A 58,718-nucleotide genomic window follows, 5' to 3' on the forward strand; every position below is an offset into this window, starting at 1 on the left:
TATGTCACAATTTTGCTGTAATGCAGTACAATGTAGGAGTTGCAGTTGAACTGGTTGAACTGCAAGATGCTGATCCACATATTGGCTCATAAAGGATGTTGAATAACAGTTTAGTTCAGAAGTCTTCATCTTTAGATTATCTTTAAATGTAACATTCATATTTTGATGTGGTAGTGCATTTATAAAAGGAAACTTGCTTAACAATACAAACTACAGCTTACGAAATTACCACCAAGTTGAATCACCACTGACTATTTCAACAATAAATTAAACAATAAAACCTTTGAGCTTCTCTAAAAAGCCTTCCAGATAGTGTTTTGTAAAATATACAATTTTCTCAATCTCTTATCGTTTAAGTCAAAGCTTGTAACAATATGGAATTTGAGAAATAAATTATATAGATTGAGCAGTTAAGCTTTGTTTTATAGCTCAGCTTATCTTTACCAACACAGAGTGCCAGCTTATCCCCCTTTCTGAGTTTACCATCACTCATACTACTAGAGATCATCATGTGATGGGATCATGGCCCCATGGGGCAATGGCCCCTTCCCTACCCCCCTAATACCGGCGCCATTGCTTGGACCACACCCATCTTTGAACTCAGCCTACATTTTGATCTCAACTACACACCTGTAATGTTTTGTGACTGCATCTTGCACGTTGGCGACGCTATTGCGGTGACAATATCTGGCTGCAGATAGACAGAACCATCTGGCAAAGTACTCATTCGCTTCTGTGGTCATTCCTGCTACAGTAGGTGTTCACAGGACGACATTTTGCCATGATGACACACACACACACACACACACACACACACACACACACACACACACACACACACACACACACACACACACAGTCTCACAAGTTGAGGAACCAACATTGCTGTCACAACCATCCCTTGGGATTTTAGAAGTGCTGATCCATATGCCAACCCCCTCACACTCTGCTGCAAACTGCATGAGGATATAGTCTGAAGGACATCATCTGCAAATAGTAGAGCACTGAAATTCTGAAAGTTTTCTGTGCAGCTTTGTAGCTGGTTTCCCTCCAAGGAATACTACCCCTCCTATTTATTTTAATTTATTTAAATAACCAAGTATTCCTGCTTGAATTTTTGTTGGCCCTCTACAGCTGTAACCCCTTGGATCTGTCACTACCTCTCCCCACACAAACAGTTCTAATGTCATGCTTATATTAACTGTATGCAGACATTTGAGCCTAATAAAAACAGAGATCTAAAATTGGTTCACTTATTTTTCTTTCTGTTACATCAGCCCTGTGCCATTTAAAAACCGCTGGATCTGCATTATTTTGTCAAACACTGACTGCGCTATGTGAGTCTTGCTTGCTTGATCTCTAATGCATGAATGCTCAAAAATTGAAGTCAGTCGTCTGATCCCCAACACTGCCCTTTCTGCACTTCTATTACATGCTGTATGGTAGGCGCACTTCCTGCCATAGAGCTGGGGCTGACCTCCTAACAAAGAACAGGTTCAATCTGCCTCCCCTCCCCCAACCCGGGAAGCTGATGAGGGTCACATGACCTTTCTAGACAGCACTGAGGAGCAATGGTAATATGTACGGGTGGGGGAAGGGTACTGCGAGTCACACGCATGGATGTATTAAGAGAACAGTTTGTTGTGTCATTATTAGGCTGGGGAAGCGTGTGGAAAGCTCAGTTTGTACCAGGGGAATATCCAGTTTGGTATCTATTCATCATTGTACTCTGGTATCCATTGACATATTGGATTTAGTTCCCTAAGCCCTGCTGCTTTATTTACACTGTACAGAGAATAGGACTGTCAGAGCCAGTCTGGAGTAAATGCTTCACTGTGTGTGTGTGTGTGTGTGTGTGTGTGTGTGTGTGTGTGTGTGTGTGTGTGTGTGTGTGTAAGCTTGTGGCATGAGAGAGAGAAAGCAAGCCTTTACTCACTGTAACCTCCCCCTCCTCCCACTGTCTTCCTACCCTCCCCCTCTGCAACCATCCACACAGGCCAGAGAGATGCAGGAGGCTTCTGTTATGTCATAGCCTACAGAAGTATTTTCCAGACAAAGCAAAGCAGAATGAAAGATTAAAAAAAATCTGTATATTCAGGTGCAAATGCTTTGGTTTAATAAGCAAAGCAAAGTACAGTAGATGTAGCAGTTGACAAAGTGGAGCTCCAATGAACCATACAGTATGCAAGCTGCTACAAAAATGCTGTTTATGTAGCCTATCACACTTGTAACTGAGTCAAGATCTCATCTGAGTGTTTAAAAAACGTGTCACTTGAGGACAACACGCAACACATTCTCACCCCCATTGCGTCAAAAGCGACGCCTGGGCAGGTGCCTTTGGCATTTGTTATTGTATTTAGACATATTTTATATTTAGACGCACTTGTTCGGGACTCTTGGCGTCGCTTTTTGACACCCTGGGTCGGGACGTACGTTTAACTGACATGCGGCACAAGAACGGGACAGTTCTCGAGCCCCGCCGAAAACGTGCGCAAGCTAGAAATAAGACAGACGCCTATTTTCCAACACGCGACACACAAGCGTGTTGGAAGCGTTTCCAGGCAAAATAGAATACGAAAAGATGTTTATATGTCATTTTGACACAAATACATTTAATAAATGACATTTTGATGTTTGAAAGTCTCTAGGTTTTGGCATAAATGCAGATATAAATGTAATTTAAAAAAAAAAAATAATTATCGATTTTCAAATATTGCACCTGTCAATACAGAACAGAATATTCTGTAACCTATTTTGCCGTCAATACTGCAGACGTTGTCTTTGCTGTAATCAAAACAAGGAAAGAAAGAGGGATGCTGGACTGCAGGATATTAACATTTTAACAATTAAGCAAAAATCTGTTGAACTCCTTTTTAAATTGTATTTCAATTGGCTTCTGATAAAACAATAACATGGACTTTATTATCTCAGGACAGGGAATTGAAATATAAAAATATATATATCGTGCAAACAAAAAATATTGACAAAATAAAGTTGAAGAACACGCTATTATTTCATTTTATCAATGAGAAACATACATGTGTACAGACAAGGATAGCAGAAGCAGTGCCGCGTCAGACACGTTTCTGGTATGCAAAGACATAGAAAACGCCACGCAGCCGCCACACAACAGAAACGCCAGGCCAAGGGTCAGTATTTTACAAGTTGGAAGTGAGAACGGGCTGTTTAGGAATCTGCATTGCTCCCCCCCCCCTTCGTAATCAAATTCCTTTAACAGAACAGGGGCAGGGAGAGAAGGCGGGAAAAGCAGACAGATGTCATAGATTCAAGGGTTGAGGAGAGAGGTCAAGGGTTGGTGACCTGGGCATCCAATAGACTCGCCTTCCCTTTCCTCCCCCTCCGGCACAATGGCAGTCATTGACTTTGCAATGCTTTTTTCCTACAGTGACATTTAAATCCTTTTATGATACAGTTTTAAAACTTCCCGCTCAAGCTGCAGATTGCTCAGAAGCTACATGTTCTTAAGTTTATCAGTATTTTGTCCTGTTTAATTTTTGATGACAAAATCCAACCAAAATGCTCGAAATGAATAGGCCATGGACAGACATTTTCAGACATATTCACATCAAAAGAATAGTGTGTCACACGCAGTTCAGATTCAGATGAGATCCCCTGTAAAATGGTGAATTGTTATTTACAATTTTTGTAAAGATCAACTAAACAAGATATTACATGTTAATTATATAATGTAATAAGTGCTGATTGGCTAATTGTGTATTTCCTTTACATTATGTAATTTGGACATATCCAGACAGTGTGTTAAAATGGTTAATGCTGATGTAGAAGATGAATGGAGGTCTACAGCATAACGTCACAGATGAGTTTCCATGGAGACCATTGTTTAAATCTTAAGATGGTCCTGCTACAGCAGGTATCACAATGTATTAATTTAGTAATTCAATTAGATAGCACGATGGTGGGGAGTTGTGCAACAAATCCTTTGTACCCAAATACCCCAATATTTACTTTATTTATTTATTAAATCCCACTGTTGTTGTGCTGATAATAACACCATTCACTTTAGTGATGTTTATAGTGGATCCTAATGGACTGTGGAAAGGTCAACTCAAATATTTCCATGCCTAAAACTAATTATTATTATATTTGTTTACCTGACATTCCAGCCCAATGTATTCCTTTGACTTATTTTTATAAGTTAATGTAAGTAATATTAGTAAATAATATGTTATGTGTTGAGCTACCTCAAAATAGATTTATAGAAACCAGGCTATTGAGCTTTGCTGAAAATATAGGGCAGGGTTAATTTTTTAGTTTACAATCCGAGGGCGTTATAAAACATTCCTGCTGTATGATTTCTAGCCAGGAGAATCTCACAGGAGCTGTGATGTCCCAGCGACACTGTATTGTTAGCTTAGAGGCTGGGGGATGGGCATGTCTGCTGTGCAGTGTGATCACTGATTTTAGCCTCCTGCTTTGTCATAGCAACATAATGCTGTGTAATGGGCCTCCACTCAGCTAGACACCCACTGCTGCATTGTGACATGTCGCTCTACATAAGCACTCTCCTGACCTCCAGGTTCAAGGGATGACATTTGAACAAGGCGGTTATGTTTCTGGTTGTTCCCTCTGGAAATAAGTAATGATGACAACAAGAAACATGTGGCTGAGAATGATGGGGTGGTTGTATAACAGACAGGAAAGAACAAACGGTGTTATCACACATTCTGATAAAAGTCATTCATATGGGAGATGTCAAGCACCTTGTGGTTGGATATGTAAAGTGATTCAGAGAGCATTACCACCTGTTAACATTTTCCTTTCAAATTAGGTCATAAAACATGAAAAATCCATGTGGAAAATCCAAAAGAGTTGTGTGCATGTGTCTGTATGCAAATTCATTTAAATGTGTCAGTGTATTTGAACGCATACGTGTGTGTGTGTGTGTGTGTGTGTGTGTGTGTGTGTGTGACAGACATAGAGAAAAAGAGATTTCATTGAGTTTCAAAATGTGTTCTATTTTCCATCATCTCTGATAATTGTTTGTCTCAGACGAGAGCACAAAATCCCCCTGATAAATTCCCCATTGTTGGGTATTAATGCTGGATCATCTCCTGGAAAATATTGTGAGAAAAGAGAAAGTGAAGGGAGGGAGGGAGGGAGGGAGGGAGAGGTGTTAAAGCGCTTGTCTGGACCTTAAAATTAGTCTGTGGACACATTGCCATCTAGTGGTGCAAAATGGTACAGTACCTATTGAAAATCATTGAGATTATCCTCATTTGGATAGTGTTTGTCTTTATACTGTATATAGAGTTGAAACCAGTGCTGTTTCATAACTCCCTCATCCTCGTCTCCTCTGCGTCTATTCATTATATTTAATCTGAAAATAAACACCAGCACACAGCACAAAAAAGCTGCAGTTATGATCATCCGGCCTGCTAACAACCACCAAGGGATACTCAGCTGTCAGTCAACCATCACTGTCTAAACTGAAGCCAAAATGTAACTTCAGCTCTGAGTGGGTGGTTTATATGTGAATAACAGCTTGTACTGGACTATCGTTTTCCACCATTTGCACAACGCTGCATTGTTTTGCGTTGTGGTGAAAGAAAGAACATATTTCATGCAGGCATCTATTTAGAAGTCCTCCAAGCCAAGTAGGTTTTTCCAACCTCATATACAAGATAAATATTTTCACAAGGAATGTTAGAAATTCTTGTGAACACACCATGAGTGAATAGACAAAAGAGTGACTGTAAAGCGGAAGGTTATTTTTTTTTTTTTTTTAAATCTATCAGTGAGACAGCCTATTTAAAGATATTTTCCACATACTATATTTTATTAGTTTCAAGACATAACCACCCACTCATGGTTCATCTAAAAGGATAGCAGTGTACAGCATCACAGGAATAAAGGCATAACTCAAGCTATAAAAGAGCAACGTCAAGTCATTGACCAAATCAGACACAATGTATAGAAGGCACATCTAAATCCAAATTATGAAGCATACAGTAATAATATCAATAATCATCTGCAAGAGATCCTGCAACACACAGCAATTTTTTTAATTTATATTCTCTTTGTGGCTTACATATCAATACTGAAGGAAAATAATCTGCTGACAAAAGAAGATTTCTAAACAAAATGCCTTTTTAAAATTGATTTGTCTGTGTGTGTGTGTGTGTGTGTGTGTGTGTGTGTGTGTGTGTGTGTGTGTGTGTCCCAAGGACAGGGATTTATTAACTTGGCATGTGCTGATTTCAGTGTTTTCTGCCTCTACTTTGTGGATGAAACTGTCTCTTAAAGATAAACCTTATGTTTTATTTAGCATTGGCTGCTGATTTGCTTGAAGCCATTTTCCTAGTATTACTATCACTTTGGAAATTAAATCATAGCATGTGCAGATTAAGCAATGATAATGTCAGGTGTGGTGGAATTATAGACTCACAGCTTTGGCTGTCATCGAATGGTAGATCTTTGAACTTTCTGCTTAATCTATGAACAGGTGTCAACCTGTTCTGAAGCAGGTGAAACATAAAAATACATTACAAATGCAACACTATTAGAAAGATCTATGTGCCTATTTATTGTGTGTGCCCTTTCTTAACACACTGCTTGTGTCCATGATTAGAACAAAGGAACAATGGCTCTAGATGTTTATATTCAAAAATACACAAAATGTATATAAAAACATCCACATTATAACTGCACTTCCAGTGCATAATACTTCAGTTATTCATGTTGAAATACTACCTTCATCGAAGCTAATATCCTACTCTTTTGTTTGCTAGTGTTCACAACAAAAGGTGGTCGTCTCCTGTGATCCGGGTGGCCTCTCATCAAAGGTGTGAACTATGAGTCCACCTGCACCTTTAAGGATCAAAGATACTCAAGTGTTTGATCACCGTACACCTTCTTTCTCAGGAGAATGCAGGCTGAAAACCGATACTGGTGTGTTGTCTTTTGAGATGCCTTTTGTCAGATCGTGTGATAGAAACCCACATTTTTGCAGCTCTAGGATTGCAGCCGGTCCATCGCCACACCAGCATATCCAGGCATCTCTCAGAATACCAACTAAAGAGGGAGTGAAGAGGCTGCAGTGTAACCAAGGGTGCTCTTGAACACAACTAAAAGGAATATATACTATCAGTTCCTGGTTAGCACTGAACATGGGGATATTAAATGGCTAGTCTATATCCATGACGTTCTACTCATTTAGGCTGGATATCTGTTGCCTTGGGCTTCCTTTGTGTTGGCATTTTAAACTCCGGTTGATTTATAAGGACTATGGTTAACCTTTTCTCAGATCTCTGCAGGGTAAATCCAGACAGCTAGCTAGACTATCTGTCCAATCTGAGTTTTCTGTTGCACGACGAAAACAAGCTTTGAATGTACACGTTCCACCAAAACAAGTTCCTTCCCGAGGCTATTTTGCAGAGGCACCATTGCTCCGTAGAGTGCTTAGCGCCGCCCAGGACGACTGTGATTGGTTTAAAGACATGCCAATAAACCAGAGCACGTTTTTCTCCCATCCCGGAATGCTGTGTGGACTCGGCAGACCCTCCTCCGCAGCGCTGTGGAGGAAGGTCTGACAATGCGAGACTATTGATTGGCTGATGTTTTTTGTGAAAAGGGGCAAATTGAGCCTGAAAATTGGGGTATGAAAATAAGAGAAAGGTTATAATAGAGATAGTGTGGAGTGTTTGACTGGAAATTAGAATTTAAAAAATCAGCCACTGGTTGAGCCACTGGTTTGTGTTCAAATATGTGTTAAATTTTAAGCAATATCTTCTAAACCAATCACATGAAGGCATAAAGACTGGGTGCACCATGCAGGAAAAGAACTGTATGCTTTGTTGTGTACATGTTTTATTAGCTCATGAGCCAGTTTATGTACATCCAGGTCTATTTACATAGGTAAATACATGTTGTTAATGGTGAATAATTGAAAAATATAGGTGTGAATTAATGCAGTGATGTGATTTACAGATTAAATCCAGTCAGACAAACATTCCCTCTCTAGATAGTTTTATAGTCTGAATTCACAACTGGCAGAGACCTTTCCCAGTCAATGAAAGCATGGCGTCGGAGGGGTACGTGTCCCACAGACTGCAGGAGACATCAGGACCGCACACAGACAGTGTGTTTCCTTCACTGCACACTATAAAAAAAACCACCACACATGGCTGTAATAAGCCAACAAATTAAGCCATTATACTGTTTTTAAGGTACACAGACATCCGTGTTTAAATATTTTAAGAGTGGCAAGGGATTGCTCTCACCCCAAGTTACATTGTGTGTCTGAGACCACCAGGGAAATGATCACACATCCATCTTATCATTAGCGAGCTGTGAGATGATTTGTATGATAAATAGCCATACTTTTGCAAAACTATGACAGGCCAGTGCTCTCATTACAGCCGTCTGCCTACTCTCACCGGGAGGATGTTGAGTATTCATGAATGACATGGGAATTTGTGTCTGATGGGAATTTTTTACTTGATTTCATAATCCCCATCATAGAGATGGCATCTGCTGTTCAGGATGTGCTAATATGGGCACATTACAGTTATGGTTGAGGCATGGGTCGAACTATTTTGGCACAATGCGTAATTGGCCCCCGGCAAGATGGTGACTTAAGCCAAATGTAATGATGGTGTGCAAATGTGTGTTCACTCCCACTCTGCACACAGTTTAAGAGCAACATCTATAAAACTTCATTATGCTGCTGCTGTAATGGGGTTGAGGGAAGTACTCCATGAGCTGACAAAAGCAGGAGTGTCTTGTAAACCCTCGAGGGAACTTTCTAATTAAATACTCACTTTTTAACTCCAATAAATAGCGAGGATTTCAAGCTTTTCCTACGTGTCATATTTTCTCCATACCTCAGGCCAGAAGTTGAGAGTCCAGCTTGAGGAATTTAGTCAGGATGGTTTTAATGGTTTTCCGAGTAGAGTTGTTTTTCCAAGCTACTGTTAAACTGGGAGGTGAGAGGTAAAGGGAAAGGGCTTCCCTGGGATGTTGGCAAGCTTCACGATGGCCATATGTGAGGGTTTGATACAGAAAATCTGGCTCCTCCACATTTCTGACGAGTTGTGTCATCAGTAGATGGCAGTAGGGCTAACCCTTATGCTTAGTAGACAGGTGTGTACCTGGCTTTCCATTGTACATGACGTGTGTATATATCGTTGGGGCATTCTTATGAAGTCATGAGCTGGTACTCTGCCAAAAACTGAATGAATGAATAAATGAAAGGAAAAACAGGAGCAAATAAAATAAATAAATAAGCACAATATTTTTAGCACACATATTTTTTTTTCCGTGTTCCTTGGCCCAAAAGTAAATTCATAGTAATCATTTGTTATTTACCTTTGACTAAGATTTCTGAAAGCAACGTTTGTATTAAAGGGCACTCCACCGATTAAACTCATGAAGTTCTGTTTTGTTCTGGAGCTTTCCAAAAAAGTAACCCTGATGATGTAATCGAGGTTATCGCTGATTGGACTTGACACTTGAATTAAATATCAGAAAGTCTGCATTACAAACTTGACATGTGGAGTGGGCAATAAGAAGGCAGGGGCCCAGCTAATGAAATATGTTATGGAGATGCATTATGAGAATTGTAAGATTTCCATACTAGGGAAGTAATAGTCAGAATGCCTCTGCCGCTTTGATGTTTACCATGCATTCTTTAATCTGTCTCTTGTGAGTCCCACAACTTTATGAATGTGAAATACTAAGTTGCTGTAGTACCTCTTTAATTAGAGTCAGACCTTCAACTCATTAGGTATATGTAAGGAGGATAGATAGATAGATAGATGGATAGATAGATAGATAGATAGATAGATAGATAGATTGATCGATCGATAGATAGGTAGGTAGGTAGGTAGGTAGGTAGGTAGATAGATAGAGAGAGAGGTAGGTAGATAGATAGATAGATAGATAGATAGATAGATAGATAGATAGATAGATAGATAGATAGATAGATCGATCGATCGATCGATCGGTAGGTAGGTAGATAGATAGATGATAGATAGATAGATAGATAGATAAATAAAAGGTAAAGGTAAAAAACAAATAAAAAAACATAACTAATTAATAAACTACAATAGAATAAGTCAGAGTAACACTGGACAATATGCCTAGTATTATACACTGCACATTAGTACTGCATGTAGTAATCACATTATAATCACTTATTTACTGCAGCTCATTCCATGACTGATTAAATATTGCAAGTTGATTATAGATCAGAATTTCCATTCATACATCCTTTTCTTCCTCCTTGTAGGCCTGCTCACTGACAACGTGCCCATGCTTTGAATAGTGTGTGCAGGTCTATGCAGCAGTCTACCTGCTTTAACGCTCCTCGTGTCTGTCAGTCACCACGCGATTCTCCAATCGCAGGGCACATGAGCCCGTGACTCCTCCCCAGTGTATAATTGAAGTTTCTTTAGTTTCTCCGGCGGAGCCTGCACGCAGTATTGTCCGATCCGTGGAGGGATTAAATACACAACCTCGGGACCATGTTTTCTAGGAGCCTGAATGTGTGTGTGACCCTGTGTTTGTGGATTACAGCGTTAATGAGCCCGGGAAGTGTGTCCGCGAGGAAGCAGGACGACTCTTTCTTCACTGCCAGTATTTACCGAGCAAGATGCGCTTCGAGATGCCTCAGCCTGCACATCACTCGCATCTCCGCTTTTTTTAAGCACTCTCAGGTATGCTACGAGCATGTGGTCACAGACAATCAAACTTCTGGCGTTGAAAATTAGGAATAAACGCCGTGTTGTATTATTTAATGAATATGTGCTAGTGGAATCCTTCCAACATAAGTCAAACCTGTTTCTCTTGAGCCCATCGTGAAGAGACAGGAGCAGGTCACTAATGGTGCTGCTGAGATAGGCTACTACTTTCTCACTTGTGTTTTCTGTCACTGACAAGGAAATAAGACCCTTTTAAACGGAAAGTGCCACCAAAATAAACATAGCAGTTGCTGAAGCATTTATATGATGGTTTGAGTGGCTTGTAAAGTTGCCACTTATGTCGTAGCCTATATTACTGGTCGTGTGGACGCTTGGAAATGTATCTACTTAACCAAATACAGTATTTTTGAGACTGATGGGTGATGGACGCCTTGTGGAGTCAGTTTCCATTAATCACTGGAAAATGAGACACCCGTTTCGGTCAGTGCAAATGTAATGGACTTAACTCCTGTTATGACTCTATAGAGTGTTACTTTTCTGTTGCCCACTTATTTATAAGGAATCTCATGCATATACAACAGCCTATATTCACAGTGAGAATTTTACACTAGTGTCCCCACAAATCATGTTGTGATGCAGACCTTGCTTGAAGCTACTATGCATTAGCTGTATTCTTTGTATGATTTGGTATGTGGTGTCAGAAGTTGCTTTTCACCCTCCACTGGACACACTGTTCTCTCCCAGGACTCCTAGAGAAAAGGACTGGTCACTGATCCTTCTACCCTCTTGTGCCTTTTCACCAGCTATCTATCTGGTGACTGCTTTTATACTGACTTAATTTGCATCTGCATGGCATGTCTTTCTCAAGGTGCGTTAATGAATCTGTAATTTTTAGAAAACATTGTGGAGTAAGGCAAATTTGTAATTAGGTCTAATGAATCAACAGTGCATTGCTTGTTTCTCTGTGACCAATTTACTTTACTTTGAAAGCACTTATTGATCTGGTAGTTCTTAATGCATGTCTGTGGGACACAGAGACCTACTGCCAGAATCCTGGCAATTTTATTAAGGGGGAATACACCTGGGGTGAGGGAAGAATGTGGTTAACTCCAAACAGAAAATAGCAGTGCTGTGCATCCAAAGACACAGATTGAAAACAGTGTTTCTTAATTCACAACTTGGCAAGCAGTGTTGGGTATTTGTTTTGAGAAGAATCCAAGGGTATATTGCCGCTCTGGGTTGCAAAGTTGGGGAATTATATTAGTCACCAGCTGACAGAGAAGTCAAATAACTGATGGAAGTCTCGCCTCTAATGAACAGCTAATAGTCTATATAATTGACTGCAGAGCCTCGAAGTCGGAGGCAGCCTCTTTCACTGAGGGGGAAATGAGAGGGAGGTGTTTGTCTAAAGAGAGGAGCATTTTTGTGGTCAGTGATAAGCAAGGTTGCTTGAGCAAGCTTGTTGGTCTAAGAATAGAAGGCAATTGTTGATAATCTGCGAGGACTGTCTTATGCACTGTGTTCTCAACAGTCCTTTCATGTGAAAATGGGGGGTCTGCTCAGCTGCAAAAACATATGGCTCTCCTCCCCCCTGCCCTCTACCCCCTGGCCCTGCCAATAAATGCCAGCATCACACCTCATAGGCATGTAGAGGATGCACCCACTGAGCTACTGATGCTGCTCCTCCGAGGTCACCTTCCTGCTAAATGCTGGCATCCAATTGTGCTAAATGTGATAAGCTTTAATGTACTGTTGCTACAACACTGGAGCATGCTCAGTCAGCACAACCTACAGGTGGATCTGCTTCCTCTGCCAGATCTTATTACAGCAACGTGCCGACAGGCAGCAGCTCGGAGCTCCACTCCAGTGATTGAGACGACAGACCTCTTAATTCAACTCGGACATCCTTCAGGGGTCATTTAATACACGATAGGAAAACCAAGACATACAACACTTTCCATTTTAATGGAAATTAAATGCCTGGGCTGTATGTCAAAGTGGTGACATTTGCCTACTGTTTCTTAATATTTTACTGTGTCTACTCAATATCTAGTAATCTATATGGACCACTGCTTATTTTGGTCATGGTACAATAGACAATTTGTCCTCTTAACACATTTTGCAGCTGGAATTTAAAACTTCTGTTTTTCATATCAATTTTAATATTATGATTCTGTGAATACTGGACAATACTTGGAGAATTTAGCACTTGCAGATGTTAAGAACACCCACGCGTCTTTCCTTTTTATGTGGCTGAAACAGAGGACAAATGAGAGACTTTGTTTTAATTGTAGCAATTGTGAATTAGTGTGAAATGGAAACAAGCATGGAGTTGCAGAGTTAGGAAACCCATGGGTCGTCCATTGGTTGGCAGATTTATAGCTACTGCAGATCTATTGATGTAATAGTGTTTCCAAATAGAGATTTATTGACATTTTACTCCACATTTGGGGAACTTGTCACCCCTGTACAATAGACAGACGGCAACACCCAACCATAAATATTAGCCTCGGACACTTTAAAATATTAAGAGCGAGCTGGGAACCCTGTGCAATATTGTATTCTGAAAACATCAGCCTTGTAGTGGATTATTTATGTGGAGACCTGTGAAGCCAAAAACAAGGCGTGTCCATGAGGTCTTGTTATTACATTCATGTCATTAATTTCTAATGTGCTGCACAGTCAATCCTAAGCATCAAGCTTGAGAGATTTGTGTTTTAAGCAAAGGGAAGAAAAAACATTGGAAAATAGTTTTTCCGTGTCCCCTTGTTTTCGCCTTTGATATTAAGTAACCTGCGGTGGAATCAAACCGCAGCCAGTGCTCATGTGTGGAGTTTTTCATTAGCAAAGACAGTGGATGAATAGAGGTCTATGTAGCTTGGCCTCACCTCTCTGTAAATGCTTTCAAACCATGATAGTCCTGTCTGTAAATCTCAGCCTGTTACACCCTGAGCTACTTCATTTGACAAATAGCCTTCATTCTTAAGTGGGGACAACTTTGCACCAGTGTTGTTTGAGATTTCTGAAACAACCTTTCATGTTAACATTGGATGTGCGCTGGACACATTAGTTCACTTTCAGAGCCCCTGTTAAATAATTCAGTTAAAGTGAATACTTGATGAGCATAATGACCACAACCCTCACACCCACTCAAGTCAAAGCCTAAATCTTGAGGCCTTTTATTTTAGTGCTGTATATGTGCCCTTAAGGATCAGTTATTTTGGTGTTGCCTGAGGACCCCTGGGCTGTCAAAGGACACACAAAGACACCAGGCTGTCCTTTGAAGTTCTGTCTCCTGTTAACTTAGCCAGAAATGAAGGTCTCATTGACCAGCAGTATTTTCCCAGTAGTGTAAAGCTGGAAAACATATTGGCAAGATAAGAAGGAATTGAAACACAATTCACCTGTGTAATCTGAGAGCCATTTAATCCAAATCAGAGGCTCATAGGATAGAAAAAGATTTCCATTTTCAAAAGGTGGAATGTTATCCTCAAAGATAAAAGGTTGTTTTGTCCATGTTCCCCTCAGTTGTCTAGACAATACAACACGCCCCTGGCCACCTGCTATGTCGTCTCAGCTGCCAAAATGTATCTCTGTGATAAATCCCCTGTTTACATGACTCCACCGGTGTCACTAACAAAGCAGAGAGTACACCTTAGCCACACATTCATATACCACTGTCTGGTATCCTCTCCTCGACCCCATCACACAGGAGGATATCTGGACAGCATTCATTCACTGGAGTCCTTGACAGTCCTCAGCACTGCATAATGTTCAGACTGCAGAGGAATGTCATGGTGAGTCAGAGGGATGAAGTTCTGACCTATAATTATTCCCCCGTTGGTCCCTGACATGGTGGGGTCAGGCCTGGACAGCTGGGGCAACGTCCTGCTGAGCTTCTCTTCTACAGTGATGCTGTCACACAGCAAAATTAGCTCCTCTGTGGATCTGGCCCTGTCGCCAATGATGGATGGGTGAAGAAAGGTGTCAAAAACAGGATTGATGATTTAGAACATGGTTTAGAGTTGTGACAATCTGTATAAATTATCCAGAGGCACTGGCTGCCAGTGTAAATGTCAAGGTTTTATTTACAGCAAGTCATCCATGGGGGGTTTGACTAGGTTGGATTGATCATTTTTTATAAGTTAGCGAAGTCCACAAGGTTTTTAATCATGGGATACAGTACTCAAAGATGTACTAGTGAGGAATAATTCATATTTTAATCAACATTTGGTCAAGCAGATTGAAGGAGCACTACTACACAGAAAAGGGCAGAAAACTTGCTCATGCACTCTCAACTCTTCAGCCAAATTAGCGCTCATTTCTACTTCATTTGGTAAGAAAATGAAACAACTATTCCTAGTCTCCTTGGCGCTGAGACTCATATTTTTTTTCATCTTTATCTGCAGTTTTTTGTTGAAGAGATTCTACTAAGACATGACTATACAATCATGGATTGCTTTGAAGCCATTTGACCATTATCCTTGATGCTAAAAGCACAGCACTTACTGGTACTGGATGTCAAATTAAACCCTTTAATGATAAGTTCTCTCCTAAGGTCTCGTGGGAAATTTCTTCTGGATTACATTGTTGGAAAAGGCTTTGAACTTGACATTGAACTTAAGCAGACTTTTTGCCTGCAGACTCCTAAAGTTTGGCTGTATCCTACGGCTACGTTGATTTCATGCAGAAGTGCAGGAAACATCCAAAAGGGAAGTTCAGATTCAGGTCATTGGCTAGAATGAATTTTTATCAATGAAACTCTAAACTCAGAGCCTCTGTTTAGAATATTTGCATTTGATTTTGTATCACTTAATCAAAGGTTTAGAAAACAGGTGGACAAAATATCTGCTATTTCAGTGTTTTTATAACATCAACCTAAATATCATATTTTCTGATAGACATCACATCCAAACATTTAATCTCTTTCATGTTGACCAACTGGTCATTTATTCTGAAGCACTAGCCTTGCACTTGCCATCCAAGCACAATTATGTTTGCAGTGGATGACAGCATAATTCCTCGCCCTAATGGAATTCAGGAAATGGCCACTTGCACAAGCCATTTACCCCCACTGGTCTTTCGCTCGACAACTCCCCATATTTACACGTAGATGATTTATAAATACGTAGCAGCTCTATTAGGACCAAATGTTTGCCTTGCTGAAGCACACAAGGAGGCACTTCCATGGCAATTAGAGGAAATTGGCACTATCTGCAGTCTACACAGCAATGCTGACATCAGTTCTCGCCTCAGTTACCTTGGGGATGTCTGTTGAGAGATCAAACGGGTCCCCAGAAAAGCTGAGGTCACCGTGCTGCTGAATCTGCAGGCCCCTGGCCCTGGTGCCGGTGACCCCACTTTCCTGCTTAGGTTACATGTACTCAGCATGCAAAGCTGACTCTTTGAAATGTGTCTAGCGTTCACATTATTGTTACTCCAAAACGCCTTGACTTAGGGGAAAGTTGTATTAAGATGTATTGATAGAAGAGGAGAAGCTCAAAGCCACATATTCATTTGATGAATTGATAACTAAATGTATTTTTTCTGATGACTGATGATATTTTCCCTTCTCTTTTACAGAATAATGGATCATTGGTTTGGTGCCAGAATCACAAGCAGTGCTCCAAGGTAGTGTGGTTTCCCTTCTTCCCTGAATGAGACACAAGCCACATACATGCCTCATTATCGGATCATAATACAACATAAAGTGTGCGAGTCACGACAGGGCTAGTTTTGTCATGCCTGCAGGAATCACTTCGAGAGCTGTTGACATAGACTTTCATGAAAAAACTCTTTTCAGGTAGTCCTTACTTCAGCTTCAATTGATACTTATTGGGATACAATTAAATACAACTAAATATAAAATTTTAAGTTTAATGCATTTAAATGGAAGCAAATGTATGAACGCAAACCATGATTGTTTTTCCTACTCGTGTCATTTGGAATTTCAGTAGGATGTATTACACTACGCCTCCCGCAGGGCTTGTTTGTGTTTCGTGCCCTGTCCCAAAGAAGGTTGATACAAAGCTGGTGTCGACAGCTCCTCTGAAAAGATGGCGCTGACATATTCTATCAGACTCTCCCGGAGCTGTTGACATGGCCCTCAGAGATGTGCCGTATAGACTGTAGACAGAGAACACTACAGAGCTGAAACAAGGATGATGATACGCTAGCCAAGTAGAAATCTGAACAATGCTCTCTGTAGCTGTCAGAGACTCTCATCTCCTCACACACAGACCGTGAAACAAGGATTCACTACTGTTTGCCCATAAGGACTCAAAGTAGGGCATAGACAACACATACAGTATACATTGTCTGAATAAAATACAGGAAGTATGGTATTGTCGTGATGACAAATTAGATGTAGTGCTAGTATGTGTTTATTGTTTTTTTCTCAAACGTCCACAGACCTTGGTGTACATAGAGGAATGCATGCTGAGAATTTGGGCAAATCACAGTGTTGCAGTGCTGGTGATTAATTGGAAATTCAGGAAAATGCTGATTTTTTCCCCCGCATATGCTTACTTAACATGGCCTCACATTTGGTGTACATATTAATCACAATCAGTGTCTAGTATCAACTGCCTCACAAAATGAACCTTTGTGTTTGATTTCTAAATTCCTCTTTTGAATTTCAAATTGTTTCCTTGGCAATTTGCATAAAGCCTGGGATACAGCAGAACCATTGGTCTTTGTGCTTACATCTGCAAATGTGTAGGTTACTAACTTCCCTGACCCAACCTAGCAGATGTTTACAACAATATTTAATCTGTTGTACTGAATGTGTATTATTCTGTGTAAATTGTAAACTGTCATATTGTCTTATTTCTATGATTAAGTCCTTATTATTGAACTCTATGCGGTAATGTAAGTGTCTCAATGGAGGCAAAACACAATTAACTGTCCCTTAAACAAGAATATGTGATCAAGAATATGTCATTTATGTTATCTTAAACCTTCTGTGACACGTTTAAAGTTAATGTATAGGCACTTAAGATTGCAAACCTCTTTTGTATTCACCATAATGCTGTGAAACGTGTTTCTCTCCTTTCCACTGTGATGGCCAACATTGGCTCTTGGCACTAGTCATTCCCCAGTCTTTCGGCAGAGTTTTATGTTTGAAAAAGGCTTTTGCTGGCTGTGAGTCCAGTATAGCATACTGTTTTCATAATCACCTAGCTAAAATTTGCTCAAACTCTGCAAATGTCCCAAAACTCTTTAATAGACTTCTTGTTTTTCCTTGCTATAACAAGCATGTCAGTTAGCACTTCTTTATCCTACTGGTAGGTTGTAAATAAATGAGGCTGGATTTGATGTAAGTCCATAAAAATAATGATGCTTGTGTTACTGCTGCACAAATGTGGTGTTATGCTGCACTGCCATTCCAAATTGTTTCAAGGGCTCTCTGAATTTAATTAATTCAATTGTGTCCTAGGTTTTAGGTTCAGCCATTCAGGATGTGGGCAAGGGCATGGTGCTGAAGTTTAATTTGCGGCCAGAAGTCAATATTTTGGTTGCAAACACCACCACACTTCACTTCCACATCAATGATTCGAGTGCACACTCAGGTCCTGTGTGTAGTGTGTTAAAACACAGAGCTATTGTGGCCACTTTAACAATTGTACCAAATGGGCCCATGCTGTACAGTGGTTCCCTGTGAATAGCTCTACAGCCGCTGATTAGCCTCTTCACTTCATGAACAGCACACAGTCAAACAGAAAGACAAAGGCAGTGGCTCCCGGGGTGTGCGTTAGGGCAGAAAGCCTGTCCACCCAGAGCTCTGTTAAAGAGCCTTAGAGAGCTCCCTGCCTGTGAGGAAAATGTGAGGAAAGGGCTGCTTAATAATTTAGACAAAGATGCTGTGACCTCGTCCATCTGTCTGCGTTTAAGGAAATCAAAGCCTCCCGCTTCCGTTTGTGAAGACAAAGTCATCCTGGTCATCTCGTATGCAGTGTCCAGAACCGGCCCCCCTCTCAGTGTCCCCATTGTCATGTTAATTAACCTGCTTGCCCTCTCTCCAGAGCAGAGCGAGGTGGCATTTTGAAGAGCTGGGGAGTAATTATCATGCCATAACACTGGACCAGCAGACAAACTCCATTCACTGGGGAGACGCCAGGAGAACAGACAGCAGGCATTTCTTTCTTTGAGCTATTGTCATTAAGTCTCCCTACTGTTAGAGCTCCCCCCTTAAGGAGTTTGGATGTGTTCCCTGAAAGTTTTCAAAACTCCAGGGTGTTCATTCTTTTTCTGCTGGCGCAAAGAAAATAGATTTTGTGCGTGTGCATGGGTGCGTGTGCAGAAGCTGTCCACATTCAGAGAATGGCTGATATTAGCAGGGTTTGCTTTTCCCCCATGGGAGTGATCTAAGCTCCAAATCAAATGCAAGGATTGACTTAAGGCAGCTAAATGCCGGTCTACAACAAAGCGGTGCGCTGCATTACTCAAACTTCTCTCAGGGAAGGAAGAGAAGAAAGGACATGTGCATTATGCCTGGATACGTTGGCCTGTGGTGAGTTATTGGAACGTGGCCATCACTTATAATTCCTGAGAAAGAAAAGTGTCATATTGTTCTTGTAAACACAACGAATATCCTCATTTCTTTTTTTAAATCCGGATATTTTTTCCTCTGCTGAGACTGATCTCTCGATGAATTAAATTGAGTGGTGATTACTGAGTTGAAGAGAATTAAATCACCAGACTGTAATAAAACATCTTTTAGCAGCAGGGAGATGTTGACTTTGCCTTGTATTTCTCTAAACCTGCCACGTCCCTGCCCTTTTATTTATCAAGGCTTTCCAGAGGGAATGCTTTAGACAGCAACAATGTCTGGTCGCCATTTGACAGCAATGAGTCGAGCATGCCTTTCATAGATTTCTAACATATCCCAGGTGGCTCTTTTGAGTGCTCTTTCCTACCAATCACACCCTGAGCTGCACACACCAGTGCAAGAATAAGAAGTGTTTACTCTTTTGGATTACATGGGCCTTCGTCTTCACATGTCGGAAGCCGTTTTGCCTGAATAACAATCACTGGAATGCTACTATGTCTCATTCAAAAGTCTTTCTTGTCAACCCCCCCTTTGCCAAACCCCACATTTTCTCACGCCAAATAAAGTGGTCAAACTTCCCATCAGTTGTTCTGTTTTTCTGGGTCAGTTGAACCTATAAAATTAACTTGGAGTTCTCCGCCTCATTCTTCAGTTTATATGAATCTTAATTAAAAACAAAAATAACAGTCATTTTCACTATATGCATTTGTGTAGTCATCTTTTCTTTGGCGGTAGGTAGTATATTTTGAAAAGATGTGATAAAGTGTGTGCTGGTTGGTAGGTTTACAGCTGGGCATGGCTGGGATTAGAAAGACTTCAAAGCACCTTTTGGTCATGCTGAGGCCAGACGTTCGTCTCACCTGCCTGTGTTAGCCACATTACCAGCACCAACACCTCAAAGCAAGCTGGACTAGAATCAATCTGTCAACTGGGCAGTGTGTCTGGATTGCCTGTCAGTGGAGCTACAAATCACTGGATAGTGTACAATTTGAGAAACAGTCTTTGCTAGTTGGACTTAATTGATTTTCTAATTTCATATACAGTATATATATATATTTGGAAGTCTGAGGTGGTGGAGATTATGTGAAGAGCCATCACTGTACTTTTTCTGAAGCCTTTCTTTAAACTTTATCTAGTTTGAAGCAGTGTGAGTGTTTGTGTGTGTGGGTGGCGGAGGAGTGTGAAGCAGGGCTGGTCAGTCCCAGCAGGAAGGACCTGATCTGGACATGGTTGTTAAGTTTCATTGGCCAAAGGGGGGGTCGCTTCATTGGCTGCTATCTGTGGAGCTCATTATTCACATGGTGGGTGGCAGAGAATGAAAACCCCCACAGCAGAAAACTAAACGTGGCCACAGGAGAGGAGGCAAAGAGGCAGTGGAACTGCAGTTTAGACTTCTTCAGCAGTGAAAGCTCACACCTAAAGCTACTCTCTGCAGGGCTCTATGGTGAATATGTGAGTGATGAGCACTCCATGAAATCGTCCATGAAGAAATGCACTCAGTGTCTCATACCAACCTGTGTTTTTATTGATACCACAGAGCAGAGGGGCCTTTTTTAAATAGTTGCCATTTATTTTTTGAGATAATCAGAATGTTCACGTTCTCTCTATCAGAAGGGATTTCATTCCCTTGAAGGATTAATGTAATCAAAGCTGCTGTGAAATCTTCTTTTGAGCAATAATGACCAGTCACACTGAGACAATCTGCTGTCATCCAAAATGTTTATTCTTTTTTTGAGGATGGATTGGCTGAACATCATAGATTACAGCACACTTTTCAGGTTGACTTTGCTGTCTTTTTCCTCACAAACTAACGTGTTCAAAGGTGCTAAAGCAGGACATTATTCCCACTGATTTATTTATGGTCTATGTTAATAAATCGTTACAGAACAAATCGTGCCAACTGTCACATTGATGAAGGGAAGATTAGACTGTAAGAATCTTAAAGCTGATGTACTAAGTAGATGTGGGTTTATCAATTTATTCCAGCTCCACCAAAGCTGCTGCATCCCGCAGAGAAATCCCATAGATTGTGTGTGTGTGTGACAGTTTCAGGACGATGGAAACCAGAAAGTGTGTCAAAGACTCTGTGATCGACATCTCCTTAAACCTTTGCCATGGACTTGGGTACTTCAGCAGAGTCATTTCTACTTCAGAGTTCCAGACTGTGCATGTATCAGCGATGGAAAAAAACCTCTTCTTTTGATCCTTTTGTTTGTTTTCAGTATAAATCCAAAAGTCTTCCCACTCAGCTTGCCCAGGTTTGCCCTCTCTTTGCACGGTCTTTGATCTCAGCTTTTGAAATGCATATAAAAGAGAAATCAATCATCACATCAGACCCATGGAAAGCATTGTATCACTGTTATTGGGCTGCATATTATTTCTCAATCCGTACGTGCCATCCTGGGGTCCGTTTCAGAAAGCAGATTTAGTGAAAACTCTGAGTTTGTTAACCCTGAGATGTGGGAAACTCTGGGTTTTCTGTTTCAGAAAGGGAGGTTAATTAAACCTGAGAGAGAGGGGGGTAACTCCAGCACGTTTTAGAAAGAGAGGTAACTTAACCTCAGAGTCAGTTACTATGGTAACGGAGTCTGTGAACCTAACCTGGTCGGGAGCAGGTTTTCTTCAAGAAACCTCGAGTTTCTCTCAGTCTCCTCCCTCTGACACAGCGCACGTTTATTTCCTCATTCATTCATTCAGTCTGTATCAGGTGCATTTTAGCGCAGTTTGTTATCTGCATGAATAAAAGAATTTATTAACTGTGTGTTAAAAACATTTTATTTCTCAAAACATGGAATTTCCTTTTATCAACGATCCCGTTGATGAAGAAGCTGTATTACTTTGCAGGGAGTTAATCATACGTCAGGAGATGATATTGAGGCCCCGACTATAGATGCATTTTCTACTAGCCTACCTATTTGAGCGGTATCGTTTTTCTTCCCAGTCTGTCAGTTATGTAGCCTACATAACCTTATCCGTCCTCATATCACTAACGTCACCCATCGTGGACATGCTCTTACATCCCAGCACATTCTTTGTGTCACATTACGTTTTTTTGCAAACGGCAGTTTTCTTTACAACGTTGGTGATGCGGAGCATATTAGTAAAGCCACTGTATAGCAAAGCGCAGTCAGAAGAATGTAACTTGCTCTGAAACATTTTTTAAACGTATAGTGTTCCCTGGACACAAACCAGTAAAAAGGAGTTCCACAGGATTGCAGGTGAATGATGTAAACCCTTTGAAATAAAATATTATGAATTATAATTCTGTTAATGATGGTGCTGCAGCCTGAATGGGATTAGTAGGCCTAGGACGTTTTTGCCTGCAGGATTGCACCTAAATGAAATACATTAGGTTCAATACAATTTCACCAGTAATATTATACTTACGATTAAATATGATATTAATACACTATATTGGAACTTACGCATTTACTCTTGCAGCAATTTTCTCCCACGCAAATTCTCTCTCTTTTGCAGCAGCCACTGTGTTGCTTTTTTAACGAAATACATGTTCAAACTCGCTGTATGTGCGCATGAGTATTTCCGCCGACCAGTTTGTTTGTGGTTGTTACCATGGTGAATCGTAGTATCATTGCACCATTCATGCTGCCTTTTTATAGTGGTGGTGCACGCGCTTAACTCTGAGTCAACCTACTCTGAGTTGATTGAACCAACTGAAATCAGCTGTTCTGGAACCGAAAACTCAGAGTTTCCCATCTCAGGTAAATCAACTCAGAGTTCAGGGTTAGACTCAGAGTTTGTTAAACCTCCTTCCTGAAACGGACCCCAGGTGTGAGCAGCTGTTAGTGTGAGGCTGGAGAGGGCAAGTAGGATTAGTAAATTTCAAGTGTTTTGAGACTCAAATAAACAAGTGGAGATAGTGCTGGAATGTGACTGCAGCATGGGATTAGGGCGGCTTTACTTCCCCTTAACGACGTGTCGTGTTTTACATGTTGTTGGCCTACATTGAGACAGAATCTCCAGGTCTCATTTCATTTGAGATGAGGAGGGGATTGAGACAGCTTTAGTGGTCACTGTAGGAACAAGCCAGCAGGGGCTGACATCCTTTTACTTTGTTTACTATCTTCTCAATCTGCGAGGACAGAAATGCATTTGTCAACTTCTGCGAGTTGCTGTAAATCAACTGTATACAGTGGACAGTTTGAATAAATGGCTTTGCCGCAGAGGAAGTGTTTTATCATTTGATCACATTTTCAACTCTGCTCCTATGCATCTGTCATCATAACATTATTTAGTGTGATGGTGTGGGACCAAATGCAGTAAATCATGTGCGGGGCAGATCTGACATGGGCTTTCGGAGAACAGCGGCGAGGGTTTGGCTTTCCCATGCCGCGTCACAGAGAAAGGCCTTCTTAATCACTAATCTGTCCCCACATGATGGATACATCCTGTTGAGTCTAATTGTCATGAAATGTAAACTGAGCCGCAGGCCACTGTAAGTTTGACTCTTATCACTGCAGAACATAACAACATCAGATGGCAGAGGACCTGTAAGAGAAGGAGCCCAGAGGAGGGGGGCATCGGTACGTGCATGCATGTGTGTGTGTGTGTGTGTGTGTGTGTGTGTGTGTGTGTGTGTGTATCAGGGGTGTCTGGGTGAAACTTCAGAGTCATTAACTATTAAGTGAACTGCTATTGCATTCCACAGTTGACAAAGCACAATTCTAGCTAAGCTGTGTGGTTTTTTTTTGCTCATAAATAAGGCAGGCACCTCTGATTGTGGGGTAAATGTATAATTCATGCACTGCCCCTCCTGCTCCTCCTCTTTTTCTTCTCACTTTCTGCCAAGCTATTCCTTTTAAGCTCTTTGTTGTCTGCACCCTCAACTGCATTTAAATTAATAATTAAAGTGAAGCTCAAAGAATGTCTGTAACCACCTGCTAGGTTACTCACCGTCTCCAAGCCTAGTTTTGAGAAACAAAATAGAAAGTCTTGAACCGTATACGTTTCAGTTCACCCCCGCTAGTGCTGGAATACTACAGTGTTTTAGTTGGTTGTAAATATGAAGGAATTATGACACTGGAAACGTTCACAGCATACGCACCTCTCAGGGCTGTAAAACACTTGGAGATTTGGAAACTATGCCAGTACTCGTGTAAAAGTCTGTTTCAATCTTGGTCTGAATTAATTGGCATAGTTATCATAACTGTATTTTGTATTACTTATAATTAAGAAATGTTGTCTGTGGGTTGCTGGTGCTGGCAGCCCTGTATCTTACTCCATTTTTAGATGATTATTTCTAGCAGGCACCGTCAAAACTACATTGACATTTTTTCTTATATTTCTCCTGGGGCTGCAGGGACATCGCTAGCAGACAGCTTGTCCTTCCTCAGGCCAGCTAGGACAGAAGTGGTAAACCTATACAGGGATGATAGGCATCTACTGCACGCAAGTGCAAGAGCACCAACATGCTGTAATTGTTCTCTAACTCTGAATGCAGCACTGACACTGTGAGCCATGTGGGTTTCCTGTTAGTTTGCAGAGGCTTATGTAATTGCAGAATAGAAAATCCCACAGCAACCACTGCGGTATAATATTATCTGTGTCCCCCTTAAATTATCAGACCAAAACTGTGTATGAATATTTAGGATGCACGCAGCTTTTTTCTGTTAGTTTAAATTGCAAATGTAACATTTACATTGACTGGGAATAATTCCAACAGCTCTGATACAATTCCTGAATTAGATTGTGGCATTCAGATAAGCAACCTTCTGCTCATTGGGAAATCTAATTTCATATTTATCAGCACCCACATGAGCTTGCTGTGTATAGAGTTACAGCAAGCTGTTAATCTTTTTGATCTACCTGATCCACCCCACTGTCTGCTCAATGCACACGTGCTGATTTACAGCAGCGCTGAAATTAAATACGCGATATCTCATGGACTTAAAAAACTATAAGGTTGCATAAGGTTGAGGAAATGGCGTGTCTAGACTTTCTAACAGCTCAGGATGGGGATATCTTCTTCCTGATTTAATCACCATATTTTTACAGTCCTTTGGAACTTAATGGCACGTCAGAGACGTATTGGAAAGCCTTGCCAGCGTATGATTTTACACTTATTCAGATCACAGCTCCAGCGCTTGATGAAATATGTTCCAGTCTATTTAAACTGTAATCATAGTCTCAGTGGGCATGATCTGAAAGGCAACTACACAGATTTTAGGCACACTACTCCTTGTTTTGACCACAAAAATAGAGTTCAATTTTGAATGGAAATCAAGTTGACTTTGAATTCTAAAAGGCAGCTTGAAGAAGGGCTTTTGCCATGAATGGAAATGGGGGAGAAAACACGAAAATCACCAAGAATAATGGTCCACATTGTTTCTTTGAAGAACAGAGGGTGAGAAAGGGAACCGTTACATGTCTAAGGTTTTACATTCATCTTAGTGTTTTCAGATTCTTTTCTAGATGTTCTAAATGCCCAAAAAGTTGAAAATCATTTATTTTTCTTCCTATTTTATGTTTAATGGTGGTTTTCAAACAATGGAATGGTGCACCAGCACCAAAATTTGGAAAGTAATGAGGTTGAATGTACTGTATGGGCTTTGGTGTCAACTGAATATCTTTGGGTTATTGGTGGTTGGTCAGCTAAAGCAAGCAGATTTGAAATAGTACCAGCTCTGGGAAATTATAATGGGCATTTTTCAAATATTTTTGAATTTTTTATTGACGCAATGATGAATTAATTAGTTAGCTCTTAGTTGCAGCCCTACTTTAAACCTTAGTTCGGTCACAACCGACTCCTTCCATAGTTTCGAAGTTTGTGTCTCAGAGCATCCAAACACTCAACACATTTTTGTTCATTGAGATGTTTTTCTGTTCTGTTTAATATACATACATACAAAAGTGCAGTATAAAAAGTGAATTTGTAATCAAGGCTAACTGTAATAGTAATTTTAGTAATAGCATTTTGGGCATGCAGTGCTTTCTGCACAAACATTGTTAGGTAACTGGCACTTCAAAAGAGTATGAATCTCTCCTAGCCATCAACAGTAATGTATTCTCTGATGAAATGTCAAAGGTGCATGCAGTGTGACTCCTTGCTTGCAGTCAGCCGTGGTGGAACTGTTGCTTGCATCTCCCTTCAGCGGATCCCAACCCTTTGACCAAATTTGGATTTTTCCAAGATTACATAAAATGGCAATCTCAAATTCAGGCTCCAAAATGTCTGTTTATTATCTGTGATGTGATATTTGTACTTGTGCAGTTGTCTTTCAACAGACACTAAACATGTGTCAGTGACATCACCTGTATTGAGGGCATTAGGCTTGGAAAACACACACACACACACACACACACACACACACACACACACACACACACACACACACACACACACACACACACACACACACACACACAAAATGATAACAGAAAAATGTTAGAGGCTACAGAAACATGGTCCCATAACATTGCTGGCAAGTGAAAGTGCATTGGCCATGTTTGTGAAAGATATATCACATGATAATAAGCTCATTCTTTGTCTGTGCTGCAATGTGAGCCTGGTGTTCTCAAATGTATCTACTTTGGAGTGACCTTTGAAAAACATCCATTTTCTGAGCATGATCTCATTGGCTTAGTGCAGATGGAAGGTCAAAACAGAGAGAAAAGATGAGTTTTGAAATTGATCTGGATTAGAGCAGACGTGGCTTGAGAGAATGAAAGGCAGATAAAAACTGAGAAGAAACTGGGGAAGTCGAGGGGAGACGACAGCCAAGCAAGCCAGCGACTCGCTCCTGGATGGGTCGATAGAAGAGGGATGAGAGCTGCTGAAATAATTGAGTACGGCCATCGGGAGTGTAAAAAGCGCCAGGGCAGCAGAAAGTAGCCATAACTCAATGAGATTGGAGGTGAGATTTACAACGTGTATGATCAACAACAGAGATTCCTCCATATGAGTCTCCCAGAGAAGTAGACAGCTGCTGCTTCGTCCCAAGGCACCGCAAAGGCACCTTGTAAATATCTGTTGGCACCACTCGAGCTTCACACCGACTGTCAGTGCTGGGATCGATACGTTTGGCTTGGATAACAGGAGAAAACATATTGGAGTAGTCCATATTTTGAATGCAGGGAAAGCATGTTCTGGCAAAATGAGAAAATGTCATCTGCATCAGAATTAATTATTATTATCTTTTTTTTTGCATACACTGTGTATTGTTAAGCCCAGGGGCAATCTCGACTGGTAGCAGTTCATGCTTCATTAACGAAAAGAAAACACTCGCGTGACATTTTATATACACTTTTTTCATAGTTTATGTTATTCCAGTCACTCACTTGGGGCAATAAGCATTTTTATGATGGGTGGATATAACCATGCTCCAATGATGGAGAAAGGCAGTTCTATGCAGAACAACCCCCCCCATCTCTCTCCCTTCCCTCACCTCCCCCATATTCCCCCTCTTCACTCCCTCTACCTCCCCTCTGCCTCGTCCCAACCCTGACAAAGTAAGGATGGGCTGTGGCATTGGCTGCCATTCAGCCTGCCTCTCTCATTGGCCCCACATAATGCCTTTCAGGGTCCCCCAGAGTAACAACTGCTGCGTTTTATTACAGCGTGAAATGTGAAGTGAAAGAGCGCTATGGATGTTCCTACTTAACCATGCAGAATGTGTCACTATTGGAGAGGAAGATAAGAGGACAAAGGGGAAATCAGCCGCTCAAATGCTTTTGTTAAGACTAACAGCTCAAGTCCATAGAAACAACCCCATGCTCTTGTTTACATCTCAGAGTAAAACCATTTGTGTCTTTTTAGGTGAAATTTGTCCAGAAATATGTTAACATCACATTGGATGATTTCATGCATTCCTTATGCTATTCAAACAGATGGTAGTCGTGTTGCCAGCTGGAGAGATTTGCTTTAGGGAGACACAGACGTTGGCACCCAAACCCAGCAGATACACTATGTCCAGCTCAATTATGCTCTCTACTCCAGCTCCATGGTGTGTTTTCCCAAATTAGATCTCAGAAGTCAAACACTAGTATAGCTATTGACAGTGCTAGATGTGCAGATGTTTGAGGGCTCCAAGCCTCTAGGGGACTCACTAATAGTAATTGTTAGACCACAGATATCTTCTGATGTGATCCCATTAATAGAATAGGGTCAGTTTTATGTGCCATTCATACACGCAGCAGGAAGTTTTAATTATGGTTTGGAAGTGATTTATAATTTCTGGTTTGTTGTAATTAGCAATTTAGTGGTATTGCTACACATTTTTTGTTTTTTTATTTCAACATATAAAAGCAGAAGTGCATGTTTCAGAAGGATGAGGGCGTGTTTCTGCATGGGATTCGGGAAAGGTGGAGAAATTGCTCAAGAGTTTATAGAAAATCTGTTAAGGCACTCTTCCAAGCATGCTTTTGGCGGCATCGGTACTATGGTTTTAGATCGAGCACCAAATTGTGTAAATAGGAATCAGGCACTTGATTGATGAGAGTGCCTTTGTAATTATATACAGCCGTCCTATTTGCTTTGGCAAGACGTCTGTTGTCGGTCTTCCTCTTCCCTACTTAAATGTCAGGTTGTGGGTGTGGCTGGGGAGAAACGCTGACAGATTGTCAGTTTTCAGCACACCTGCAGGGAGCTCTCGCTGCCTCGACACTAATGCTCATCTTTTTTTAAGAGTGCCGTTCACGATGTAGCCGCTCATTCAGCAAGAAATAACTGTCCTGATTGTAACATTTTTATTGTAAATACAACTTCCTGTTAGAATTCAGCAGTTTTTGTTAGTTGGGAACTTTTGCTCTGAAGAGTAAAAAAAAAAATTAAAAAAATTAAAAACTGGGACTCTGAGGGTGAAACAGTACTAAACACACAGCCAGCACTCTGATCTGTGCTGCAATACCCTTGGTACGCAATGTGCTGTGTTAATTAATGCTGCTTGGCACGCAAGCCCAAGCATCTCGAGGTAACGATGATTCTATTTTCACTTATATAGTTGTGATTGTGGTGAACCAGAAAAAGATTCATCTTTATGAAAAGCCAATGGAATGCATTCAGTCCGTGCACACAAGATCTTTCAATGAGTAAAATGAGCTTGATCCCCTGGCTTATGTGTGTATGTTCAGTGATTTGTAGAAGGGATTTGGGGGCTTTAACATGTGAGTTTACTGGCAGAATGTCCTTTAGACACTGGTGCAGCACACAGTTATTGCTTCAACACCTCATTGTTCCTGCCCAGTGCTTGTGCGAGTCTGGGATGCTGAGGTTGCGCCTTCTGCCTGTCTTCGCCGCAGGCTATACTCTCAGAGGACACAATTGAGAACAGATTTAATGATATAAGGTCACCATATTATTAATAGCAGAAACTGCATAGACACTGTGGCTGATGAGGCACTTGGACAGCACAATTGAGCTCATATGTCATCTGAAGTCTCTGAGGTGTTGCAGTGGTTTCACCTGACCAGCTCTGTAGAAACCACATTAGTTTCTTTTGGAGCTCTCGGCTGTCATAACTACGTGGTTCCCCTCCAAGGTGTCCGATATTCCCTCTGGCACTTTATATTTTATATCATCATGAGACGGATGTCTATATTGCTATGAAGTAATTAAGAAAATAGCTTCCCTTCCAGCCTTCTTCACCCTCTGGAGCCAGCTGCTAAACACTCAACACACTGTCCACACAGGGCTCCTCGGTTGCCCGAGACGAGGCTGGGCAAAGCCGAGAGTCAAAGCTGGGTGTAATTGAGTGCTGGCAGACGTATGCATGGTCTGTGATTGCAGCATATTCCTCCAGAAGCAAGGTTTATGTTTCATCATGCGCTCGTCCACCGCACTCTATAAAAAACAAATACACTTTTCACTGGCAATGGCATAATAATGACTGAGTTGGCTAATGAGCGAATTAAGGAGTCGTAAATAAAATTCTGCCCCCTGATGTGAAATTTCTTATATCAATTTAAAATACACTCTCTACAGTAGGTGCCCTCATTTAACCACACTTCAGTACTCTGCCTTGCATAACATTACATATTGTTCTGATTATCTTTTCAGGATGGCAGATATCCATATATACTTTATCATTATCACCCTCCCCCACTGACCAACAAACTGCCCCAAATGAAGAATGTAGGCGAATATGTTGAAAATGTACTGGTGTGCCTTGTCTTAGTACTGTAACTGGTGCAGGAGTCTAAATTAAATGGAGTTGAATGAGTGACTTTGGCAGGTTTCTGGTTGGTGTGGTTTGGGCTGCTCCCAGTGCAGCATAAAAGCAGCCTGGCAATGGTTTGACTGTTTGACTGAGCCTGCTCTTCTCTTTCACACCAGCTCTCTGTGGCCAGCAACGGGAGCATATAAAACCCTCGCTTCTCTCAGTCCCATCTAAACATATTCCCTTTCCTGCGGCAGCATCTGCCTGATTCTATTGGACATGCATGGACTTTTGTGTTAAATTACATTCACTTTTATTGAATCGGATCCATCCAGGGCGAGTTGTAGTATTTAAAGTAAGAAGAGTATGACTAGCTTGGTAAACTTTCATGTGACATTTTATCATCCCATTATGTTTGACTTCTTGAGCTGCACTCATGCTGAGGGTTTTCTTTTATCCCATGCCTATGCCAGACATTCAGTAAATTTGTTCCACGTGTTAAAAAAGGGAATCCCAAGTACATTAACCCAAGTGTATCATTTATTAAGCACTTTCTGTTCAGCTGTGGTAAAGAGAAGGGAGTTTGGTGCTGGTGCCAGAGTGTATCAGGCCCAAACATGAGCAGGAGAAGTGGTTGGATAAGATTGATAGACTGCACACCAAGCACACCAAATCCAAGCATCCGTAGATTTCTAGACACAGCAAGGGTGTATCTGTTTACTTTGACAACCCCTTTGCCCCATGTCTACTTTTGTAGAAGATTGTTTATGTGTTTTGAAGGTATGCCAGGCATCGGTAACAAAAAGAGGCGTGACTGGTGACAGGTTGTTGCAGGGGAAGTGGCTGAGTGAGGTGCCCGTCAGGCAGCCAGCGCTTGAGCACCAGAAAGCAACATCTCCGCAGCATTGGCTCTTTGATGTGGCTGGCTCTTTGAAGAACTGACACCCTTCTCTCCTTTTCACAGTGCCTGGAGCCCTGCAAGGAATCCTGGGACCTGAAGGAAAACCAGTGCCAGGATTTATGCGAGGTATGTCACTACCACAAATAACGTGGTTGCCTCAGACTCAAGTGCTTGAGCTTTTCATACTTAGTGGGAAAATTCAATAAGAGGAAAGTTTGAGAGTAGTGTGAAGTAACTTGTCTGTGAGGCTGAATCAAAGCCGTTTAAATGTACCCACTGCTCCGGTGAGTCATAAGCTGAAATGTAAACAGGACAATCCCTGTTAGCTCACAGAGCTGCCTGTTTGCTGCCAGGCAGGTTGGTCTTAAAAGTAATTTAACATTTATTTTCCCTCTCTTCCATCTCATCCTCCCCCTACTCCTTAGCCCCTCTTTCCCAAGAAACACTACGAGTGTCTTACGAGCTGTGAGTTCCTAAAGTCAGTAGAGGGAGTGAAGCAAGGCGACTGTCCTGCACCAGAGAAGGCCAGCGGCTTTGCAGCAGCCTGCGTGGAGAGCTGTGAGGAGGATGGAGAGTGTTCAGCCGTGAAAAAGTGCTGCTCCAACGGCTGTGGCCACACCTGCCAGCTGCCTAAGAACCTCTACAAAGGTAATACTAAAGGTTAAACCTGCATCACATTTACAATACAATGATTTTGCCACAACAAATTGATCGTTAAAGTTATAGTCCTTAAGATTTCAGTGCTGGGCTAAAATCAATTTTACTTATTATAATAATAAAAATGTATCCAATGACAATTTGAAAACAATGTGACAATGAGAAAGGGGTCGTGCGTAGTAACACACCTACAGATAATTATCACTTGAATCTCCTCGGCTTTACAGAGCTTTATAGGGAGTTTCCGCTCTTTGTTTAGGTGTCCGGCCCACAACCTTAACATTTGGTTCATTCACACCGCTCTCATGGATGCAGCAGGCAGTTGTTGTCAGCAAAAAAGCGCTAAAAATCCACTGTTCGTTACCTGCTCAGCAGACAGTCACAGTTGAATAATGGTTCCTTTAGCAGCTAAAAAGAGATTGAATAATGGACTTGCATTCATCAGGTGGCCAAAAACACGACTCCAAATGAATAATTATGTTGCATTGAAATTGTTGGATGTGTAAATAAGCAACTGTTTGCTAACAAGTTTGGCATATTACCTTAAAAGCTGATGATATGTCAATGTTGTGTTCACAACTTGTCTCTGCTGCCCCAAAGTGGCCAAGAAATCAGCTATTGCAGGTTTAAATGAAAATGCAATGTGATTATTATCATGCAAAACACATATTAGAAACAAACCTAATTTATTAATTACAGGAAGAAGGGAGTTCGACAGCAAGCTAGGTTGACAGACTAGAATGAAGTGTCTAAATGTTAGACTGAGTGCACTGATAAAGTTGTTTAATTGTCTGTGCACTCAGCAACTCATCACTTCATTTAATCATTGCTCATTACTGTTTTCCAGAGAGACCGGATTAACACGGTTCATCAGCTGAATCATGGATACTCCCTCCCTCTCTATTTATCCTACTCAATAAATGACGTTTCATATCTGGTAATGGTCCAATGCAAACGTCATGTTTTTAATGGGATTAACTGTTGTAGTTTGTACTGTTTGCATAAACAGTGTTGGGCCAATTAATGCCTCTCTGTCAAACATTAGTTTTAAATCTCAACGACGCAAATTGCAGATTATGTTGAACAATTGTTGACAACTTGCTCGGAATCATAAATCTTTATTTCATCTCTTTGTGTTGCACTTCACCCACACATCCCTCATGCTGTTCCTGCTGTAAATTAGAATATATCTTAAGCCTTGAATTTGCTGGATAAGCTTGAGGGTTTCACAAACACAGATGTACCCAGGAATCTTTGCTCCAGTAAAACAGTTTAATAGTGCTGCCCAAGGCGGCCTGATGATCTGAGGGTGCTGAGTTGTTATGTGAGAGAACCAGGAGCCTCTGAACTACATTATATACACTATCAGCGTACAATTGCTGGCAGCCTGAGGCCATAACAAAGTTGAGGAGATGTTGAAGTGAAAGCAGTGGAAGATGAGTCTAAATCAAGCTTTGAACCGCAGCAGTGATCGACTGCGTATGCTTTGAATCACACTGCAGCTAGTGTAAGCATGTTTTACTGTTTGTAGCTGATAGAGGCAAGAGCATGTGATTTTGAGCCTTTACACACAGAAGAGCATGCTAGTATTTATATTTGATTTGGAAAGAATCCTGAGGGACTTCATGGTGGATCTTGTGCTCAAAAGGTGAACAGCACGTTAATCTTGGAATTTCCAAGATTAACGTGCTGTTCACCTTTTTTCAATTTTCAAGGTTACGCCTGCTTTCATCTATCCAAGTTGGAAAGATGAAAGCAGGCGTAACCTTGAAAATTTCAATACAGTGACCCAGTCAATGAAAACCATTCATCACACTGTGAGACCTTCAAATCAAGCAGCCTACACGCTGATTTTCAGTCCAAACACTGAGCTCATGACGGGTCGCCGTCAGCACTGCATTTACATTGAATTACACTCAACGTTTTAGTGAAAGTCCGGATGGAATTCCTGTCCTGGTCCTCCTCAGTGTTAAAGGTCTAATTAGGTGCTCATGGTTTGAAGAGCGTAATTGTTTCTATGTGTGCACAAGTTTGTGTGTAGTCTTTGCCATGATGAGCCATGATGCTGGAAGCCATTAGCAAACACAAGCGGGAAGAAATGAAGCGTTTCCCCCACTGAGATCACTCTCAGATGTGTGTGTGTGTGTGTGTGTGTGTGTGTGTGTGTGTGTGTGTGTGTTCAGGTTAGGGTCCCCACCCCATGTGTATGTCCCTGATAAAGAAACAATTCAGAGTTCAGGACTGGACCCCCACTGTGCTTTTGATGAGTAATAAAGCTTCTTCTTTTTTTTTCTTTTTTTACATCAATACAGCCCGATGCCGTTAGACATCATCCACTGCTCTGTAATGTCGTATCAAAGATGTATTCGTGGGGGTGTGCCTCTAATAACATATGCAGTGCACATATGGAAATAGGTGGTTAATTAGGCTCCTCTAGTTCTTTTGTTTTCATATATTTCTCTCTAGTTCTCTCATTTTCTCTGTTACTCTGAAGAAATAGCACCACATGTGATGCTACCCAATTTGTCTGTATTCTGAATAAAAGCAGTGCACAGTTCTACACTATACTGTGAGAGAAACTGGCAAAGGAGCTGAAGGTGTGGTTAAAATGAAAAAAATAAGGGAAAAATGTAGATGCCGGATTGAAATTGAAGATAAATGATGGAGTTATCACCACATTGTCACAACAAGCCAGTCAGTTAATCAGTCCATCAGCCATATTCAGTTTACGGTATGTCCTTGTGCTACAAGCAGTATTTGTAGTGTTTTCCTCAACCCCTGTAATTACAGCAATCATTATGACAGTATGTGCGTGAGTACTGAGAATTATATTTCTGGAGTGTATTTGTTGGCACGATTAAGACATGAATGGACGCCGTACTCTTGCTTCAGCAGCAGTTACATCATGGTTTGGAGGAAGCGTGCAGCCATTGAAAAATGAACGCTGTATGATTCTTGGACCAAACTTGACCCAAAAGTTATCTTTGGAAAGAGCTATCTGAGAGAAAGTGTATTCGTTGCCCTCCCACATATTGCGGAAGAGAGAGGTTGTATGTTTGTATGTGTGTGTTTGTATGTGTGTTGCAGGAGTACTTATGTGACTTTGTGGGAAGATGAGCTAAGACAGAGGGCGAAGAGGAATGCTGTGGTGTTCAGTATTGCGCAGGAAATGTGACACGTTTGTTTGCGCACATGCAGACACACACACACACACACACACACACACTGACTGTGGAGCTGTGAAACCACAGCACAATGACCCCCAGCTGTTAGTGTGCAGAAAGCTGTTATCAGCGGGACAAAACAAAGTACTGACTCCATATGCATGTGGCTCAAAGACCCTCCTCCATCTTCCAGGATTTTATATGCACTAATCAATCACTTTACATGCCCTGTATGAAGACTGAATAGAGATATAAGTAGATCAAGCGCTCTGCATACAAAACACAGTCTTGATTATGTTGTTTACCGACACGCTGCGCAGTAGCCTTGAGCGTGTGTTGATGCTGTTTATAACTGCCGAGCAGGGGTGGGCCGCTCAGCAGCAACAGAGGTCCAACATAATGGTCTGAAGTGCTAGGTGATTTATTGAGAACTGTGAGATGTATTCAGCCTTCTCCTGTACTTTAAAACTTGCTTTTCCAATCTCCATCTCATTATCACTGTGCCCAATGCTCAATCAACAACTCACTACGTATCCAGTGCAATAAATTTACTTGAGAGAGTCTGACTTGGCTGAGCATTTGGCCCAGTCCTGCACTTAATAAAGCTCTAATTTATTGCACATGGCCACATCGACTTCTTCTGAAAGGCTGAATGTGAAGTGCAATGATGCAAAAAACTTTACATACACGTATGTATGTTTGCACTGGGGTATCGCATGTCTGTAAAAGATGGAGACCTTACGCGCACCATCTCACATACCTAGATGCAAACTATGTGTGTCATTACTAAGAAGCGCAGCTACTAAAACACATCACTCTGGCCAGGAAATATCACAATCTGTCACAGTAGAAAGATGATGCTGTTGACCCGCAGCATGTATTAAATCTATTGCGGTGAGGTCATGTCTCATTTTCAAATCTGTATCTGTCCAACTCTGATGGTGTCATTTATCTTTCCACCCAAGATTGGAAAACTACAATTTAATGTTGAAGTTCACCTACAATGTTCCACACAGTGGTGATATTAATTCCTGTCACGGTATCGTCTATCTTGCTTGTACTTTTAGGAGTCCCTCTGAAGCCAAGGAAAGAGCTAGTGTTTTTGGAGCAGCCGTCGGGTCAGCTGGAGATCCGCTGGTCCTCCAAGTTCAACATTTCTGTGGAGCCTGTCCTCTATGTGGTGCAGCGCCGCTGGAATTATGGCATCCACCCCAGCGAAGACGATGCCACTGAGTGGCAGACTGTGGCACAGGTAGGAATGCACCAAACGTGCAAAAATACTGAAGCATGTCAGTAAGATGAAAAGTTTTTCTCTTTTAGATCCCATCAACTGATGTCATGTGAGTGATTCCTTTGATCAGACATTTGGGATTTGTATCACTAAGAAATGTCAGCTTTACATGTCCCAGCTTGCCACATGCTACAGCTGTGAAAGTGCTGCAGTGCGCTGACAGACTGTTGCACACGGTTGCACATTCCTCACAGTCACAGTGTCTTTGAAAGTTTGGCAAAGAGAAACACGCAGATGACTGATGTGGCAGCAAACTCACATGAGGCTGTGACCCTGCGTGAACCCTGACCCCTGTGGTTTTCTCTCCCCCCATCTGTCCCTCAGACTGCAGAGGAGCACGTCCAACTGGCTGACATCAGAGCCAGCAGATGGTACCAGTTCAGAGTTGCTGCAGTCAATGTCCATGGGACCCGCGGCTTCACTGCACCCAGCAAACACTTCCGCTCCTCCAGAGGTCTGTGTGTGTATGTACATATGCACGTGTGTGTGGCCTTAGTTCCTGTTTGACACCCACTGCCCTCCATTTGTTATGGTTAAGACCTTGGAACAGGTGGAGCATTTGGGAAAGAGTTGCAAAACCTGATTTGACTTTTTATCTGACCTTACAAACCAAGTGTATGTGGTGAAGCTTTCTTCATCACTGACTCAAAGAAAGGGGTTTTTTTGTTTGTCGTTTAAAAAAAATAATTTTTATTCACCCCCACTTGCAACTCTTTTGAGGACTAAACAGTATTTTAGTGAGAACTGAAGTGCTAAGCTGTTCAACCTCATGGCTCCATACAGCAGCAGAAAACGGATTATGACTGAAATATGATCGGTTAAAGCCAAACATACATTTATTACTATTTACTGATGGCATTCACACTGCTTCAATATGTTAATTTAAAACTGTATTCAGGTCTTAAACCTTTGAATTCTTTTCTTAACCCTGTTAACCTGAATTGTAAATAAGTGCTTCCCCTCCACAGCTTCCACACATTTACCCAGTGAGCTAAGTGGAAAGGGTAATTCATACCGATGCCAAGTAAAATGCGAGTAATGAGGAGGGACTGGGTGTGCAGACATTTTTTTTGTCTGTGTTGCAACCAGATCTTCGTTTATGTCTTCAAAGGAGGGGTTCCCCCCTCTTTACAGTCATATACAATGTAATATGTCTGAATTAGTCAGGATATTGCAGGTTTCAAATGAATGCAAGTATTGTCTTGCCTCCAGAGGGAGTGACGTAACCTAGACGCGCTTCAGATCTTTGCCACAGATTAGTGAACAAGGTCTGATGGCATTCTGTGTTGTTGCTCTGCTCCTGTACCCTGCACTTTTAGTGTTGAATGACACTAAGTCACAGTGTTGTGCTGCAGATGGGATTTGTTAAAGCAACGGCAAATTGTTGTGTGGTTCCCAGGGATTGCAGATTTGTGAATATAATGTGTCGAGATTGAATCAGATCCAGATCAGATACAGTGTTTGTTTGACATGTAGAGGCAGAGACATGTGCCTGCCAGTTCAGCCTTATGCAGCCCAGTCTGTAAATGTATATCATGTAAAATAGTGTCTGCATTGTGTTGATCACTTACATTTTTTCATCTGTGTAATGCACAGTGCATCAACATACTTTACCAAGCTTGTGTTATTTATTCTTTAATATATATAAAGTTGTTTATCAGTGGAACACTGGCAGACATCCTAATTACTTCCATGTTTTGCCAAATACTGAAAACTTGTGCCAAATACAAAAAGTATTAGTGTGTTTGGTGGCGTGTGTTTTCGTGTTGACCTGCCCTGTCAATCCTTCAGCATACATTTACTCCCCAGAGTGTTTTGGATGGCTGTCAGACAGAGCCAGGCACCAGGTGGGAAAAGGATTCTGCTGCAGGGATGAAAACCAATCTCCAATCAGGCCAATCAGTGCCAGAACGTTGATAGATTGATGGGAGCTGTCATGGATTTGATGAGCTCCTGGCCATTCTGTCATGCCATTGTTATTTATATAGTACAGCCATATCATCTGATTGCAATTTTGCACTACAGTACTTTGTTAGGGCAATTTGTAAGAACTGACTGCTTATTTATATTGCACAGCCAACATCAGCTGGTATGGAGAACCAATGTGTCCAATTGTGTTGTTGGACTGGATTAAATTTGTTTCAGGTGGGAGAGGGCTAGTAGAAGAGGAGAGCCAACAGGCTGTGGCATGAATCATTTTCTCGTTATGGGGGCTATTCCCTCTGGTTTGCCGTCTGGCAATGTGGCCCTGCCCCTCCTCCTGCACCAGGCTGACATCAGATGGGTCACAGCTCATACGGATGGTTTCAGAACCAGCTTTACTCCACACACACACACACACACACACACACACACACACACACACACACACACACACACACACACACACACACACACACACATACACACACATTACTTAGAATACAGGAATGTCGAGTGTGGAGCCAAAGTGAGCAGCATGTGTTTGTTAACCCCTAACCTGCGCTCTCGGTCCTGCCGAACGCCATCACAGACGTGACATGACACCTGTCATAACATCTCATGGCAGATTGTCAGTGGAGGACTAATTACTTTACACAGTGTCATACTGGTCCCCCTCCTTAACTGCAATGCTTACCCGCAAGTGGTGAAAGGTGTCTTGGCCTGTAATGCATTTGACCTGAAATTATACTTGCAAGAAAACTGCCTTGGCTCAAGATTTGTCACATACAAGACCTAGAGGCCGTCTTTGTCTTCCGCTCTAAATGCCTACAGATGTACTGAAATCTGTTACCGCTGAGCTGACTGTGTTGTGTCTTGTTGTTGCTATGTCTTCAGATCCATCCGCCCCTCCCAGCCCAACCAGTTTGCGTGTCAGCAACGTGACGCTGGGTGACGAAGGCCTGGTGACAGCCCGTCTCAACTGGACCCTGCCAGAGGAGCCTGATATCCCCATACATCACTACAAAGTGTTCTGGAGCTGGACTGTGCCTACCAAGTCGATGGTGCCATCCAAGAAGAAAAGGAGAAAGACCACTAATGGGGTAATCTTCTCACCCTGTCTCAGTGATGTGTTCTTTCTCTTTCTCTCCCTTTTCCTCTCTCTAAGACTCCAGGCTCTTGTCCAGGATTATCTCAGCATCTTCTCCTCTCTGGCCTTCACACATCATTGTTAATATTATCCACGCAGGCCTGCAGTGGAAGAAAGGATAAACATGGAATAGGACTTGTATATACTTGAAAGGCACTCAATCAATCACACACAGATTGATACAATGTGGTCTTCATTGTTTTAATTCCTTATATACTGATGAAAGAACCCTTAAACGCGCTGTTAAGCACATTTAGCGTGATAAATAGCCGTATTTATAGTTATAAATCGTGATTTCAAGAGCTGTGTTTCTTAAATATCTCAATTTGTATTGTTGTTGTTTTTTTGCAGTTTGTATTTTCGAGCTTTCATTTTCTCCTACTCGGTTTTTGTATGTGCAATTCAAGCAGCTGTTTCTGAAGTGGTTACATGGGTTTTTATTTGTCCTATTTTTCAAGCAGTTTCAAAGTCAAGTGGTTATATAACTATACTTACAATTCCTCTCCTATTATTATCTTCACCATTAATGCCTACAGTATATTTAAACTAAGGGGAGACTCAGTAAAACAGAACAGCTAAAAACATTTAAGAAACATTCTCTAATAATGACATAAATATCTCTTATGTCTTGGAATAGTTTAGTTTGCATACTGGAACATTCTCAAGTATTTGGTCCAGCCAGAAAAAATGGACCGTTGTCTGGGATGTCACATCACAGACTAAGCCCTACTTGCAATCACAAAGAATAGATTAATACAATTTGGATATAAAAGCTTTAACAAACATTTCAAAAGTTGGAGTTCCTGGCTACGACAACTCAGAAAGCCACAGAATAATATTTAGATAGTATTACAAATTTGTTTGGTTTTTTGCTTCTACATAGAAGTGTGTATGCAAGCATTGATTAGACTGTTTGAAGCAATGGGTCCATAAGCATATAAATTAACCTTATAGATAAATCATTGACTGTCCTCATAAATTACATACTCCCCTGCGCATATCTAAATACATTTGGTATTCAAACGTTTTATGAGCCATTTGCACAATACATCCAGCAACATGTGACCTGATGGCACATACCTACTTGGGCAGATAGATAGATTGTATAGTTCACACACACCTCTATAGAGTCTTCTCCTGAATTAGTGTATGAAATGCATAGCAGATGTGGCACAGAGGAGATAGAGGTGGGAGACACCAGACACCCATGGACACATGTACTACTGGTTTCCACTTTGGCACCTCGGGGCTTTGAAAGCAGCCTGCTGGTAGAGGAATGTCAAAACACGCACAGTCAATAACAAGAATTCATCAAGCTCACGCTGATGGTGGAATGCTACAAGTCAAACACAGTGAGGAAGCCCTGGGAGGCTCTGATAATACGGCTCCATCACAAGGCCCTGAAGGCTATCTCCTCGCCACAATACCTTCCCCAGCTCCACATGTGTTCTTAATATGCAGGGCTTTCCCGCAAGCCAGTGTCGGCCCAGGCTGAGCTGAGCTGGAAATATGACTGGGACAATGACAGGGCTTTGAAATAAGCCTCAAGTGACACTGTGGTAACATACAAAATCCAACATGCAAGTGTTTTCTGTTGTTGCAGGCTCAGAGCTGGGTGGATCTGGAGGGACTGCAACAAAACAGCAGTTACACTGTGGAGCTGCAGGCCATCACATACTGGGGACAGGTGCGGCTGAAAAGCTCCAAGGCTTCTCTCCACTTCAGCACCACCCAAAATAATGAATCAGGTAAACATTGGTGCTAACTTTCTGTCGGTCATTCAGCTGTCAGACTTATTATGTGTAGTCACTAGGGATGGCAATGTCAGTTGGTCAGTCCACCACTTTGGTCAAGACTGAAATATCTCAACAACTATTGTATTGATTGCAATGTAATTTTGTGTAGACATTCACGGTCCCCAGAAGATGAATCCTAGTGACTTTTGCTCTAGCGCCACTCTGAAGTTATATGTGGCTTTTGAGGGACATGTTAATGGACAGCTACTGGATGGATTGTCGAAATAGAAAGAAATGTAGTTCAGACATCCGTGTCCCTCTCAGGATGAATTGTAATCACTTGGGTAATCACTGGCTTTTTAATCTTGCACCGTCATGAGGTCGAAATTTTACTTTGTCCACTTTATGACCAAATCCCTGACAAACTAATGACATTCCCATCATCCTCAGCTGTATTTTGTGTTTAGTGCTTATTTGCAAATGCTAACATGCTAACACGCTAAACTAAGATGGTGAACGTGGTAAACATTAGAATGGCTGTAGACTTTTAGTCTTGTTTTACTATATATTTGCGATTTAGTGAATACTTTTAGCCAAAACACCTTAGTTTTGGTTAACAGTCCACTGCAACCAAATCATAGGTAGGTGCAATTACCAGTCACATGCAGAGTCATGCACTTCCTGAAATAAAAAAAAAAAAAGAAGGAAAAAAATCTGGATGGAGCTGCAGTTTTGTGATTGCAGATACATATGGGGTTGGCTGAACAACCAGAATCCAATTTTCTTTGTTTGTTTGTTTTCTTTGAGAGTTGAATTTTCCTAAATTACTGAGAGTCTTCAGGCAAACCATCAGCATGAGAATTGCAAAAAGCAGCAATGGCCAAGGTGCGCTGACAGCACATCTGGAATTGAACCCCTAATCTTGGCTGTTTTACGCAGTACTGTGCATACCCATCAAGTCACACCACATGTATGCATAAAGAACATGTTGTAACTGCTGTGATATTACAAAGATATAATTGTGTGTTTCTGTTACCATGCTGGTGAGTTTGCCAACAAGACAGTCACTGTCTTAGCTACAGCAGCAAACATTTCTCCTTTCTCTTCCCAGTAAAATCAGTGTTCAAGTCAAAGAAGGAGGAGATATCCCCTCTTGGTTCGACCTTGGCCAAACGCCCCTCTGGCCCTCTGGAGGTAGGCACGCCCTTCTACCAGGATGGCCAGCTGCAGGTCCGTGTCTACTGGAAGAACCGGGGAGGTATGCACTCTACTGTATTGATTTACAGCTTTGTTAGAATCTAATTTGCACCCCATTATGCACATCAATCACTATGACTCATGTACACCATAATAAAGTGTTATGACTGATCCTCAGTTACTCAAGCAAAGGAAGATTCCTTCTTATAAATGTGGCATCAGATGGTGTAAATGAAACAATGTGTCATTGTGAGAGCTGAGTAATGTGAGCGCTGGGCAAATTTGTGTAAACCTGCACATAGAGCAGAGCCACCGTTCAGTAAAGAACAATAAACACACAGAGCCGGAGCCGTGCGATGGGATTTATTGACAGCTGTATTTAATACATCCTCGCCCTCGCATTAGTGTTGAAGCGGTCCATTTTGTTTTACAAGACCTGATGTCATGGGGAACAGAAACGGTTGTGGGCTGTGGCACAGCAAGGGGTTAAAGCCTATAGGAATGCCTGTCCCAGCGGCATCCATTCCCCAAACCTTCTGTTAATACCAGAGTGGAAATATGGAAACCTTGAAAGCCATGCTCTCAGGGTAACCTGTCAAGTCCCATTCACTGGTCTATGTTATGTTACTAATATATGTCATCCCCTAAGCCAAACTCCACATCTTAGAGTCAAGAATGCAAGCCCTGGCTGAAGGAAAGGCCTGGTGAGACACCAACTGCTGAATCAGTGTGAGAGAGAGAGAGAGAGAGAGAGAGAGAGAGAGAGAGAGAGAGAGAGAGAGAGAGAGAGAGAGAGAGTTTGCCCAGAGCTGTTAGTGAGGTTGGCCTGGACTCAGAGAGCTGAGTGATGCTGACGGGGATCAAACGTGGCTTGGGAATCACAGTGTTGCAGTGCAGAGTTAATCCTGGTCCAGCTTCTTTTTCTGTCTCGTTTGCAGTGCTGGTCTGCAGTGTGTGTGTGTGTGTGTGTGTGTGTGTGTGTGTGTGTGTGTGTGTGTGTGTGTGTGTGGGTGTGTGTGGGTGTGGGTGGGTGCGTGCGAGTGCGTGCGTGCATGCCACTGCCACTCATTAGTCTGAGGGAGTCAGTCTGACTCTGACAACCTGGGTTCCACTACTGTAAACATACAGATGTACAGATGGTCTGGAGAGTTGTAGTCTCTGGACATCTGGTTTGTGTGACAGGGAGAAGGGACAGGTTAACTGAACCGTGATTAAACTCTCACTCATTGTCTCTGTGATCCAGAGCAGCTTCTGGGTTGTCTCCAGCAGACGAAAGAGAGTCTTACTGTACACCAGCTTAGATAATATATCGCTGTCTGCCCAACACCCAGACAATAGACAGCAGTCCGGCGGTGGCGGCACTTCTGAAGCTCGCTTCCCGCCAGGATTTATCCAACACTGCTGAGGTTCTGTTCTCTACCTGATTTACATGTCCCATTTCTTGTTTTACATACCACTTCCCCTCTCTGTCAGTCCCAGCTAAGCATATCTTGTTTATTTTTCCCCGGTTCCCTGTAATTCCTCTTTTCTGCTTCCAAAGAGCTCAGGGGCTCCAAGTGCCAGATCTGTGTCTAAGCCTTCAAAGGACCCCTTTTATCTCCCCACCACAACCCAGGCGAACATAGCATAACTCAATTATTAATCGGAGATGTATTTCTCATATGCAAGCAACACAGTTGAATGAATAATGAATCTAGCAACATAAGATGAGGGTGATGGGCAGCTAAACGCCACTGATGAGCTCAGGAGGAGCTACTGTACAGTAATGATGGCTGCTACTCCACTGATGAGAATGCAAATCCTTAAAGTTGAATTAGAAAAGTTTGGCTTAGGAATTGAGCCTTCAGCAAACAAAAGGAAAGGTTTAGGAAACAGGAACATTATGTTAATAAACTAAAACAAGGATAAAGAAGAAAGTGCTTTCATGTTTCTTTTTTTTCAGAGACATTAGTTATCAGGATCATCAATTATGGAAATAGTGATATCAGATCTCAGATAGGGACTGTTGTAATTTGCGAGATACCCATCAGTTAATCATTTCAGTCAGTCGGATTGTCTTTTGATATCCAATTCATGTTCAGTGGGTGCAGTGGTGTTACATAACTAAGTACATTTACTTAAGTACTGTATAAAGGTACAATTTCAGATATCTAAGGCTACTTCATACTTAGAGGGGCAGAAGTGTTATGCTTTTTACTCGACTACATTTATTTGACCGGTTCATTTGATGCCTTTGTCCAAAGCAAGTTTTATGCACATACGTTAAGAGCAAGTCTTGCTAAGGATTGTTTTGCTTATCGATTACCTGATTGGTTGTTTAGTCTGTTAAAAACTAAGAACAAAGTCAAAAATGCCCACCTAGAGATGGCTTGTTTTTGTCAGTCAGAAGTACAAAACACATTTTTTGCAGATATAAAGAGAAAAGCAGCAAACATTACATTGAATGAATCAAATGAATCTTTATTGGATATAAAAAAAATTGTTGTCAATGCATTTTCTGTTTAGACATTTTGCTCATCGATTCATCGATTGCTCTTTGTTGCTCAGCTAAAGATCTGAGCACTGAGTTGGGTCTTTGTCATGTGATGTGACATTCTCTCTTTTCATCCTCCCTTTGTTTCAGACCCCACTGTGAGTCGCTATCATGTCCAGTGGATGCCGGAGTACTGCAGCCACAACGAGACCCGAGGACCGGAGAAATCTGTCACGCAGGTTAGTCTCCAGCAGCCGTTTCACATACCTTCCAACTGCAGGTCTGATCACAGAGTGCAACGCGCAGAGCTACATCTTGATCAGCAGCTCTGTGCTATGCAAAGGATGTGCCTCACCTTTTGTCTGATGCTTAGAAAGGACACCTCAGCTAAAGAAAACAACTTCACTGAGTGAGCCTGAAGCCCTGTTGCGTTGGATTTGCACTGGGCAAATCACTGGCTGTTGTTTTGAATATTATGAGTCAGTCGTGTGGTCAGTCATGTGGTGTGTTGGCCAATAAAATGCATTTACTTAAACAATGTTTCCCGGAATGGGGGATCATTCACCTCCAACGGCCGCAGCCATGCATTTTGCACGGGGCTTCCTTGTAGGCTCTGTGTAGGGGTTGGGAGAGTCTTGGGCTCAGGCTGATACAGGATGGCAGAGGCCTGGCAATCAACACATTCTTTGGGGACCAGCGCTCTCGTTGCTAGGAAATATACATCCATTTTCTATAGATCGCTGGGAAGGATTCCAGGGTTTGTGCTTTTATGTGAGCACAGCGCCTCATTCACTTTTAATCAAAGCTGTTTCATATCGGAGAGAATATACACACACCCTCTCTCAAGGGACTGCCTATTAATGTAGAACCTCTTTATTACAAATGCAAGATCTAAATCCACTAGTCAGCGGGATTTCTTTTGTATTTCCTGATAAGAGATGAGAATGTTTTTTTTTTTTTTGTTAAGATCAATAGATGATTAAAGTTTGAAATACGTGTAAAGTGTAAGACTGCAGCACAGAATTCATTAACAGGGATTTACAGGCCATTCTCTTTTGAAAAATGAAACTTACTTTGGTTGCTGCTTCTTAATTAAGTTGCGTTTATGCGACATGTGGAAGCTGTAAAAAATCATTTATATTGTAAGTTGAATAGAAGGATAGTGGTCTAACCCTTACCATGTGAGTGTTCAAAGTGGTCCTATAATGTGGGGCATGTTCCTGAGGTCTGAGTGGGAATGTGATCTGCCCCGGCACTGTGTATTTAATTATCTCTGAAGCTCCATGGGACCTGACCTGGGTGACATGTCAAAGTCATCAGGGCTGAATAATTTGTTTCTTGGCTCAGGAGAACTACATCAACCTCCCAGGCCTGCTGTTCTCCTGCAAGTACAAAGTCACTGTTCACATGCTGAAGTCCAAGAGACGCACCAAGGACGAGAGCACCACCTTCCTCACCCCATCCTGTGCAACCATCCGTAGCAAGACTCACAAACACATCCCCTGCCCAGGGGAGGGAGGTGAGTATTCAGCAGTTTGACGCGTAAAGGACATATTGAAATCGATCTGTATTACACAGTAATCAGACACCGTAGCATATTAAAATAAAGATGAGAAAATCTATACACTCTTAAAGGAATAGTTCAACATTTCGGGAAATGCACTAATTCGCTTTAGATGAGAAGACAGATGCCACTCTCATGTCTGTACATTGAAGCTAGTTAGATTAGCTTAGCAAAAAGACTAGAAACAGGAGGAAACAGCTAGCCGGCTCCAATCACAGGTAACAAAATCTGCCTAGCAGCAGCTCTAAAGCTCACTAGTTACAGACATGAGAGCGGTATCGAGCTTCTCATCTATCTTTCAGCAAGAAAGCAAATACCAGTAAATGTGTTTCTCAAAATGTTGAGCTATTCCTTTAATATCAAGACTCTAAATGAGACCACCTTTCTCCTAACAGCTCCAGGGCTTCCAAAGGTTTTGGCTAAGCCAGAGAACCTGACGGCCTCTTTCTCCATCAGTGAGGGAAACATCACAGGCAACTTTCTGTGGCGTGTGTCCAGGGTGGCTCCCCATCAGCGAATCACAGGCTTCCAAGTCACCTGGGCCGAGATCGCCACTGAAAGCCGGCAAAACAGCCTGCCCAACAGCATCATCTCCCAGTCCCAGATCCTGCCTCCAGTAAGTCTATTTTCATTAAAACAGTATTGGCCCATACTAGTAATAGAGTAAAGGCTGTTTTCAAATGCTGCAGATTGAATATGTTTCCATATCTCACAGGGATCATGCTCTCATATATAGTCAGTAAAGTGTCCCTTGTAGTAGGAAGGTATGTTCTATTTTCAGCATTTCATTTCACTGCATCTATCAGAGGTGAGGGTGATTTGAGGATAACACTGTTGTGGCCGCTTTGCATGAATCTTGTGATAAGCGGTGGTGTGTAGACAGGCACAGGGAGAGATCTGAGGAAGTGTGTCCAGTTATCCTCCTCTACGTTTTCATCTGCCTTCACGTCTTCCTCTTTCATCCTCTCTGAGAGCTCCGAAAAAAAGCCGCTCTTTGACATAATCTGCTCCATCAACAACACGTTCTGCCTATCTGCACCTCCCAGCCTCTGGAACTCTTCTATAAATAAAAGCACCCACCGCACACTTTATCAAGCTGGCAGCAAAAAAAAGGAGAGACAGCCAGCCTTATGAAGACAAAGTCTTTGTTTTTGTCTGTGGCTTGTGCAAAGACAGCTCTGCAGCTGATACTCCCCTGGTTTACAGCCCATTCCAATTCAAGTCATGTCAAATTCAAATTCTGTTGTATTTTAACTGATTGCATGTCTTCTGCTGCTCTCCTCCCTCATTTGGCAGGATCATAACTTGCTTGTCGTGTCCAACCTGCGGCTATCCACCTACTACAGACTGGAGGTGCAGGTCATAACAACTGGAGGGGAAGGTCCTGCCACTGTCAAGACCTTCCAGACGCCAAACATATTACCAGTCATTCAACACCGTAAGTACTAAGTCACTGTCACTGTCTTTGGTGCTATCATCATGTCAACTAATGTGATTTTTTCTTGACTATCTGTTAAAGTTTGTGTTGGGTTTCGTTCAGTGGCTCTTACTGCTCAGTGCTAATAGCATACAGTATATTTTGAATCCTAAAATCCTAAAAATCTTTATCCTAAAAGCAATAGTTTGACATTTTTAGTTTTTATTTGTTATTTTGCTTTCTTGTGAAAGTTAGATGAGAAGATACCACCCTCACGTCTGTACAACAAATATAAGGCTACAGCTAGTAGCCGGTTAGTTTAGCACAAAGACTCTTGGAAAAAAGGAGGAAACAGCTGTCCTGGCTCTGTCCTATGTGCACTTATATGTGAAAGGGGTTGCTTGAATTGCTGAACCCACAGAGAATTACAGCATTTCCCCTCAGCTCTACAGAGCGTTTTGGCATTTTTTAGCTCACCTTTTGGTTTTCTGGCCCGCATCGTTTTTCCAGGCACAACAGCCACCTGTTTTCAGTGAAAAATCTCTAAAAACCTACTGTACGCTACCTGCCCTTCACCAAACACCTAGCTAGAGAACCCAAGTGGAGCATTTAAAACATCATGAATTAGTGGAGAGCAAAACAGAGCTAAAAGAAAATTGGATATTGATCTTACATTCATCAGGTTTCCAAAATACACGACTCTAACAAGTTTGCCATATCAACTTTATAAGAGGATAATATATAAATGTTTACAGCTTGTGTTCGCTGCCCCCAAGCTGCCAAAAAATCAGCAGTTTTAAGAAAAGATGCTGTGCTTCCTCCACATTATTTTGGGTTAGGCAGCATATTTTTTTTTGCAGAGAAGACATAGTTGTTTAGCTCAGCAAAAGGAGGGGATGTAAAACATATTTATGACCTGTATAACAGGTTAAACACTGCCAAGTAATGTGTAAATAACGTGTGTCTTTCTAGGACCCAGACTCCGGCAGCATCACTCTCACCACCAGAAGCCATCAGTGGAGAGGCACTGAGCTGCAAGTCGAGGCAAACCCAATAGGGAGAAGCACCAGTGGCTCTCTGCTCCTGTCTGTCAGGGAAGGAATGTGTGGAACCAAACAGAAACACAGCGCACCAGACCATGAACTGACCCCCCTGCTCGTGAAATATGGGTCCATCTTCTCCAGGCTCCACAACACATCAGCTATTCCTTCTCAACCCCTCTCCCTTGACTGAGATATGTCAGCGGATGGGTTGGTCTGTAAAGTGAAATTTATACCGCAAGGTCTCACATTCAGAGTTGGTTAGTACACAGCTCCCCAAACTCATCCCCCAAATCATCAAGAAGTTATGAAATTCCAGGTAAAAGTTAAAGCCCCCTAAAATAGTTGTGATCCAGCTGTCATCGCACACAGCCACATGATATTAGCAAAATTGAAATCAGTTGATCAAAGACCGGCAATTAGGTCATGGTTTAAAGACAAACAAGTACTTGATTGAAGATGGCTGAACATGGACGGTAGGAAATGCCGGAACTGTAAAAAAAAGAAAAGAAAATTGTTTATTCATGAAGAAAGAAAAGTAGAAATTCATCTATTTATTTTGTGTTACCCATTAAAGAGGCGCTTAGGAATAAGTCAGTACTGATGGATAATGTAACTAAAGTCATAGTATGTTGCATGTAGTACATTTGATTTTTTGAACTGTAAATGAATTACTTTCAAATTGAAAGCTTGCAATGGTTTTGCATGACAAGCGTTAGCATTCTGTTGGCATGAAATAATTGTCTGTGTTACCTCTTTTCAGTATGTTAGCAATATTTCATTAACAGATTAACAAAGAATTATATTGGGAGTAATATGTAATGTTTATTAATGAAATTATAACTTGTGTGGAAATGATGAATTGTACATGTTCTTGGCTGTAGAAATATTTGTCGTGGAACAGTCAGTGAATGTCTATATTTATTTATGTGTGTATTACAAAGTTTGGTTTGGATGTGTGTGAATGTGTTTGTTTCGTGCGTTCTAGTCTCAAGTTTTTGAACTGGCAAGAAAATCTTGTAAAGACATTTTGTAAAAATGGAATTGTAAATACAGTCTTATGTTACATGTTATTTTTCCATGGTAGAAACTGTACAAAATGCTAAGTAATAAAATAATCCTTAACCATTTCCCTTTGCTGTTTGTTTAATTGAAGAAGTAAATAGACATGCTTCTCCTCCCAGTGCTCAACTGTTTGGCAGTTAATGTTGCTTATTTTGGCTATAAAAGCCATCATGGCCGATTCTGTGTACAGCCTATCCACTGATCGGTCCAGGAGCCTGAGACATGCGCTCTGCAAGTCCAAATAAACAGGTCATCTAGCTTAACAGCCCAAGCAAATTTACCATCGCTGAGGTCGGGCGCCCCTCAACATAATGCTCTGCTTCTCAGAGCACTTGAAAAGCATTAAATCGCTCCTCTGCTCAGCAGCCTTCGCCCTCTAAATGAAAAGAGGAAATGTTTACAAGAAAATAGCTAAGAGTGACATTGTGAGAGTTAATCCTATATGTATGGAGTGCATGATTTCTGTGTTCAAAACACAGTTATTTGTGTGTGTTGGATAAAAGCATTTTTTAGGACACATCCAATACTAACAGGAGCGCATGCAGAATAGTGTTTAATGGTGCATACCGTTATATGTTTTATTACGTGTATCCAGGCAAGTTGACATTACATTCTTGTTAATAAGATAGAGGTTTATTTACACCACCTACAGTATATACTGTATATGTGGTCGTTGTCTTTACATTTAAGGTCATTTTGTAGACACTTTCGACCAAAGTGACTTACAAGAAGTGCATGCATCCTCCATAGGAACAATAACTGTCTTGCATTGTGCTAACGGACATCAGCATGCTCATTGGTAGAGTATTCAGAGTATTCAAACCACTGCATCTGCCAGACCTGTCATTTTGGATTTTAAAGACAACATGCAGTGAATCCATCAGTGGATGGATTTCATATCTTTCATAGATTAAAAAGAATACAATAGAATCATCAAATCATGTTCTCTGAGATTCAATTAAATTCAGATGAATTGGATACTTTATGGCATTTCCAAAAATCATCAGAAAGGTCAAAATACTTCAGTCAACAGAAATGTTTGTGATGGGACAAACACAAAGGAAAAACAAAACATATTTTTAATTGGTGCAGTTGGCTTTCAAGTTTCAAAATGATGTATTTTCATGAGCCTGAGCCATGTGTAATTCTAATTTTTCTTTGTTGCACTTAAGGAAATTGAGTGTCACCAAAGAGACAACATTCCTTCCAGTGTGCTGCTAGCAAAGGCACCGTTTTCTAATCTGCTGTTGGAGGTTAATCCATGTCAATTCAGTATTGCAAATATTTCCATTGATCGTGTCTGTGTGTTTGCATATTTGTGTGGGTGTGCTTGTTTTTCTAAGTGTATGTTTGACGTTGCTGTCCAGATGTTTAGATTTGAAGTCTGTTCTTGTCACCATTTTCCACAGCGAGTGACAAATTATTCTGAGCCCTTGTTTTCACACACTCAGCCTCTTCAGTCAGTCAATGCTTCGCCGCTCACTTCTCAGGGATGTTGTTTATGTACAGTTCTATTATGTCACAGGAGATTAGTTCCTCTTGGTCTGTGCACCCTAATCCCTCTCTCTTTTCTAGGAGCCGGGCCAGTGTTTAGCCAAGGCTCCTTTCTGTGCGAGCCAGCCCAGCCCCTCTCCCTTTCAGGCTGTCACAGTCCCTCTCTACACACACCAAATACCATGGCCCTCAAGTGTGAAAACCTCAAAACAAAAGGGCCTCTAGCCTCTTTTGAGGCATGTTGCAAGACGTCCAAGTCTCCGAGGACATAAAAGAAAGGAAAAAAAAATGCAACAACTAAATAATAGGCCAGTCGTCAGTACAAAAGCTTTGTTTCTTATGGTACAAGGCCAGTGAGGGCTTTTTCACTTTGCATGACATTACATCCCTATTGTGAAAGTCAGGCAGGGGATATCGCTTTCAAATTTGAACACATATTTATGAAAACAATATTATTCATTTGGCTCTGCGAATAATCCCGGTCAATTAAATATTTACCCGTCTCCTGGTTGGCATTATCCATCATTTTATTAGAACTGAGAATAACACAGTGAGTTCATTCAGAGGAGCGCAACAAAGATAGGCTGTTTCTCCCACACATCTCCTCTGACCCCTTTGCACCCGTTCTGCAGATTAACATTGCAATGAGCCATGCATTACTATTTATCAAATCTAAGCCACTTTTATGGGTCATCCTACAATAGTTTGACGGAACAACTGTAACATTACCCCTTAAAGGATGGGTGGAATTTAGGTTTTGATGATAGGTATGATCCAAACATTACTTTGAAGTATGAGGCAAAAAATAAAATAGATGGACTTTACTTTCCTTTTTTCAGATGACACTGATCATAACCTGAACGATTTGAGAGCAAACGTTGCTCTCATGTGAGTTTCAGGTCAGTGAGATCATCGAGGAGAGCCAGGCATGCGCTCCAGATTACTACCACATGGACTACATCCATTTGCGCTGGTACTCCTTCAATAGGATGAGATGGAATATATTGTTTGTGAGATTGATGAAAAATATCCAGAGTGTTCCCCCCCATCCATTAGGAAAGGCAATGTTGCTTTAATGCTGTGGTATGGTGAGAAATCTGACCTTGCCCCAGGCAGTGGCATGTTTCTGGTTAGGCTCTGGTGAGTGGGACCAGGCAGGGGACACATGAAAGGATCTTTCTGTCAGGCTGCAAAAGATGTTCAGTCTAAGTCTAATGAATACCAGAACACATAGACAGACCTGAGAACATGCCACACATTACACAAGCACTAGAGCTACAACACTGTTGACAAGCTCAGTATTCCTCTCCTTCTTCTCAAGGCTGACAAAGTGAGAAGCTTGATGAGCATGTGTGTGCATTGATTAAAAAGCAGTACTAGCCTACCAGGACACTGAAGTGAAAACACCTCCTCATCCAAAGACAGACAGATAATGTGTTTGTTGCTAAAAATTGCCTTTGCTTCTGTGTCTCCACTGGGAACGTTATACCCTCGTCTGTACCTGGAAAAGCTTTCTTGGGTTGTATAAGTCAGCGACTGAGCTGGTACAACAATACCATGAGAAAATGATTTTGTATGAACAAAGTTACCAGCTTATAATGTACACCTGTGCAATCAAACACAGTTCAGCTTTTGTTGACACTTGATTCAGCTTTTTTTGTGCCAGTTGTAGTGAAGATACTGTATATTGGACTATTATAAAGAGATATATTTAAACACCTCAGTATAATCCGTGGTAGGAGATGTACTGTAATTATTTAAAGCAAAAGTATCAATACCACAATGTTAAAATACTCCCTTAAAAATAAAAGTCATGTATTTAAATTGGTACTTATAAATGAAGTAAAAAGTACAGAATCATAAATTGCAAAATGTAATTAAAGTATGAGAAGTAAAAGTACTAATAAGGAAGACTGAGCCATTTCATAGTGTTATTTATTATGCATTATCATTATGGCATTAGCATAAGCAGCTGGTTGAGCTGGAGAAGCTCAACCAGCTCTAACTGCAAATACTGCTGGGTCTTTCGATAGAATACTATATTTTGAAAACAGATCATATGTTTTGCATTTCAAATTTAAATCTGCAAAGTAACTAGTAATTGTAAGTTGTCAGATGAATGCAAAAAGTACAATATTTCCCACTGAAATGTAGTGGAGTAGAAGTATGAAGTGGCATAAGAATTAAATATTCAGTTAAAGTACAAGTACCTCAAAACTGTACTTTAGTACAGTGATTAAATGTGCATACTTCCTTCCTTCAAGTCTTCTGATGATTCTTCCAGTCAATTAACCTCCAATATGAAACATTTCACATACATTTTCCCTTTATCCTAAACTGAAACACACTTTGTTCAAAGGAATTGCCATCCTTTGGAGTTTGGGTCAAAGGTAAGCAAGAGGTCCAGTATGTTTGTGTTTACAAAGAAAATGTCACCAGAGGAGTCGTTATCTAGATCCCTCTTTCGAAACCAAACATCCTTCTCCACAGGCGTCCAAAGTGGAGAGATCAGGCAGGAAAGTGCCATCCAGCTGGGTAATAGCTGCTTATAATCCCCTCTGATTAGTGTTAATCCCTTTAATGCTCCTTCCTGAGAATAAACACATGTTGACCCAAGTGACCCGCTCTTAATAAATGAAGGTTGGTATTCTATCATCTATTCACTGTGGTCGATCCAGTGTTGCATGAGCTTGTATTGTAGCTCTTAATGATACAATGTGTATGTAATAACCTAAAATACAACAGCTGACACTTTTAAATTGGGATCGCTGGCTGGTGTCAGCTTTTTCACAATACAATACACCCCCCAGGCGTGACTAGCGATGAGGGGCAACTCTCCGTCTTGTGTTCTTTTCTCCTGTGAAGTCAGTGTGCAGGGTCGGTAGCCGGGCCTCAGAGGCGAGGCAAAGTTCAGAGGTTGGCGTGTACCCTGGAGGATGGACGGCAGCGTGAGGGCAGGGCCCAGGCTCGGGGACAAGGGAAAGGGTCAGGGGTTGAGTTCAGATGGAATCCACACAGAGGATGTTGAAAGAGATATTGTCAGGGGAGAGCAGAGCTTCCTCCTCTTTTCCTGCTGGCCTGCCGCTAAAGACCCCACAAGGCAAGCACAACATCAGAGATTGTAAACACATCTGCAGCTCCGAGCACTAATTCAAAGGTGTTAATAAGATGATGCATGTGCCATCCAAAGTGGCATTTACAGTAGAAGAGGAAATTATGAAAGGCATGATTTGATGTGTAAACACTTTGCTTGAGCACCTCTGCTTCCTCAAAATGTTGAAATAAACTTGCGTGACAGGAAAAAGAGCTGTGAAAAATGTGTTCTTAGGGCTCTTTAGAGATTAAAATCAATGCACACTTTTTAGAATAAACCAAAAAATCGGATTCTTGCTTTAGCTCAAACACAGTTGCACATTTTCATTCAAATATTTCTCTGAGGAAAATCTGCTCTGTCTCCATTTTGATTGCTTCAGACTAACAAAACCTATATTTCAAACAGTCAATCCATTTGTCTGTCTACTGTGTTCTCTCTCCATGTGGAAGGACTGCTATGGATCAACATCTAGTTCATACCCAAAATAATAAATGTTGCTGTTCGTTTACATATAGAAAGATGGCATCAGAGGTTATTACAGTATTGCTCACAATAAAGGCATATGGGATATTTTTCAAAATTTTTGTTAAATCCATTTATTGTTCTGAGAAAATCAAAATGGGGCGTGAGCTGAAAAGGGAGCATGAAATTGATTACACTGTAAAGGAACGGCTTATATGTGCAATCACAAAAGCTTTTACAGGCCCCTGAAAACATGAGGCAGCAACAGACTCCACAAATAAATTAACACCAGGATAATGTGATTCTTTGTTTTTATTTTGTATGAAGATGTTGATCTAAATACATTAAAAACGAAGCTGGCACATAGCTCAGCAAACCGCATGTTTATATAATGAATATGGAGTATTTTGTCCTGTCTCTCTATGAGTGTGTGTGTGTGTGTGTGTGTGTGTGTGTGTGTGTGTGTGTGTGTGTGTGTGTGTGTGTGCTAAAAGGCTAAGAGCTCATTTCCACCCTTGATGATCACAGGCACCATTGATTGTAATGCTGACGAGCAGGCTAGTCCTGCCCGTGGCGTACAAAGGGATCTGGACATGTTTAAAGCACTAACTTTCATGTTTTTTATGCTGGTATGAAGTTGAGTACTGATGCTGCAGGCAGCTGGCTCTCATTAACAAAACATGATGTCAAACAGAGGGCCTGGCTGGTGAAAGTCAACCGCTCTCCCTCTCTGGTCGTCGGCGTCTCTCGGCGCTGCGCTGAGAGCTGTCTGACCTGGTGGACTTGATACTTTGGCTTTGGTCAGTAATGTCCTACAAAGAATAAAATTACAACTGTGAATGATGGCTCTAGGTGTGAAATAAATCATTTACACATTTAGACCTAAAGCATCACTTTTTTATGCTTTCATAGACTTGTCATTAATATAATAATGATAATAATAAATTATTTCTATAGCACTTTTCTTAACAAAGTTACAAAGTGCTTTCCAGCAAAACAGCAAATAAAACTAAGAACAACACAGCCAACAACAATGAAGTAAAATACAAAAAACAGAGTTGTCATGAAGCACCATATATATATTTATACACATATAAATATAATACACACACACACACACACACACACACACACACACACATATATATATATATATATATATATATATATATATATATATATATATATATATATATATATGTATATACTGTATATATACAGTACAGGCCAAAAGTTTGGACACACCGTCTCATTGTACATTACATTTACATTGTAGATTCTCACTGAAGGCATCAAAATTATGAATGAACACGTGGAATTAGGTACTTAACAAAAAAGTGTGAAATAACTGAAAACATGTCTTATATTCTAGTTTCTTCAAAGTAGCCACCCTTTGCTCTGATTACTGCTTTGCACACTCTTGGCATTCTCTTGATGAGCTTCAAGAGGTAGTCACCTGAAATGGTTTTCCAACAGTCTTGAAGGAGTTCCCAGAGATGCTTAGCACTTGTTGGCCCTTTTGCCTTCACTCTGCGGTCCAGCTCACCCCAAACCATCTCAATTGGGTTCAGGTCCTGTGACTGTGGAGGCCAGGTCATCTGGCGCAGCACTCCATCACTCTCCTTCTTGGTCAAATAGCCCTTACACAGACTGGAGGTGTGTTTGGGGTCATTGTCCTTTTGAAAAATAAATGATAGTCCAACTAAACGCAAACCGGATGGGATGGCATGTCGCTGCAGGATGCTGTGGTAGCCATGCTGGTTCAGTATGCCTTCAATTTTGAATAAATCCCCAACAGTGTAACCAGCAAAGCACCCCCACACCATCACACCTCCTCCTCCATGCTTCACGGTGGGAACCAGGCATGTAGAATCCATCTGTTCACCTTTTCTGCGTTGGACTCATCAAACCAAAGCATAGATTTCCACTGGTCTAATGTCCATTCCTTGTGTTTCTTGGCCCAAACAAATCTCTTCTGCTTGTTGCCTCTCCTTAGCAGTGGTTTCCTAGCAGCTATTTGACCATGAAGGCCTGATTCGCGCAGTTTCCTCTTAACAGTTGTTCTAGAGATGTGTCTGCTGCTAGAACTCTGTGTGGCATTCATCTGGTCTCTAATCTGAGCTGCTGTTAACTTGCGATTTCTGAGGCTGGTGACTCGGATGAACTTATCGTCAGCAGCAGAGGTGACTCTTGGTCTGCCTTTCCTGGGGCGGTCTTCATGTGAGCCAGTTTCGTTGTAGCGCTTGATGGTTTTTTGCGACTGCACTTGGGGACACATTCAAAGTTCATTTTCCGGACTGACTGACCTTAATTTCTTAAAGTAATAATGGCCACTCGTTTCTCTTTACTTAGCTGATTGGTTCTTGCCATAATATGAATTCTAACAGTTGTCCAATAGGGCTGTTGGCTGTGTATCAGCCTGACTTCTGCACAACACAACTGATGGTCCCAACCCCATTAATAAGGCAACAAATTCCACTAATTAACCCTGACAAGGCACACCTGTGAAGTGAAAACCATTTCAAGTGACTACCTCTTGAAGCTCATTGAGAGAACACCAAGGGTTTGCAGCGCTATCAAAAAAGCAAAGGGTGGCTACTTTGAGGAATCTAAAATATAAGACCTATCTAAGAGTTAAGAGTTATTTCACAATTTTTTGTTAAGTACATAATTCCATATGTGTTCATTCATAGTTTTGATGCCTTCAGTGAGAATCTATAATGTAAATAGTAATGAAAATAAAGAAAAAGCATTGAATGAGAAGGTGTGTCCAAACTTTTGGCCTGTACTGTATATATACACACACAAACATACATGCCTGTAAATGTACAAAGACATACAGTAAATGGGCAATGGCAGGGCAGGATGATGAAACCCAACAGCGTATTAAATATTCATAAACGCGTTCCTATAAAAGTAAGTTTTAAGAAGCGATTTAAAAGATACTAATGATGTGGCGTGTCTAATGTCAGTAGGCAGAGTATTCCAGAGTCTTGGGGCTCTAACAGCAAAGGCCCGGTCGCCTTTGGTCACAAGCCTGGATTTTGGAACAAACATTAATGCTATGTGATATTCATATATATCTGCAGGTTAGACAAATTAGTACCATTCTCTAATACGACATCACTTATAATGTTTTTTTGAAAGTTAAAGGCTTCATTAATGTTAATAACCCATTAATTAATGCTTCATAGACGAGTGAGTAACCACTTGTAAAAACAAATTGTGGAAACAACCCATTGGCTGGTGTATATCATCCTACAGCTGGGGACTTGTATTGCATGTCATTCCCCATCTCACTCACCCTTTATTTCCTGTCCTGTTTCTACTGTCATCTATCCAAAAGTTGCATTAAAGTGGCCATATTATGCTCATTTTCAGGTTCATAATTGTAATTTGAGATTGTATCAGAATAGGTTTACATGGTTTAATTTTCAAAAAACGCCATATTTTTGTTGTACTGCACATTGCTGCAGCTACTCTTTTCACCCTGTGTTCAGGTCTCTGTTTTAGCTACAGAGTGAGACATCTCAACTTCTGTAACGTCTTTGTTGGCAGTCGCACATGCGCAATAGCTAGGTAAGGATTACATTTGAACAACTCACCCGGAGACTGAAGGCAGGAGACATTCAGAAACCCGTATCTCACTCAAAACAGCATGGATGTTTTTTTTTTCAAAGTTTGTATGAGTGTGGAAACACCAGAGACACAAAATAACACCCCGAATCCCAGAAAAAGTGTTTTTT

The 58,718-nt window shown here is 41.3% G+C and overlaps 1 protein-coding gene across 1 annotated transcript; it reads left to right on the plus strand.

The window, feature by feature from the left end:
• The first annotated feature begins 10,424 nt into the window (after positions 1–10,424).
• anos1 (anosmin 1) lies at positions 10,425–49,987 on the plus strand. The gene is made up of 14 exons (XM_078262024.1): positions 10,425–10,697; positions 16,266–16,313; positions 31,312–31,374; positions 31,674–31,896; positions 36,137–36,321; positions 36,685–36,814; positions 39,178–39,383; positions 41,034–41,178; positions 42,278–42,424; positions 44,987–45,075; positions 46,184–46,355; positions 46,796–47,016; positions 47,697–47,838; positions 48,790–49,987. Exons 1-14 carry the CDS (start codon positions 10,506–10,508, stop codon positions 48,846–48,848), a joined length of 2,022 nt encoding a protein of 673 aa, XP_078118150.1. The 5' UTR covers positions 10,425–10,505; the 3' UTR covers positions 48,849–49,987.
• Positions 49,988–58,718: the final 8,731 nt, after the last annotated feature.

This window comes from Sander vitreus, chromosome 11 (assembly GCF_031162955.1).
Source record: "Sander vitreus isolate 19-12246 chromosome 11, sanVit1, whole genome shotgun sequence".
In the NCBI taxonomy this organism is placed as follows: Eukaryota; Metazoa; Chordata; class Actinopteri; order Perciformes; family Percidae; genus Sander; species Sander vitreus.

Coding starts and splice junctions, on each gene's coding strand:
- anos1 (XM_078262024.1), top strand. CDS start 10,506: ATGTTTTCTAGGAGCCTGAATGTGTGTGTGACCCTGTGTTTGTGGATT. Junction 41,179..42,277: donor CACCCAAAATAATGAATCAG/GTAAACATTGGT, acceptor TTCTCTTCCCAG/TAAAATCAGTGTTCAAGTCA. Junction 42,425..44,986: donor CTACTGGAAGAACCGGGGAG/GTATGCACTCTA, acceptor CCTTTGTTTCAG/ACCCCACTGTGAGTCGCTAT.